General features: G+C 43.2%; 2 protein-coding genes across 4 annotated transcripts; one reads left to right on the forward strand and one right to left on the reverse strand.

Annotated features, from left to right (window-relative positions):
• The first annotated feature begins 11,944 nt into the window (after window positions 1-11,944).
• On the forward strand, window positions 11,945-18,788 carry CDC20 (cell division cycle 20). Of its 2 annotated transcripts, XM_060231644.1 has the most exons (11): window positions 11,945-12,071; window positions 12,696-12,912; window positions 13,336-13,478; window positions 13,952-14,048; window positions 14,870-14,998; window positions 15,308-15,504; window positions 15,853-15,947; window positions 16,116-16,347; window positions 16,438-16,563; window positions 16,888-17,005; window positions 18,401-18,788. In XM_060231644.1, exons 2-11 carry the CDS (start codon window positions 12,708-12,710, stop codon window positions 18,571-18,573), a joined length of 1,515 nt encoding a protein of 504 aa, XP_060087627.1. In that variant the 5' UTR covers window positions 11,945-12,071; window positions 12,696-12,707; the 3' UTR covers window positions 18,574-18,788. The 2 variants fall into 2 exon arrangements, with proteins under 2 accessions (XP_060087627.1, XP_060087626.1); XM_060231643.1 differs by lacking the exon at window positions 11,945-12,071 and having other exon boundaries at window positions 12,547-12,912.
• Window positions 18,789-23,405: 4,617 nt separating this feature from the next.
• On the reverse strand, window positions 23,406-54,922 carry ELOVL1 (ELOVL fatty acid elongase 1). Of its 2 annotated transcripts, none has more exons than XM_060231646.1 (8): window positions 54,773-54,922; window positions 42,992-43,059; window positions 30,964-31,154; window positions 28,439-28,519; window positions 28,152-28,208; window positions 26,038-26,143; window positions 24,785-24,921; window positions 23,406-24,497 (listed from the first exon to the last, which is right to left on the reverse strand). In XM_060231646.1, exons 2-8 carry the CDS (start codon window positions 43,035-43,037, stop codon window positions 24,252-24,254), a joined length of 864 nt encoding a protein of 287 aa, XP_060087629.1. In that variant the 5' UTR covers window positions 43,038-43,059; window positions 54,773-54,922; the 3' UTR covers window positions 23,406-24,251. The 2 variants fall into 2 exon arrangements, with proteins under 2 accessions (XP_060087629.1, XP_060087628.1); XM_060231645.1 differs by lacking the exon at window positions 54,773-54,922 and adding an exon at window positions 54,134-54,602.
• Between the last annotated feature and the right edge of the window lie 16,787 nt (window positions 54,923-71,709).

The following is a 71,709-nucleotide window of genomic DNA, read 5'->3' on the forward strand; positions in this document are numbered from 1 at the left end:
CTTGCACAACTCAGTTGTTAGGGAGAGGAGTGCATGGCAGGAAGCTCTGCCAGTGAGCTCCCGGCCATACAGACTTAGAGGGGCAGGCAGGCATGTCGGTGACGGGTTTTGCACTGCACGGTTGCTTTGACAGTATCTTTGACTTGCAAGGGGGAGAGAGAGGTCTCTCCACTGGGGCTAACTGCTCTTGTTTCCAGGTCTCCACAGGTTCCAGGCTCCCGGAGGCTCTGCATGCGAGGACTGTCGCCCATGGCTGGGTAAGTTCCACTGTCCTCCCCCCCCCGGCCTCCCCCTCCCCTTGCTCTCAACCACTCGGTGTGCGAGCGTCTCTGGCACTTGAACCAGGCAGTGGGCTCCGGCTGGGGGCATTTGCTGACCCCACTCCCCTGTGCTGCCGCCTGCTCCCTTCCCTTTGTCTGCCCTCTGTCGTGTTCCCAACGCCTGGCAGAGCACAGGCTGTGTGGATGTGGCAGCTGCACCTTGTGGTGAGGTGGGTCAGAGACTGTCCCTTTAAGAGAGCGCCTGGCTAAAATGCAGCCTGCTCTTCCAGTCGCCGCCCCTGCAGGTGCTCTTGATCTCTGTCTCCGTTTTGCAGGTGAGACTCCAACACAGAGGCTTCCGCACGTGTCGCTCCACCGCCCCCCCGCCCACTCCCTCAGCTGTTTCTGCTCGCCGCTCTGGATGGAGCCCCAGCCCATGGCGAAACCACCCAGCGCATGCCAGGGAGACTGTTGCACTCTGTTCCAGAAAAATAAAGTCTGAGCTGTGCCCTCTGTTGTCTCTCCTGCTTGGCATCTGCTGCACGTTCCCTGGGCAAACCCCCCCCCCCCCACGTCAGTGGCCTCTCTGAGAGAATGCCTGGGAGGATGGGCAGACTTGGTTTTGGGGGGTGGAACGGTCTATAAGCCGCCACACTGCCCCCCGCATGGCTGGACAGGGGAGGGGGAGTGCCGTCCCTCAGCCTGCCCGGGCTGACAGCCTACTCAACCCCACAGGGCTGTTGTGCGCAGGGCACTAAGGGGGGGCTGATGAAGTGGACTCAGAGTTCCACGGCTGATGCACTCGCACTCTTGAGTTCTGCTGCCCTTTGTTTTTGTCTTTGGTATATCATGATTCAAGTTGCAGTCTTGTCCGCCAATCAAAAGAGACATTATAAGCCTTTAATTCCTCTTGTGATTTTAGCTCATTACTATCCTTTAAAAAGTCTTCATATTTAAGTATCATGTTTTGAGTCAGTAGTGCTGATTGGACAAAAGCTTCAATTGGTGAACCCACTTCGGGATTTTGGTGTAAACCTTTGGCTTTAACCATTCCCATACCAGGCTCAGAGATTTCATTAACAAATGGTTTTTAAAATATTTGTGACCATCTATTTTCTGATACCACAAAAATGAATGCCATCCCTTCATGAGATCATGACCCTCCAAGAGGACCAGTCTCCTTTTAGTAGTATTCAATCCCTCACCCACGGACAAGCTTTGTAGTACAGTTGCCAATTAGGTAATGCAAAGCTGGCTCTTTTTTTAGAGTCCTGTAATGCTTTCAGTGTTATCCTTGTCATAAGAACATAAGAGAAGCCATGTTGGATCAGGCCAACGGCCCATCAAGTCCAACACTCTGTGTCACACAGTGGCAAAAAATTTTATATACACACATACACTGTGGCTAATAGCCACTGATGGACCTGTGCTCCATATATTTATCTAAACCCTTCTTGAAGGTGGCTATACTTGTGGCCGCCACCACCTCCTGTGGCAGTGAATTCCACATGTTAATCACCCTTTGGGTGAAGAAGTACTTCCTTTTATCCGTTTTAACCTTTCTGCTCAGCAATTTCATCGAATGCCCATGAGTTCTTGTATTGTGAGAAAGGGAGAAAAGTACTTCTTTCTCTACTTTCTCCATCCCATGCATTATCTTGTAAACTTCTATCATGTCACCCCGCAGTCGATGTTTCTCCAAGCTGAAGAGTCCCAAGCGTTTCAACCTTTCTTCATAGGGAAAGTGCTCCAGCCCTTTAATCATTCTAGTTGCCCTTCTCTGGACTTTCTCCAATGCTATAATATCCTTTTTGAGGTGCGGCGACCAGAACTGCACACAGTACTCCAAATGAGACCGCACCATCGATTTATACAGGGGCATTATGATACTGGCTGATTTGTTTTCAATTCCCTTCCTAATAATTCCCAGCATGGCGTTGGCCTTTTTTATTGCAGACGCAAACTGTCTTGACATTTTCAGTGAGTTATCTACCACGACCCCAAGATCTCTCTCTTGGTCAGTCTCTGCCAGTTCACACCCCATCAACTTGTATTTGTAGCTGGGATTCTTGGCCCCAATGTGCATTACTTTGCACTTAGCCACATTGAACCGCATCTGCCACGTTGACGCCCATTCACCCAGCCTCAACAGATCTCTTTGGAGTTCCTCACAATCCTCTCTGGTTCTCACCACCCTGAACAATTTAGTGTCATCCGCAAACTTGGCCACTTCACTGCTCACTCCCAACTCTAAATCATTTATGAACAAGTTAAAGAGCATGGGACCCAGTACCGAGCCCTGCGGCACCCCACTGCTTACCGTCCTCCACTGTGAAGACTGCCCATTTATACTGACTCTCTGCTTCCTATTACTAAGCCAGTTTTTGATCCACAAGAGGACTTGTCCTTTTACTCCATGACTCTCAAGTTTTCTAAGGAGCCTTTCATGAGGAACTTTATCAAAAGCTTTCTGGAAGTCAAGGTAAACAACATCTATCGGGTCGCCTTTGTCCACATGTTTGTTCACCCCCTCAAAGAAATGTAACAGGTTAGTGAGGCAAGATCTTCCCTTGCAGAACCCATGCTGAGTCTTCCTCAATAACCCGTGTTCATCAATGTGCCTACTCATTCTGTCCTTGATAATGGTTTCTACCAACTTTCCCGGTATTGAAGTCAGACTGACTGGCCTGTAATTTCCCGGATCTCCTCTGGAACCCTTTTTAAAGATGGGGGTGACATTTGCTACCTTCCAGTCCTCAGGAACGGAGGCAGATTTCAATGAAAGATTACAGATTTTTGTTAGAAGATCCACAAGTTCAACTTTGAGTTCTTTCAGAACTCTCGGATGTATGCCATCCGGACCCGGTGACTTATTAGTTTTTAATTTGTCTATCAGTTGTAGGACCTCCTCTTTTGTCACCTCAATCTGACTCAGGTCTTTCAACACCCCTTCCAAAATTAGTGGTTCTGGGGCGGGCAAAAAGTTCTCGTCTTCCACCGTGAAGACGGAGGCAAAAAATTCATTTAGCTTCTCAGCCATTTCCCTATCCTCCTTCAGTAATCCTTTTACCCCATGGTCATCCAAGGGCCCCACTGCCTCCCTGGCTGGTTTCCTACTTCTAATATATTTGAAGAAAGTTTTATTGTTGGTCTTTATGTTTTTTGCAATATGCTCCTCATAGTCCTTTTTTGCCTGCCTGATCACAGTCTTGCATTTGATTTGCCACAGCCTGTGTTCCCTTTTACTAATCTCACTTGGACTGGTTTTCCACCGCTTAAAGGAGTCCTTCTTACCTTTTACAGCTTCCATTACTTTGTTTGTTAACCACGCAGGCCTTTTCTTATGCCTGTTTGTGCCTTTCCTAACTTGTGGTATGTATTTTATCTGAGCTTCTAGGATTATAGTTTTAAATAGTGTCCAAGCTTCCCCAAGGGTTTTGACCGTATGTACCTTTCCTTTCAGTTTCCTTCTCACATGCCTCCTCATCTCAGTGTATTTACCCCTTTTAAAGTTAAACGTGGTTGTGGCGGTCTTTTTGGACAACTCCCTATTTATACAAACGGTGTTTGTCAGTTTTATCCTTGGTTTTTTGTTCTTCCAAATAAACTTTGTAGTTAATTTATTTAATTCTTGGAAAAAAAGATTTGGGTAGCACTATAGGAATAGTTTGAAAAAGAAAAAGTACCCTTGATAAAATGTTCATTTTGATTGCTGCAATTTTCCCCATTAAAGATATGTTCAATTCTTTCCATGTCTCAAGATCTTTTTTTATTCCTTTAAGTAACTTATCATAATTATCCTTATATAAATTGCTACATTTGCTAGACAACTGAATACCAAGATACTTAACCTTCTTTTCATGTACAAATCCTGCTTCTTGTTGCAAATATTTTATTTGATCATCCAACATATTTTTTGTTAACATTTTGGTTTTTGGTAATTGATTTTCATTCCTGCCACCTTGCCAAATCGTTTTGAGATTTGTCACCAAATGTTTTATAGAGCTCACAGGTTGATCTAAAACAAAGACCAAATCATCAGCAAACGCTCCAAGTTTATACTATTCATTTTTATTTATTTATTTTATTTACTTTAGATTTGTATGCCGTCCACTCTGCGAGCAGACTCTGGGTGGCTAACAGTCATGATAAAAACAATTCAAATTACAATTATAAAAGAATAAAAATATATCTAAATAATTTTAAACTACATTAGGTGCTATAAGATGATTTCATAATAAAAGCAGTTTTCTCTATTCACCTCTAATCAAAGTGCCTTGGATGTTTGTGTCTTCTCTCATCTAATTATTTAATTATTCCAAAGTAAGAATGAACAATAATGGTGATAGTGGACAGCCTTGTCTTGTACCCTTCTGAATTGCAATTGGGTCAGTTAGTCCCCATTTATTACCACTTTTGCAGTCTGGCAAGAATAGATAGTTAAATTATCTTCAAAAAAATCCCTTTGCATTCAAGTTGTTGTAACATAAATTGCCAATTGACATTATCAAATGCCTTCTCTGCATCCAAGAAAATTAATGCCATTTGTTTATCTGGGTGAGTTTCATAATATTCTAAAACATTACATATTACTCTGACATTGTTGCTCATATGTCTTCTGGGAAGAAATTCTGCTTGATCCAAATAAATAATTTCAGCTAGTACCCTCTTGAGGCGTAGTGCTAAGATAGTTGCAGAAATCTTGTAATCTGCATTCAGAAGAGAAATTGGTCTATAATTTTTAATCTGTTTTAGATCTATTGCTTCTGTAAAAATTTTATTTTCATTTGCAATTCTGTCCTTATGGGTTGTTGAAGATCTTCAGTTTTTCTCAATTCATATTTAAAGCTTGATTCTGTTTTTTGCCGATCTTTGTTGCGCTTAGAAGAGTATCTGATTGCCAGGCCTCTGAAAAATGCTTTGCTCACATCGCATACTATTTGCATACTTTCTTCTTGGGTCATATTTTGTTTTGTTTTTTTAAAAAAAATCAAGTTCTTTTTTAGAGTCTTGAATGAATTCTTTTTCTTTCAAGAGCTGTGTATTCAAATGCCACCTTCCTTTTCTCTAGGCTTCATTCAATCTGATGGTTAAAGGACTATGGCCTGTTAAGAGTCTTGGATGAATTTCTATTTGATCCAAATCTTTCATCATGCCAGATGTCATCCAGCACATGTCTATTCTAGACCAAGATTGATGTCTATGGGAGTAATAAGTAAAGTCCTGTGTTAATGGAAATCTTGTTTTCCATGCATCAACTAAATTCAGCTCATTTGCCAATTGCAGAAATTTTGTCGATAACAATAAGCCTTTGGATTTCATCTGTAGATGTCTTCCTATCTAAATTTGTATTTAAAATTGCGCAGAAACAACCGATTAAACAATATTCAACATAGTCCAGATTTGTCAGCTTCTGATATAAATCATAGTAGTTGTCTTGACGGTCATTGAGGGCATAGATATTAGCCAACAGTATTTTTTTCCTTCTATATTTAGTTCCAGAAACAGCATTCTGCCATCATCTGAGGCAGATAGAAATTGTGGATTAAATATATCTTTACATAGCATGCTACTCCTCTTTTGTTTTACGTCAGAGACCAAAAATAATCTTCCCAATTTTTTCATTTTGCAGTAGATGTTGGTCTTTATGGATCATATGTGCCTCTTGTAAACAGATTGTGTCTGCTTTAAATTTGGCTGAATAAGCAAAAGTTTTTCTTCTTTTTATAGGTGAATTAAGTCCATTTACGTTAAGAGAAAGGATATTGATTTGGTCCTTGACCATTATGTTGGTTTTTTATCACTGCCTTTTTTATCTTTGGATACTTGAGATCTTGTCTTACATCTTTTTTGCATCTGTGTTTGATCTTTTTCATCTTCTGATGAGTTGGATTGGCTGGTCATCCCCTCCTCTGCTTGTTCTCCTTCCTTTACTTCTCCTTCTTCTCTTTCCCAGCATATTTATTAAGAAAGTGATCCGCTTAAAAAAATGAAGTAATTCTATATCTTTTCCTTTCAAAGGTGAAGATAAGACCTTCCAGGGTCTTATACTTATACCATTATACTTATACCAAGTATAAGCAATTTCATTTTCTCTTTAAAAGGATACTAGGTCCTGGTATTCCTATCTTTTTTTTTTTGCCTCATTGTCCAAGGGACCTCTTTCAGGACTGTCACATTTTCTCCTCCTATCTTTAGTGGATGGTTTATACTCTGTTTAAGTATAATGTCTCTTACTTTCCTCCAAGCAAACCTGATATGTACTTCCCTTGGTAGAGCATTCTTCTGGGCAATTGCAGAGGAGACACGACAAGCTAAGTCAATTTCATTTTCCATATCAAAATCTGCCCCCTGCAATATTTCTGCAAGTGCCTCAGACATTGTCTTAGCAAAGTCCTCTGGAATGTTTTGAAATCTTAGCATATAGGCCACTCTATCCATTTCCAATTATAGCATTCTAGATTCTGCTAAATTTTGTTTTTTCTCTACATTTTCCACTTTTGTATCAGTCAATGTTACCTTAGAGTCTAATGCCTTCATCAGTTTGCTAGTTTCTGTCGTTTGTTTCTTACATTCCTCTATATCACCTTTAACTTCCTGCATTCACTCCCCTAGAGTTACCACTTTGTCAGTTAATTGTGACATGGCTATCATTAATGTATTTTGTAACTCTTTAATATCTTCCTGTAAATTTGGGGTACATTTGGGGATGGCAGTGGAGGCCCTTTTTTACTCATTTTGGCAGCCACCAACTAAACCAATATACCCAAGAAAATTTAGGAGTAATACAATTTTAATAACCCACTTTCCTTAGAGAAAATATTTACTTATACTGTAATGTTATGGAACAGCCTGTTCTTTAAAAATCAACAATCTCAACCTTAGTCAGACAGTCAAAACAATTAAACAATATAAGTTTAAGTCAAACAACCTACACCAAAACAGAAATAGAGTTACAGACCAAAACTGTTAACACTGTTAATACTTCAAGGAAACTTCCCTCCAACAAACAGATACATTAGGCAACATTTAAAACAGCTTTTTAAAAAATAGACCAGCACTTTATAGAATATTTGAGAGCATCAAAACAAAAATAACAATCACTCTCACCCCTCGAGTCCACAGCTTCAGACAGTTTCAAAGTCAGTACCAAATGAAACTTCTTTAAGGAGAGCAAATGAAAGCAGTATAGGCAGGCACTCAGTTGTTACCACGGAGTATAGATCCTTATTCCATATAGCAAATGGAACTGGTCCTGGTGTGACAGACATCCAGTTGTTATAATTCAAATCAGAGATGAAAAAATCAAAAACTTTGAATAGCTCAAAAAATCATAACAAGAGAGTCTCTGAGAGCAGTATAAACGACTGTAATATTACCAAATCCTTTCACAATGTAACCACCATGCAGTTAATACAGACCAGACCCAACCAGGATATATTGTAATCCATTTGGAATCCAAAATCAAGAAGTAATTCCATAAAGATCCATAAAAAGGGAAAAAATAGATCCAAAAAAGGAAATATAATCCCAGGCAAATAACCGGTTTCTTATAAGGAAAAACCAAGAGTAGGGAGTATCATAACAGAACATTAAAGAAGAGATTTTGGGGACTTATTTCTTCTAGAGGTTAATACAGCCACCAATCTGAAAAACTTGGGGGGAGGGAACCCAGCTCTTCAGAGAAGAGAGGGCAGGCAAAACCCAACACCCCCCCCTTCACGCTTTCTAATCCAATTCTATTTGCCCCTTACAAAATGCATTAAGAGAGAATTTAAGGGGACTTCTTTCTGTCAGAAGTTAATTGCACCTTTAAGACCAACTTAGCGCAATTGACTCCTATTTTGTTCTACTACTTCAGACCAACACGGCTGCCTACTTGGATCTGTCAGAAGTAAACTCAGCCACCAACTGGAAAAGTTTGAAAGTCCAGCTCTTCAGAGAAGGGGGGGTAGGGAAAACCCAAAAACTTTCCCTTCCCCCTTTCTTAGTCCGTTTCTGTTTGCTCCTTACGGACCATCCTTTTCCCTAAAATTATAATTCCAGCAAGCAAAAGGAAAATATACAGTCAAATCCGCTTGGAAATTAGAAAACATAGATGCAGAACAGAGCAGTCTGAAAGCTAGAAAATAAGCTGTGAGTCACCTCTTGTTGCAAAATGGCGATTGGAGCAAAGGAGCTTTGTGGCGACAAGAGACTTATGGGTTGGGCCACCGCCCAAACCCACCATCTCAGTCAAGCCACCTGCTGAGGGGACCCTTGCCAGGGCCTCCCGTCAGTCCCCAGGGCAGGGGGGGGGGTTCCAAATGCCCAATTCAGGGCCATTCGCTAGAGCTGTGCTCTGCAAATGCGCCCTGCTGCGAGATGCCAATTCCCAGAAACAACTCCCACCCCTCTTGAACCCCCTTCTCCTTAAGAATTTGTGACCATAGGATTTTACCCAGCATAGTTCTAAGTTTGTTGAAGTTTGCCTTTCTGAAGTCCAACCTATTTGTCTGACTACATACAGCTTTTTCCTTCCCTAAGACTGTAAATTCCAAAATCACATGGTCACTTCTGCTCAGGGTGCCCACTAGAGGCACTATTCCAGGAATCCAAGAGATTCTGCAAAGGATCTCATCTCTCCATCTGCAGTATGAACCCAAGTGAATTTTGTCTTTGTCAAGTGAAAAACCAGTATATAGTGGGGATCAGTTTACAAATCCTCCCATAACTTTAAAGACTCCTGTTGATAAAACATAGTGGAAGTGGGTGATTAATAGGTATCATGTAGGATAATATCTAGTGAAGAGGCTAGGCTAGGACGAGAGCAGTATGGTGTAGTGGTTAACAGCAGTGGACTCTAATCTGGAGAACTGAGTTTGATTCCCCACTCCTTCACATGAAGCCTGCTTGGTGACCTTGGGCCAGTCACAGTTCTCTCCGAACCGTCTCAGCCCCACCTGCCTCTCAAGGTGACTACTGTGGGGAGTTGAAGGGAAAGTGATTGTTAAGCAGCTTTGAGACTCCTTAGGGTAGAGAATTAAGATTGCTGGGAAAAACATCAACAACCTCAGATATGCAGATGGCACCACTCTAATAGCAGAAAGTGAGGAGGACCTAAAGAACCTCTTGTTGAGGGTGAAAGAGGAGAGCACAAAAATAGGCTTGAAACTCAATATCAAAAAAACTAAGATCATGGCATCTGGCCCCATCAAACCTTGGTAAATAGAAGGGAAAGACATGGAAGTAGTGACAGATTTCACATTTCTGGGATCCAAGATCACTGCAGATGGTGACTGTAGCCATGAAATTAAAAGACGTTTGCTCCTTGGGAGGACAGCTATGGCAAACCTGGACAGTATAATAAAAAGTAGAGACATCACCCTGCCAACAAAAGTCTGTATAGTCAAAGTGATGGCATTCCCAGTAGTAATGTATGGCTGTGAGAGCTGGACCATAAGGAAGGCTGAGCACAGAAGAATAGATGCTTTTGAGCTATGGTGCTGGAGAAGAATCTTGAGAGTCCCTTGGACTGCAAGAAGATCAAATCAGTCAGTCCTAAGAGAAATCAACTCTGACTGTTCCCTGGAAAGTCAGATGCTGATGCTGAAGCTCAAATCCTTTGGCCACCAAATGAGAAGGGAGCACTCCCTGGAGAAGATACTGATGCTGGGAAAGACAGAAAGAAAAATAAGAAGGGGACAGCAAAAGATGAGATGGCTGGACAGCGTTACTGATGTAACAAACACGAATTTGAGCAGACTTCGGAGGATGGTGGAAGACAGAAGGGCCTGACGTGACTTTGTCCATGGGGTCGCAAAGAGTCGCACTCGACTGTGCGACTGAACAACAACAACAAAGGGTAGAGAAAGGAAGGAAAGGTTCCCTGTGCAAGCATCAGTCATTTCCGACTCTAGAGTGACATTGCTTTCACAACAATTTCACGGCAGACTTTTTACGGGGTGGTTTGCAATTGCCTTCCCCAGTCAACTATGCTTCCCCCTCCACAGCAAGCTGGGTACTCATTTTACCGACCTTGGAAGGATGCTCAAAACTCTTGCAATATTTTGTTTCAAATGGAAAGGAGGAAGAATAGTGGGATTTTGCAATGCAATTTTTAAAACAGAACATCAAGAAAAAGCACAAGGATCACAGCAGAAACTAAAAATATAGGATACTCGGAGCCATGAAAGTGGGCCTGATCCAGTGGCTGGCACCACAAAACCAGGTCACAGTTTTCCTAAGTACAGGCTGTGGGGGAGGGGGGAAAGACAGAAAGGTTAAGATAAAGGGCAGATAAAGATAGGTTGACTTTTGGGTGGAAAGGGGAGCAATCTCAGAAGGGTATAATGCCATAGAGTAACACCTTCCAAAGCAGCCATTTCCTCCATGGGTTGCCAGCCTCCAGGTGGAAACTAGAGGTCACCCATAATTGCAACTGATCTCTCCAGGTGACAGAGATCAGTTCCTCTGGAGAAAATAGATACTTTAGAGCAGGGGTGTCAAATGTCCATCCTGTGGGCTAGAACTGGTCCACCCAGGGCTTTAATCAGGCCCAAGGGCTCATTTCTCCTTCCCCCTCTCCTGTCCTCACCCTTTGAAGCTCCGAGGCTGATGAAGTTCCCTGCTCTTTCCACCTTGTTTTTGCTGGCTGCAGCAGAAAACAAAGCTGCAAGAAAAATGTGGAATGCATTTTCCATTGAGGTCTCTTGTGCCCAGAAAGATAGGGCCCAGAGACCTTAATGGAAAATCCATTCTATGTTTTCCTTGTAACTTTGTGCTGCAATGTGTTTCAATAAAGTGGAGATCAGTTTCACTTTCAGCATTACTATAACCAGCTGAAGCTCATGCTTCCCAGAGTTGTGTCCTTACAAATAAAGCTGCTTTGAGCCAGCTTGTCTCTGCTGAATGGAACTGTCTTAGTGAGTACTCTAAAAAGGGAACACACAATCAAAGCGATATATTACATTGGAAAGCCATTGCTAATCTGAGTAGAGGGGGGGGGGGGGGAGAAGCCTGCAATGCCATTTCATTTTCTTCCCAGGCTCTGAGTATTTTATATTTTTTAGTTTCTGCTGTGATCCTTGTGCTTTTTCTTGAAGCTCTGTTTTAAAAATTGCATTGCAAAATCCCACTATTCTTCCTCCTTTCCATTTTAAACAAAATATTGCAAGAATTTTGAGCATATTTGTATTTTAAGTTTAAAAAATAATCTTTGTGTTTGTCTGTTTCTATCTCTGCTGCCTCACATTACATTTTATGACACACATGGCCCAGACCCACAAAGCCCCATTTATGTCAGATCCGACCCTCCTAACAAATGAGTTTGACGATGACATCCCTGCTTTAGTGGGTGAATTAAACTTAAGACTGACTTCACTGATGCCCTCCTCCAGCACACATCGATAAAGAGCCCGGCTATGCTTTGTTTGGTTTCCCAGAAGTCTCCTCCTCCCCCACCCCGCAGCGGTTCGGAGATTTTCTTTTAGACGGGAATCTCTGAACGAAATTGTCGAATCGAGCATCACCATGAATATCCACCCTCTTCTCATACTGGGGACAGCCTTCAATCCTTTCTCCATAGGAGCCACGCGGCTAAAAGCCTCGCCTTCACTCGCCTGCGGAGCTCCTCCCCGCGAATATCCAGACGTAAACTAAGCTGCGTCGCTTTACCGTAGATGAGCCAATGAGGGGAGGCAGAGGGGAGAGTCGCTCTACCTCAGAACGACCGTTACTTTCGAAATAGCCAATAGTAGTGCAAGGTGGCGAGTTTAAAATCCTGAATGGGGGAAAGAAGGCGGAAGAGTTTCGACGAGAGCGACAGAGACGGTAAGACGTTCTTCTGAGGAGGCAGGGGGGTGGGAGTGCTAGCAATCTTTAGGGGGTTTGCAGCGCACCCTTGAATGCGGACGGTATTGTAGATCATCACTTCAGATACTATGGCCTAGTAGTTGGGATTTGTATTGCGCACGACCGTAGATTATCTATCTATGCTACTCTTTCCTTAATAGTATATAAAATAACTGCATTCAATTTGTCTCCGAATAATAATTTTTAGAAACTTAATTACACCGTAATGGCGTTGCTAGTCCTGTATTACTCCTACTTTTCGTAAAGATGGCACGCTAGAGATTACGTGAATTGACTGATGGCCGCACGTTAATCGGTCCTCGAAAACATACAATACAGAAAATTGAGTGTTGGGAAGGTCTAATCTTTCCTGCGTTTCCATGAGCAGGAACCTTGTCTTGGGTACCCTCCCCCCCATTTGTTCTTGTTGTTTTGCTTCTAAATCCACTTTTAGATCCATGCCTTAGTACACCTAAGTGAATGACCTACAACTCCTCCCCCACTCCGGATAATTGCTGGGGATTCAGAAATCATTTCTGACCCTGTCTGGCTGTCTTCCTGTTGTGTTCCTTGTCTTGCCACTCCTCTCCCCTACCCACGTAGCACTCCATCCTGATGGCACAATTCCTGTTTGAGAGTGACTTGCATGGGCTGTTGAAGCTGGATGCCCCTATACCCAATGCACCTCCTGCACGATGGCAGCGCAAAGCCAAGGAAGCTGTTGTTGGCAGCACAGGCCCCTCTCCAGATGCAACACTTTCTCCCATGAAACCAGTTAACAGGTCTTATAGCACCAGCAAAACTCCCTCCAAGACACCAGGTAAGCTATGGTGAGCTCTCACCTTGAGTTCTGCAGCTTTCTCCTGTCTGATCTAATGTTGCTGTATTTGATATATTTACTGCTGCTGTTCATCACTTTACTGCCTAAATTGTCCATTCCTCTCTTCTGGTCAAGTTGTTGGGTGTCTTTAAATTCCTGTATGGCTTTCCTTTTGCCTCTGAGATCCAATTGAAATCCTTTGCCATCAAAGTCTTGCTCACTGCCCATATTATCTCTACCCATGAAGTTTGCTACACTACCTTCAGCCATCCAAATACCTTCTACTTCCTCAAACTCCCTCCTCCTTTTCTTTTGTTGCCCTTGGGTCTGCAAGTCAGCCTAGGTGTTCTGGGAGGCAATTCCACCTCTTGCTTCTACAGAACTCATGGTTATTGTGTCATTTTGTGCATTTCTATCCTGCAGGAAAGTCTGGCTCAAAAGCACAGAACACTCCAAACAAAACTGGAGGAGACAGGTACATTCCCAGTAGGAGTACCATGCAAATGGATGTGGCCAACTTCCTTTTGACCAAAGAGGACTCCTCTGATGAGACCCCTACAAAGAAGGTGAGGCGGTTGTATGTGTGTTCTTCTGATTGAGAGCAAATTCTTCTAGCACTAGCCATACCCAAGTCTTGAAGAGTTTATCCAAGTGCTGTCAAGCATGTTGTCTTAATAGTAAAAGGAATGGTAAAAGGCAAATAGTTGTGTTAGCTTTCAAAGCACACCAATTGGATTTCTGTGCAAGCTCTCTTATGAAATATGCAGGTCTGTTTGATGCTGCACACTAACCAAATGCTTTAGGCTATATGCTACAGGCATTGCATCCAAATTCTGCTTGTGATACTGGATTCTATGCGGGACCTGCATTACATTAAAAGATTTTGGTTTATAAGGCTATGCACGCTCTTCCAAGCAAATCTTCTGTCATTGTTTTCATACTTGCTTGGCCTTAAGACCATGCAGGTTACAGCTGAGCTCTGTATTCAGTAGAAAAAGGTGCCCTTAATCTTTTCCCTCCCTCCTTCTGTTCTTTCAAGGAGCACCAGAAGGCCTGGGCAATGAATCTGAACGGCTTTGATGTAGAAGAGGCAAAAATCTTGCGTCTGAGTGGGAAGCCACAAAATGCCCCTGAAGGTAGCCTCCATTAGGACATCTCACATAAACAGTAAAGGTGGGGGGGCAGTATATGAAGTTATCTCATACTCAATTAGTACTAATCTACATTGACCCATAGACTACCCACTGACAGGCAAACAGCTCTCTGGAGTCCCTATCACAGAAGAGTCTTTCCCAATGCCTGCCACTGAGGCTTGTTGGAGACATCTAGGATTGAAACTAGGACTTCCTGCATGCAGGACAGAGCTATATCACTGAGTCAGTCCCTCCCCAAAAGCACTGTGGTTGAATGATTAGGACCTAATCTTCAAAAGCATATGTTGTGGGTTATGCAAGGTGTTTATAGAATTCTCTCTCTCAACCATGGAGGGAACTTATGGTATGCTTAAGTGTTTTGTATTAGGTTTTCTAGTAGCAACAACATAATCTTGGCTGTTCTTGCCAACAGCTCAGTGCACATTTGTACCACAAAGTGAGTGTTTGATACAAACGAACTGAAGGGGAAGCCATTCTTCATCTTGCTCAGAGTTTATAACAGATGTCTAGTTCAGGACAGTAGCATAGCTCCAAGCTGATTGTCTTAAGTGCATTCTCTGTTAAAGGAAGCCTTATTTGCAAACAGTGGTTCTATGCCTGGTATCTTATTGAGGCAGATGATCGTCATAGCTGCTTTTATGATCTTTGGTTTCTGGGTATATTGGTGGTAGAGATGTAGTGGAACTATTGATACAGCAAGTGTTCTTGAACTACAGTAGCAGTGAAGAAAAAGCCACTGACCTGGTTAGCTGTAGTTTTGACTGATCATAATGATGTGCTTCTCTTTTTCCAACCCAAACCAGGCTACCAGAACAATCTCAAAGTGCTTTATAGCCAGAAGAACACTCCAAGCTCAACTCGAAAGACTGGTAGATACATAGCTTCCATGTCAGATCGGATTCTAGATGCCCCGGACATCCGTAATGACTACTGTAAGCAGCCTAGGCCACTGAGGGACTCTTACTGCAGTGGACTTTCTAGCATACGGTTCTGAGCATGTAGAGGTGCCTGTTTTCTTTGCAGTGTTTGAAATGTTTTAAAATTTTGCTGTATTGGTGGCTTGCTATGGAAGTGTTGAGCCTCATGGTGTATTTGGCCATTGTGGGAGAGGGAAGAAATTAAGCTTTACTTGACTGGATTGTGGCTCTCTCATGAGGTCGGGAAGAAGTGAAAATTAGTGGCATTAGTGATTTTTGATGCTGCAAATTGACCCTTGAAACCTACCTGATTATTTCATTCAGATTTGAACCTTATTGACTGGAGCTCCCTCAACTTTCTGGCTGTGGCTCTGGATAAAACCGTCTATCTGTGGAACTATGATTCCCGAGAAATAATTCAACTCATGCAGATGGAACACCCAGATGACTACATTTCCTCTGTGTCCTGGATTAAAGAAGGAAATTACCTTGCAATTGGAACAAGTAATGCAGAGGTCCAGGTGGGGGAAAAGACCATAATCCCCATTAAACTAATCCCCTGGGTAGTGGAGAGAGCAGTATTAGCACAAATATTACCTGCAAGGAAGGAACTTGCATGGCTATACTGCCAGCAGGTAACTCTGTAATTGGTAAAGCTTCCTGAACTTACTTTCAGCACTGTGGGCAAAGAGGATGTGTTTAGGGCCAACTTCATGCTCTCTGTAACTATCCTAGTTCTGATTTTTCTCCACCTTGTCCCTGCCTGCTTTTAAAATTGAGCAAGCATTGTCAACTCAGAGGGTTACTATACGGTTATATTCCAGAACACCAGATGATCGGGGTACTAACATTACTTCTGGTATTCCTAGTTGTGGGACATCCAGCAAAAGAAGCGTCTACGAAACATGATCAGCCACTCATCCCGTGTGAGCTCTCTGAGTTGGAACAATTACATCCTTTCCAGGTAAGAGGTGCAAGGCTCAGATTCTACCAGACACTACTTGCTACAAAGGGGTGTAGAGGGAAGCAGGGAGATAGACTTCTTTACATGCTATGGGGAGGGTCTATGAAATAATTTTGGCTCCCTGGATTGTAGATAGAGCTCACTGACATTATGTCCTGTTTTCTGCAGTGGGTCACGAACAGGACACATTCACCACCATGATGTTCGTGTGGCAGAACACCATGTGGCAACACTGGCTGGGCACACACAAGAAGTGTGTGGGCTTAAGTGGGCACCTGATGGCCGTTACATAGCTAGTGGGGGAAATGACAACCTGGTAAACATTTGGCCAAACACCCAAGGGGACAATGGGAGGCCTTGTCCTGTGCAGACACTTACGCAACATCAGGGAGCTGTTAAGGTAAGCACAGGAACATCTGTGGTGACATGTGCTGTACCACTGCCAGTTCTGACTTCAGAGCATCTGACAAACTGTTCTGCTTTTCATTAGGCTGTGGCTTGGAGTCCATGGCAGTCCAATGTGCTAGCAACAGGAGGTGGAACCAGTGACAGGCATATTAGGATCTGGAATGTATGTTCAGGCACCTGTCTAAACACTGTGGATGCACAGTCACAGGTAAGAACATTAGTTGGACAGAAGCCGTTGTTCAAGGAGAGAGTATGTATTCTGCATGCAGAAGTTCCCAAGAAGTCAGTTGCTGTCATCTTTAGTTAAAAAGGCCAGGTTGTGCTGTGAGACCCTTGAAAACTGCTGCTTGTCAGGGTAGGCAATACAGACCTTGATTACTAATGGTCTGGCTTGGTCTAAGGCATCTTCATGTAAGGAGTTCTTTAACTGCAGATACTCAAATATCATGTGTCTCGCTAAACAAAATGTATGTTATATAGAATAATCTCTCATTTGATGTTCTGTGCTGTAACAAAGTCTCTTGATTAATAGGTGTGTGCTATCCTTTGGTCTACAAATTATAAGGAGCTTGTATCTGGCCATGGCTTTGCTCAGAACCAGCTTGTATTATGGAAATACCCAACTATGTCCAAGGTTACAGAGTTGAAAGGTAAGTTTTGGAGAATTAATATCTCTGCAATGTGGTTCACCTAATTCATAGGCCAGACTGAGGATCATGGCAGCTGCTTTCCTCATTAAAATCTGCTGACATTGGGAGTTCAGGGGGTTGCCTTATAGCGTTTTCCTCCTTTCTCCGTGGTTGGGGACAAAGGGTGCCTCTTGCTGAGCAGACCTCCATGTATTACCCACTTGAATGTGGTGTACTGCAGGGAGCTATTCTCTCGCCAATGATGTTCAACATCTATATGGGCCCCCTTGCCCAGACTGCATGAGGTTTTGGGCTGGGTTGTCACCAAAATGCAGATGACACCCAGCTCTATCTGCTGATGGATGGCCAATCAGATTCTGCCCCAGATCATCTGACTAGGGCTCTAGAAGCTATGGCTGGATGGTTGCAACATCCAGCAGTTGCTTGATCTGCCTTCTATTATCTTCAGAAGGTCAGACAGCTGGCGCCCTATCTATCTCCCCCACCCCCAGGATTTAGCTACAGTGATTCATGCAGCAGTCACTTCAAGGCTGGATTACTGTAACTCACTCTATGCAGGCTTGCCCTTGAGGCTGATCTGGAAACTCCAGATGGTGCAAAATGTGGCAGCCTGGCTGTTAATCTGCATTGCCTTTAAGGGCAAGAATTTTCCCAGTGCTGCGCCAATTGCTCTGGCTACCCATTGAGTACCAGATCCACTTCAAGGTTTTGGTACTAACGTTTAAAGCCTTATATGGCCTGGGACTGACATACTTGAGGGACCGCCTTTTTCCATATACGCCCCAGAGGTCGTTGCAGTCTGCTGCACAACACACCTCCTAACCACCCCTAGCGCAAGGATGTCAGTCTTGTCTTGACTAGGGCCAGGGCTTTCTCAGCTGTGGCCCCTGCGTGGTGGAATCAGCTCCCTATGGAGATCTGGGCCCTACCTGAGCTACTACCATTTTGTAGGGCCTGTAAGACAGAGCTATTTAGTTGAGGCAATGGGCGTTCTGTTCCAGCAACTATTCAATCAGTTGGCCTCCCTTGTGACATCATGCTTTACAGTCTTGTGGTGCTGTATCTTATCACCATCACTTCTTGGGCCAAAAACTGCTGTATTCTGTGAAATGTGTCCTTCCTGCCTGTGGTGCACCTTATTTTGTTCTATTCTATTGTCTTTGGTTTGCTAATTTTACTGTATTTTAAATTTGTAGGTTTTTATTGTTCAGTTCATGTTATGATCCCTGAGCCCATTATGGGAAGGGCAGAATGTAAGCGTATTAAATAAAGGAATATTTCTGAGTGTCTGAAGACACTGAGGGACAGAATGATCACAGTAACTAAAGTGCAGATAGTTTGTCTGGCTTTGTGCTCTGCAGAGAATCTAGCATGCAGTTCTCTGTCCTTTCCAAGGTCACACGGCTAGAGTGTTAAGCCTGAGTATGAGCCCAGATGGGTCCACAGTAGCATCAGCTGCAGCAGATGAGACATTGAGGCTTTGGCGCTGCTTTGAGCTGGACCCATCACGGAAGAAGGAGAAAGAAAGCAACACCAAGAGCAGCATTATCCATCAAGGCATCCGTTAAATTTCCTTTCACCCCTCTTCTACCATATTTGCTTTATGTACAGAATTTTTTAAACAATTTAATAAATTTCAGTCTGCTTCTCTAGAAGTGGTGTTGGTGAATGAGCAACAAGGTAGTATAAGTAAATGTTCACTTTAGGTATTGGCAAGGGTTTGGGGTATATATACCTCTGTAATGAAACATCAATAAACCAAAAACCTCTGATGTGAAGTAAAGAGTGCTGAGTCTAATGCCTGGTATTTACTTCAAAACTGGGAACATTGTTTGCTGGCTAAACTACACTTAATGTTGTTTTAACATGCTGTAATATTACTTTAAGCTTTTCCTGAATCAGTTATAGAATATTTTCTTAAGTGGGTGTAATCTTACAGAAAATATCTACAGAGTAGGGGAAGAAGTCTTGGTTGATGCTGTGCCATAGTAAAGCAAATACACTACCATGGATGTCTCTTCTCCCCTCCCCAATTTGGGTATAGGATGTACTCATTGTATCAGAGCTATTTCATTATACTTTTTCTAGATTGGAAGCTAAGAAATTGGCACACACAAGCATGTGGTTCATGAAACTTTTATGAAACTATGTAGACAGTTTTACAAAAGCTCTTGCAAGGGTGCTGAGAATAATTCCTTCCCCATCTTGGTGAGAGCTTGTCTAAAGAACTTATTGAACTGTGCCTGTTAAACCTTCACACAGGACTCACTTTGTAACTCACTTTCAGTAAGAGCCCCGTGCAGTGGTAAAGCTGCAGTATGCTCACCTGAGTTCAATCTTGGTGGAAGCTGGGTTCAGATAGCTGGCTTGAGGTTGACTCAGCCTTCCAAGGTCAGTAAAATGAACACCCAGCTTGCTGGGGGGGGGGGGGGAGTGTAGATCACTGGGGAAGGCATTGGCAAACCACCCCGCAAAATCTCTGCCATGAAAGCAACATTTCCCCAGAGTCAGAAATGACTGGTGCTTGTACAGGGGACTACACTTACCTTTTATCACTTTCAGTGGAGGCCTTTTGCATCACAGAAGAAATGGCCCCACGAAGAAGCTCCGTGGGGTTTTGATAAATGCCCATGCCATCTACTAACCGTTCTGAAACCAACCCAGGGACTTTCAGTGATGTTCAATAATCAGTATTGAAGTATACTTGGAAGACAGTCTTATTCAGGAAGGGTCAGTGTAGCTTGTATCTATTCCCAAAATGTATGCTCTAAGCTGTGGCCCCTCTCTTTAGCTTAAAACCCCCCCTATCTTTTAAAAGTAGAGTCGATTTTAGGAAGACATCTCAGCTTTCTTCACTTCTGCAGCACATGCATTTAACAGCAAATGTAGTCTACAGCAGGCTCACTGTTTGTATAAAAATGCCCAGATACTACACATTTTCTTTTTCCCTGGCCTCTTCTCAAGGTAATGTAAGAAAAAAGGCAGGGAGGGACTAATCTTGGTAAGAATTCTAATCTACTTTAGCACCAATTATTACATTAACGTTGCTGCACATTGAATTTTAACATATTTGCAGAATTTTTACGCTTTAGTCCCAGTTTCATGCAGCAGTCAGCAGCTTAAATCCTGGTCAGGTCTATTCTACCTGGTTAGTTCTATTCTTAGACTGTTTAAGCTTTATTCCTTTTTTAGAATATGGTTTCTTAGTCCAAACCTGACAAATTAGAACCTAGATGGCAAAAGGTGGTTTAATTTTTACTAGAGTAAAATTTTAAGATGCTGTGATAGTGGTTAATATTGGACTAGGTGCACTAGTGTTTAAGCTCCATTCTTCCTCCACTTGACAGAAAAGGAAGAAACACATCATGCTGAACTTTTTGGAAGAATGGTGGAATAGAAGTGTGACAAGACAATTCTATATCCCATATGTCTGCTAATACTACTGAACATTACCAACTCATAGCAGAAATGCTTTCAAAATTCCATACTTTTTATTCTTGGGAATCTTAAGTCTTTCTGAGTATATTCAAATGAAGTGCAATAATCACACTAACTAAAACATGAGAGGTGTTTTGCAGTGCCTTCTCAATGGGCTAGTTATTTAGCTTTTGGACAGCCCTATTATAAGCACTGGAGCAGGGAAGAACCAAATCAGTCACCTCTGCTAATAGCACCAAAGGAAGTAAAATATTATTGCTTTGTTACAATAAACTCTATTTCATATGATTGCAACCTTAATACTAGCACTGTAGGACACAGCAAGCAGCTTGACCATAATTTGTTACCACAGAGTGCCATCACTCGAAACACAAGGCATTTTTGTCTCTGTGACTTGAGTAGAATCCAGTTAAATTCTCTTTACTGAAAGTTCTAGCTATTCACACTTGCTGATATCCCTTCAGTAATAAAGCTACCTGATAGACACACAAGATGTAATCCATAGAAATACTCAACAGGATCCCTGATGGAAGAGAGACTTGACAACACTACAAGCTGAGCTGAAAAACCAGCTAAAACACAGACTGTAAATGCACTGGTAGAACTTATCTAATGCTACTTTTATGGGAGAGCCATTTATTGTCATCTCTGCTCAAAATAGGTTATAAACTAGATGTGGTATGACATAAAATTCAGAAGCTTTGCAAATGCAAAGTAAGAACAAAATCAGAAAATCAACTTACAAAAAGCAGTAAAGTGCAGGGGTACAAGGCTAATTCTGTTTAAGATTATTTATTTAATCAAATTTATATCCCACCCTCCCCTAATGGGTTCAGGGCGGCTCACAACACTATGTAAGCATGATGCTTTTTTCTGGCCATCGGTTTCACCAAAACTTCAGTTGTCTTGTGGTACAAGATAATGATATAGGTGCTAATGGTGGGAGAGAGAATAAGGCCTTTCCAATTTTTTGTACATGAAAAATAATTTGTTACTGAAAGTGCAAACAAACATTTTTAAAGAATTCAGACTCTGACTATAAACAAACCAAGACTACTATTGTACTTCTAGCACATACATGTCTTCCTGCTAATCCCTCAGTAAAATTCTCAAGACAGGCAGGCAGTAAGATGACATGAAGATGGCATGCAGTTTACTTTAAAGTAGGCCTGTAAATAAATGGTTTCCTGTGGTAATCACCAGCAGAGGATGTTTGTAAATCTGGAAGGCAGTTGTGATGATGCAAATTAAGGCACTTAAGTGTGGGCAAGTTATATCTGCAGGCTTTTTATTAGACTGCCCTATATAATGGGTGGCTGCATGGAAGCCTTTGGTACAGTTGCTGTTCTATGGAACATGTACTCTGTCTTGTACTGTATCTGGAGAACACTTTCAACAAATGATGCCGCTATAGTCTCTTAGAGGCCTGTGGCTTCTAAATATGAACCTAGGTGAGGGGGTCTTGCTTCAAGTGTATAGCCTAATACTGGAATTTAATAAAGTATAACCTTCAAGAGGCAGCCTTTAGCAATTCTTGACAATGACTGCATTTATAAAACAGCAGACAACAGAATTACAAGTAGAAAGCTATTGCAAATGCAGCATATAGAATGTACTATTAATCGTACCATGCACAGATGGGTCAGACAAAGCTTACAAGACCAAGTTCTATGTTCCTGCTCTCCCTTGTGCCTTCACATAATCACAATGTATTAGTGACTGCTGATTTCATGGTTTGCTGTTGAGTCCATATAAGCAACCTATGGCTGGCACTTCTTCAGAGCAGGATTGGAACCATGATTTGAGGCTGGTCTGTAATCCTTGTTCTACCATAAACATTGATTTATTCCTTCACAGACAACGGGAGAGAGGGAGATGGCAATACACAGCAAGTTAATCAGATTAAATAACATGAGAATATCCCAAATAAAGTCTGAGAAAAGCTTTTCTTCTCCTTAGCAGGACAGGAATAACAGGATGAATTTTGTTGAAAGATGTTAACAGCTTAGCTACTATTCTAATATGGTGTCAAAATTTTTCCACCCTCATGGCATAATGCCTGGCACCTGCTAGTGTTACCAAATATTGCTATGGAACAGATACGTCTCCAGTAATATACACATAATTTGAATTATAAATTGCATCCATTTCTACCACATTGCTAAAGGTAGACAAAACGACTTTCAAATCACTTCAACAAGGTGTACCCCAGTATAAATTTGGAGATGCACACTGTAGAATTCTACAGTGCCTCAAGTTATTACACAAAGCAGAATATACTGCAAGTCATATTCAGCACAGGACACACCACTTCAGTTTTTCCGTTCTGGCAGCACAGATTCAGAATATGCCGGGTGTACTAATACTGTTAAAACAGGCCTGTGACAAAAATGTGTCCCATATGCATTGCTTTTTTTTTTGTAGCTCCCTTCATGCTTTCATCAGCTATGGGCAGATAGCCTCCCAAAACGGGATCCTCAGGCTCAGGCTCACCATTGGTGTTTGGGCAAGAACAAGAGTCAGTGCAAGACAGGAAGCAGCTAGCCTGAAAATGCTTCCATATAAGGGGTGAAAAAGTGCACACTGCTTCCTGGACTGTTGGGGAGGAAAGGCAGGAGCCCACGAAAAGTGCAGCACAGAACCTGTAAATAAGGCTGTAGGAAAAGAGAATGAGGCGAGACTGAAGGAGAAGACGGACACAATAGTGCCAAGACCATAATGGCCTAGGGCAAAAAAGAATACTGGAAAAGTCTCACTGCAAGCTACATCCAGAGCACAATTAAGTGGTTCAGGAGGTTTTGATCCAAGTTTGCAGCTGCCCATACCCACTTATTAAACCAAGGGCAACCGAAGTAACTGAGATCTTAAATTAATGCCATCTGATCAACTGTGCCCCATTAGGAGGGCTTACTCTGCTTCTCACCAAGGCATATGCCCTTGAAATCAACAACAAGAACCACTGTTCTCTTTCTGTCCATTTATTTCTGTGAGTACAAGTGAGTAGCTCAGATAGGAGGGAGGGACCTCCCTCTGATGAGTACTCCCCAAGGCTTACAACACAGGCAGCCTCTACTCCTCTGGAGCAGATCCAATTAAAACAATAAAAAAGGCAAGCAGCGACAGCATACAAGCAGGACAACAGAGTCCTATTTCTTTTCCTTGGGCTTCAGTGCAGCAAAAACTGTGGTCATCAACCCATGGGGAGCATTATTGCTAAAGTCCAGGGATCAGAGCAACTGAAAGCTGGAAATGTTACATGCAGGGATGAACACTGAGGCCAGACAAGGCAGCAGGAATGAAACCCCTGGCCTGTAGCATCCCACCTGCATACAGCAGGAACAGATATCTCTGGAGAGTCAAACCCAGAGCAAAAGGGCCTCTCACATTCAAGTACGAATGGCAGGGCACCAATATAGAAAAGAGGATGGAATGAGTGGTGTTCAACTCAAAAGCAGGGAGGGTAAAGGAACAAATTCCCACCCGGACACAAGGAATATCTAGAACTAAATGGAAAGATGTGCCCCAACTGGCAGTTACAGAAAGGGACAGAACTCTGCTTTGGTCCAGCTTCGGGGGCAGCCTACCCCAGGGCAGGCACAGGCACTTTGGACACCATGGGCTGGATCCAGCACTAACAGCCTCTTTTCCTTGGGAAAGTGGAAGGCCAGGCAATTAGGGGTACGGGGCAGTTGGGAAGGTGGCTTGGAACTGCAAAAACAACAGTCTGTAGGCACTTGATCTGGCTAGCAGGCCCAGATATGGAGCCAGTTGGTCTGAGTCATCTTGGTCCTACCCCCTTTAAATGGCTTTAGTTGGCTTTGGTTTTCCCATTAGCAATGACACCATTCTCATGGAAGCCGTTGTGTTGAGACTGTTTCATGACCTTGGGTAGACGCTTGCCTTTGATGTAAGAGTGGTACCAGAAGTTGGAGAAGAGGATAAAGAAGATGGTGCCATAAATCCAGATGAGGTGAATGAAGATTGGAAACTGGTAGTCACAAGTGGACATAAAGTAGTACTGGGAGACGTGGATAGAGACGAGCACAAACTGCATCTGGGAGCAAAGGCAAGCATAACATTACTAGAACGGAAGCAGACAATTGCATTCCCTCCTCCACCCACAGGAAATGATGAACAGGCCTAGGGGTGATCAGTTCAAATGGGGGAGTGGGACAGTAAAAGAGGGAGGACAGTTAGGAATCTAGAACAGACAGCTGATGCCCAATTGCAGCTTTGGCCACTAAAACTCAAGGGAAAGAGGGAAACAGTATCAGAGACGAGGTGTTTGTACTATAAAAAAAATCAGGGATTGTGGTATGACTGGTCTGGTATATTACTTACCAGCTGAATGGCAGTGATATGCTTTTTCCACCACAGGTACTTTTGGAAGGCAGGTCCTGCAGCTGACAGCCCATAGTAGAAGTACATTATCACATGTACTATAGAGTTCACCATAGCATGGAATGTACCCATTCCTCCTGCAGGGGTAAAAAGACCCAGAACACAACCAAACCTAAGGTCAGTGTAGATTTGGCATGTGCAAAAAGGGATTCACCTGAGACATCATGGCCCATTACAACAAGACAGATATTTGGTGTCTGCTCGCCCCACACTCCACAAGTAGTAAGCCTAGTAGATATGTGAAGTGAGAAAAATTTGTGTGCCTCCCATTCAGAGCATGGATTCAAACTTGCAAGGGTTTGAAAGTACACAGGCCATCTCCAAGGCTTTCCCTCACAGCATGTATGAGGCCCTCACCAAGTAATCCAAGAGGCAAGGAGCTATACAATTACTTATTGTGAAGAGTACTGGGAGGCCTGTATGCTTCAGTGGATGACAGTAACATTATCCAGGGTACAATGGGATACATAGGTCTGCAACTTTCTTTTGGAAAACACTGCATAGGTTTTGCCCAGTTGCCATATTTTAAAGTTGAGATTTTTTTTCATCTGTCAGGTCAGCTAGAAAGATTTTGGCCTTCCTCAGTATACAGTTTTGCCCCTTTTCTACATTTAGAGTTACCACTCTCCATGCATGGTATGATTTATCTATTTATTGTGTTAGTTGCTGTTACTGTGTTTTCTAATTCTGTAGTTTCATTTCGCACTGCTTGACATGTGTCTGATACTTTCTTGTGCTGTCTCTTAATTTTTGAAATCTTATTGTATTGTTTATTAAATCTCTCATGATATCTGAATGCACTGTTTTACACTGAGTCATCCATCTTGAATCTCAGTGAGAGAGATGGGCTATATAGTAAATAATGCACATGCAGTGAATTCCTGTTGTCCACTTGTGGTACATTGTAGTACACTAGCTTCCAACAGGCTGGCTTATTGTTGAAAAGGACTGTATTGGGCTTTTCCAAGAGGGAAAGTATGAACAGGTGATTCCTACATATCACAGCATACAATGGACTATATCAGAAAGAAGAAACTAAAGGATGCATATCAATCAAAAGAGGACTATGCAGAAGTCCTATATGAAAGCCACAGCAATGGATTACTGATCATAGTTCCTCAGAACTCAGTTCACAACACAGCTAAACCACATTGAAGTCCAACCCTCTTTTTCTTCTTCCTACCCCATCTCACCTGGTCCAAAGGAAGCACCCCACCACCAGCTCCAGGGCAGTACTGAGTGGTGAAACACATGCAGGAAGGTCACTTGCTCATTCTTCTTTCTTAGGATAAATATTACCTACATTAAAAGTGCAGAGTAAAATATGTTTCATTAAAAGCTCTGACCAGTTGTGTGGCAGCAAAACCACACTTCACCTGGCTATTTTCACCCCCAACAAATCAAAGCAGAAGAGATCCCAAATAGTACCAGTCAAGTCATCACTAAGGAACCTTTTCATGTTTTGTTTTGAAAATCTGTCCAGCTTAGAACAATATCTCTAAGCTGGCAGAAGTAACTCAGCTGAGTTAGAGGAAGGTGCTTAGAACTGGGACAACTGCTGGAGAGGTGAGTGTTAATTTTGCTTTTCCAAAACTGCTGGGAAGCATTACCTAGGGTTGCTGTGTGAGAGAACTTTGTGAGTGCTTGGAGCCTGCTGGAGAGGGGTTTCTGATTGCTTTTGTGTGTGTTTTGTGTGGTCGTTGCTGAGAGAGAAGGGCCTGTTTGCCTGGGGGTGGTTGCTGGCCTTTAAAATGCAAGGCTCCTTCTCGCCAGAGCTAAAGGGCTCTTGACCTGTGACTCTTAGCTGGGGGTTCTGTAGGAGGGTGAGTAGTTCCTCACAAGTAGTCTCAAGAGGCAGTTTGGCAGTGGAATTTACAGGGAAGTCAAGATATGAATCAATTTTGGAATGGATTGCAGCAGCATGGCTGGTGAGGGGGCTGAGGCAGTGATGTGTGAAGTCTGTGGGATATTTGTATTTCTACCTGAGAGTAGCAACATTTACACTTGCAGCAAGTGTAAGTTGGTAGCCCTGCTAGAGCAGAAGATATGGGGACTTGCGGCACACTTGTCCACACTACAGTGTATAAAGGAAGGTGAGGATTTTCTTGACAGAACCCATGAAGCATTCTTCAAAGGACAACAGGAGGAAGATGAAAAGGTATCTCAGCAAATGGAAGAGAACAGAACACAGGAGGAGAGTTAATGGAAAAATGAAAAAGAAAATGAGAGCCAGTTTGATGTAGTGATTAAGTGTCTGGACTCTTATTTGGAAGAACCAGGTTTGATTTCCCACTCCTCCACTTGCAGCTGCTGGAATGGCCTTGGGTTAGCCATAGCTCTCGCAGGAGTTGTCCTTGAAAGGGCAGCTGCTGTGAGAGCCCTCTCAGCCCCACCCACCTCACAGGGTGTCTTTGTGGGGGGAGAAGATATAGGAGATTGTAAGCCACTCTGAGTCTCTGATTCAGAGAGAAGGGTGGGGTATAAATCTGCAGTCTTCTTCTAACCTGCAGGAGCAGGAAATCAGGAGACATCCTAAGCCTCTTGTTGCTCAGCAATCGGTTCCAGGATCTGCCCGCAAATATTGATTCTGAACCACTGGAACAAGGGCTTTTTAAAGAAGGATATAGACAAGCTGGAAAGGGTCCGGGGGAGGGTGACAAAGATGATGAGGGGTCTGGAGACCAAGTCCTATGAAGAAAGGTTGAAGGAGCTAGGAATGTTTAGTCTGGAGAGAAGGCATCTGAGAGGTGATATCCTCTTCAAGTACTTGAAGGGCTGTTATATAGAGGATGGTAAGGAATTGTTTTCAGATGGCCCCAAAAGTAGGACTAGAACCAGTGGGTTGAAATTAAATCAGAAGTTTCCAGCTCAACATTAGGAAGAACTTCCTGTCAGAGCAGTTCCTCAGTGAGACAGACTTCCTCAGGAGATGGTGGGCTCTCCTTCCTTGGAGGTTTTTAAACAGAGGCTAGGTGGCCATCTGACAGCAATATTGATTCTGTGAATTCAGGGGGAGGTATTTGTGAATTTCCTGCATTGTTTAGGGGGTTGGCCTAGATGACCCTAGTGGGTCCCTTCCAACTCTATGATTATTTGTAGTCTTAAAAGTACAAAGGTGAGTCACACATTTGCAAGACAGATCAATCCGAGAAAGATATGAGTTGAATGACTAGTCCTATTCTGCCATCTCCTTTCTTCATCTTAGCACCTGAGTGCTGATTAAACCTAAAAACATGACCAAGACTATCTATATCAAAGCAAAGTTTCAAGATGCCTGAGAAAGTGTAAATGAGAAAGAAATACTTACTGTATCTGTCAGTTCAATGAACTTAGAGAAGACAAAGATCCAGGACACATGGACCATCTGCCAAATGAGAGAGCAGAAGTCTGAGAGTCTAACCATTCTAACCCCTATTACACCAACCTGCCCCCTTTCCCCTATTCCCTCTTCTGTCTTATATCATCCCCCCACTCCTTTTCTAGAAGCAAACTCCTGTATGTTTGTGAGTTATGCTGAAGCCACCACTGTTCACATCCAAAATACAAGGAACAGGGTGCCTTGGGGGAAGACGAAGTACTAGAAAGACAACTTACTCGAAGGGCCTTGGGATCCTGGGAAGTATCCACAAGGTCACACCTCCAGGAGTAACCCGTCAACCAGCCTGCCATAAGGAACTGCAAGAAGAAGCTGCCAATTAGAGTACACATTTCTCCCCCAACAATTAACATTCAACTTCCCAATAATTCAGCCAGATACCACATGCACCAGGTGTGGTTTCGTATATCCCACTCATCCTGCTGCCTTTCAGGAATGCCTTAGGCACTACTATATAAAGCACAGAGCAAAAATGCTGGTTGTGGTGCAATTTACATACAAACTAATATTCACATCTATCTTCCCAAGAATTAAGGATTTTAAGATTTTCAAGTTATGTATTTTTGATTCAAGGGGTGCTCTTACACACCCAATTGCTGTAATATTTGGTCTTCAATATGCTACAAAATGTTCTTTGAAGTACAGAGGCAAGTTTTATGATACAGCTCTCCTGACACATGCCATCTACCACACGCCATCCACCACAGCACAATGGTTATAAGCACCATTTCGAAGAAAGCTGGAGTGCTGATTAAAATATTGTGCATACTTACAAATACCCAGATGAATGGTTTACCATATAAGGAAAAGCTTATGCTTTTGCAAGTTTTCTACACACTATGGAGAACTGCTTGATGTTACATTATGCACATTTATAAGCAGATGTAAGCATTCCCAAATTCCTAGATCAATTCAAATATTAAAAAATATTTTTAAAAGCTCTGAAAGCATTTCATTCAGCATAAAATAATACACTAGAGATGCTATGCCACATGATAATAACTAACTGGCATATATACATAAAAATTAGACTACAGAAACTTGCAGGAAATACACACTATGCTTGACACACTACCCTTTCATCTGTCATTAGTACAGAGGAAGTAATTGTTCTAGGAAAGAGTGGAGATTAACATACCTTTCAAAACCCAAGAATGGTATCATATTCTTCATACTGACATCCTTTCTTAAGCAGTAGGCCTTATATGGGGCTTCCATTTTAGGAAACATGAATGGTATTTAGAAGTTCCTGAAGTTTTCAGTCCAACTGAATCTTCAAGTCAAACTGGGAGACTTAGGTAGTTTCAGATATTCTACAGAAGTGATGAGGAGGCAAGAACTTTCTCTTTCCACGATTGCAAATGAGAAGAGATGCAAACCACCTCCTACCAAAACCCAAATGTATGGTAAGAGAAAGTACAAGTTACTCATGCTTCTATACAATGTCCAAAGCAGTCCATGGTTGCCAATCAAAAACCGGACAGTTGAGTGCTGGACTAGGATCTGGAAGATCCTATAGTTTGAATCTCTACTACAGAAACTTGCTTGGTGATATTTGCCCAGTTACATACCCTCATCCTAACCTATCTCACATGGTTGTTCTAAGGATAAAATGGAGGAGAGAAGAAGGATGTAAACCACTTTGGGTCCCCAATGGGACCCCATCCCCTTTTATGCTTCCCAGCAAGAGAATAAGGGCTAGATGCAGCTTCAAGATGAATGCCAGATTATCAGGCTAACAAAATGTACATGTGGGCATGTGCTGTTTGTTCCTCATCTGCTGGATTAACTACTGTCTGCTAAAGTTTTGTGCAAATGCTACATGCAGAGTGTGTTCGGCACTTAGTGTCTGAATTTAGATATAGTTCAGAATTCAGCATCAGCTTACAATCTCCTATATCTTCTCCCCCCACAACAGACACCCTGTGAGGTGGGTGGGGCTGAGAGGGCTCTCACAGCAGCTGTCCTTTCAAGGACAACTCCTGCAATAGCTATGGCTAACCCAATGCCATTCCAGCAGCTGTAAGTGGAGGAGTGGGGAATCAAACCCGGGTCTCCCAGATAAAAGAGTCCGCACACTTAACCACTTCACCAAACTGGCTCTGTTTCTAGCACTCAGGGTTGCATTACAAAAAGAAAAAGGATCTTTAAGTATGGTGACAATGCCAAAAGAAATCTCAGGACAAAGATGAAATGGTTTGAACATGGTTTCTAAAGCTAGAAAGTTTGTGCCTCTTCCACAATTTGTAGCAAGGTAAAAACATTTAGTGTTTTTGGGACTAAGAATAAACTACCTTGAAAACAAAATTTCCCTTCCAAGCACTCAGCACTGGTTATGGAGAACTGATTTTTAAGATCAGGATGCCTTTAAGAGACTTTTAATGCACATCCTCCCAGCAGTCCAGATTAACAGTAAAGTGACTCTTCCTAACCCTGAGAAGTTGGCTAATGGAATAAACTGTTCGGATAGTTAAAGAATTTTCTCAGGTCATTTTATTAAACACGGTTTAGATCCAGGATGTACTGCTTAGTTAAAGAATACCCAAGCATAGGTTGCAGGATGATTATAAATAGGGTGGAATACTCTTGATAGAGCACCCTGCTTCATGACTGATGAATGCTCAACTGCGAATTCTGCATTTCCACTGCTTTAGTAATCTGACTGAAGCCAACTATGGAAAGTTCTAGAAGTAGCTGTTACTAAATATCATGTTAAGTGGATTCAGCATAGAGAAGACCTTACCTCATAAACTATGTAGATAGATAGTGCTACCATGAAGAAGTTATAGAAAATCATGAACGTCTTGAGGTTCAGAGGCTTCCGGTTGGCCATGATTCGTGGCCCCAGTGAAAATACAAAGTAGGCATAGAACAACAAGATACTCATCATGAGCCAGGGTGTGCCCATCAGTGGATACGTGGCAATCCGAGGGTCTGCACAAAAGCAAGCTGTTTAGAGGCATGCATAGTGACCCACCAAAATTTCTTCAATTCTGTTATTTGTTTCCCAGTGTGCTCAACAGATGACAGTTTTCAAGTTTCTAGGGTTGCACTACAACCTCAAGAACATGCAGTACTAAGAGGACAGTAAAAAACTATCACAAGACAGTGCCAGATTTGCCAGCCATTTGTAGTATTTATTTAGAAACTGTATGTAGAAACACCCCCTATGCTCTGTCACAATACCTTTGCTTACTGGAGCAGGGTCTTCTGCAGGTGTCAACCTGCAAAGCAGCAAAATAAAAAACTGCTCATGTGCCTTCTCCATTGTGGCCCCCACCTTATGAAATGGCCTGTCTGAGGTGGTCAGGAAGGCTCCTGGCTTTCCACAAACTATGTAAAATGGCATTATTCCAGAGGGCTTTTCTAAACAGGAAACAAAAGTTGTACTGCACTAAATGTTTCACAAAATTACTTGGAAAAATTATTAGGGACTATTGTCTATACTGTTTGCTGAAATTAGGATCCTACTATGTAATTTCCCCATCATTTAAGGTGTCATGGTATGCTTTGCTTCAGCTCTATTTTTAGACTTCAGGTTGGCTTTACAACCCAAATTCCTATTGCATTGTTCATTAAATGCCCCATCCTGTTGGCTGAATTGATTCATTCAGTGCAATCCAACTGAAAAGACAAACTATAAATAATGTAAATAAATACATGCCAATGCCAGAAGCCTACTTGGCAAGGCTCAGGAAGTACGAACAAGAACCATAAAATGGTCAGTATTAAAACAATCCATGAGAAAGCCATAAAAGTAGGCCTAGAGCCTGCAAAGGTTATAATAGCAGAATAAAAATTCATCCATAAAACAACTCACAGACATAAAAAGTGCTAAAACGGCCCATTGGACTTACCGTGAGGGGTCCTTCTCCTCAGAGGTTCGGAGGACATCTCTGTGGGTTATTCCTACTGTTCCTTCAGGGAGGCAGGAAACACTTTTTTCACCTTCCTGTTGGCGCCTTCGGAATAACCCCGCCCTCAGTTGTGGGACTCCGAAAGCAGTGTTGTCTTCCCTCTAACTAGAAGGTCTATAAACACAACTAACAACTTATAACTACAATATAAACTGTAACCTTGAACTCCGATAGTACTGAACGTAACACAGTACAAGGGAGAAAAGCTGTAGAAAGTAGAACCTAATAAGGTATAAGCGATGAAGCTACATCTGGGAGTGGTGAGATGTCCTCCGAACCTCTGAGGAGAAGGACCCTTCACGGTAAGTCCAATGGGCCGTTCTCCCTCAGAGGTTGTCGGACATCTCTGTGGGACCGACCAGAGCAGTCCCCCTTTAGTTGGGTGGATCTTCATTGCTGGCCTCCCCCAGAACTTGCTGTAATACCTTTCTCCCAAATGCTGCATCTGCTGATGCCATGGAATGAATCTTATAGTGTCTTACAAATGTAGATGGAGAGGACCAAGTAGCAGCTCTACACACCTCTTCCACTGACGCGCGATTCAGCAGTGCCGCGTTTGTAGAGGCACTCCTAAGGGAATGGGCCGTAATTCCTCTAGGAATTTGCAACCCTGATGCCCTATATGCTTCACTGATACAGGCCTTTAGAATTGCACTAATTGACGAAGTGGACATTTTATCTCCAGCTCTGGAAGGAGAGATGTTGATGAACATATAGTCAGTTTTCCTAATCGACTCGGATCTTAGGATGAAAATTTTTAAGGCTCTGCGCACATCTAAGGTATGCCAAACAACTTCCTTTGGGTGTTTGGGATGTGGACAAAATGTGGGTAGGTAGATTTCTTGTGTACGATGGAACTTAGAAACAGCCTTGGGAAGAAAGGAAGGATCTGTGCGCAGAACCACCTTTTCTTTATGGAACACGCAAAGACCAGCCTTCACTGATAACGCCCCCAGTTCCGAAACTCGACGTGCAGATGTTATGGCTACCAAGAAGAGAGTTTTCATTCAAACCCATTTTAAGTCCACCTCTTGAAGAGGTTCAAATGGCTTCTTTGTAAGAGCTGATAAAACGGTATGGAGCCGCCAAGATGGAAAACGATGGACTGTCGGAGGTGACTTTAAATTGGCCCCCTGCAAAAATAACTGGATGTGTGGATGTTGCGATAGCTTGTACCCTCCAATGACCGGTAAGACGGTGGACAGGGCAGCTATCTGCCTTCGTAACGTAGCTGGTTTTAACCTGGACTCTAGGCCCTCCTGTAAAAACGCTAGTATCTTTGCAATGGAAGGAGTAAGCGACAAGACCTTTTTTCTACAACACCAGCGAACAAAGGCCTTCCAAGTTGTGTTGTATATACGAATGGTGGAAGGTCTTTTTGACGCTAGCATAGTGTCCATCACCTCAGAAGAGTAGCCTAAACTTCTGAAGGTTTCCCGCTCAATCTCCACGCGGTCAAGTGAAACCACTCTGGGTCGGGGTGCCACACCGGACCCTGATGGAGCATGTCGGGAGACACTGGTAGTGACAGTGGAAGGTCTATTGAGAGCTCTGTCAACATTAAGAACCACGGTCGCCGTGGCCAATAGGGAGCTACCATGATGATTTCCGCCTGCAGAACTCTCACTCTCCGCAGAACTCGAGAAACCAGAGAGACTGGGGGAAACGCGTACAGGAGACGTGGAGGCCATAGAGCTGTCAACGCGTCTGTCTGTTCGGCTTCCAGATGGAAGAACCTGGTGAAATATCTTGGTAGCTTTGTGTTTGTGTCGGAAGCGAATAAATCCACTTCCGGTTGACCCCAACGTTGACATATGAGATCGAATACACTTGTGCTGAGAGCCCACTCGCCTTCGCAAATAGCCTGTCTGCTTAACCAGTCTGCCTGTTCGTAGTCCTGGCCTCTGATGTGTTCCGCACTTAGAGAGGCCAGATTCTTTTCTGCCCATGTTAGAATCTTTGATGCTTCCTTGTGTAACTGCGAGGACCTAGAACCCCCTTGGTTGTTCAGGTATGCCTTGGCTGTAATGTTGTCCATTCTGATGAGAACGTGTTCTGATTGATGGGAAGCAGACCACCTGCCTTGGACTGGTTTGTCCTGAAGAGTGGCCCCCCACCCCCCCAGGCTGGCATCTGTGAACAGCTCTAGGGATGAGGGAGGATGGAACAGTTTGCCCTGGCAAAGATGAGTCAAGTCTGTCCACCATAGTAAGCTCCTCTTGACTGTTAACGGAATTATCAGATTTATGTCCTTTCTCTTCATGATCTGAAGTTGAAAAGGCCTTAGGAACATTTGAAGAGGTCTGGAATGGAATCTGGCCCACTGGATCATGTCTATGGTCAAAATCAATAGTCCCATTAGTTTGGCAAGCAACATTAGTCGTGATGATTGGCTCTGGATGACCCTGATAGCCAAGTCCCTGATGGTCCTGGCCGTGGACAGAGGCAGAAATAGCGAGTTGCACGTGGAGTCGATCATCGCTCCTAGATGTTCCAACCTCTGGCTCGGCTGAAGTGAACTCTTTGCTATGTTCACCATGAACCCGTGCGACTGAAGACACTGAATGGCCAGAGCTGTGTCCCGAAGAGATTTCTCTTTGCTGTTGGATCTGACTAAGAGGTCGTCCAGGTAGGGGTGAATGTGGACCCCCTGCTTTCTCAGCTGTACTATTGGATTTATTAAGATCTTGGAGAAAACTCTGGGCGCTGTTGACAGGCCAAAGGGTAAGGCCCTGTACTGGTAATGTTGATTCAGTACCACAAACCTTAGGAAACGACGACGAGAAGAGTGGATAGGTATGTGAAGATAAGCTTCGGTCAGGTCTATGGAGGTGAGGTACTCCCCTGTCAAAAGTGAGTCCATAATGAATCTCAAGGTTTCCATTCTGAAATGACGTACCCTGATGTAGCGGTTCAGAAACTTGAGATCCAAGATGGCCCTCCAGTCGCCATTCTTCTTGGGTATGGTGAAAAGCATGGAGTACACACCTTTCCCCTTCTCCGACCCCGGGACCGGTTCGACTGCTCGAATGTCGAGAAGGTGCTGGATTGCTTTTGTAGTAATGAGACGTTTGTGACCCTGCTTGGGGGTAGGTGATCTGACAAATCTGTCTGGTGGAATGCGGTGGAACTCTATTGAATACCCCTCTTGTACAATTTCTAAAGACCATTGATCTGCCTGAGAGGCTTCCCAGGTTGCTGCGAAATGGAGTAGTCGAGCTCCCACCGGTATGTGGTTGTAGTTATGCCTGCTTGGACTTGGCCTCTCGGTCGGGCTTATCCATTTTGGAGAAGTTATTTCGGTTGATTTTGGAGCCAAATGAACCTCTCTTAAAGGAGCTCTTTGGCGTTACCTAATTGAACTTTTTTGAATCGGTGCGGTATCTGGCCAAGGAATGCTGAGTCCGAAAGGACTGAGGGCCCCTTTTTTTATTTCTCCGAATGGATTTGGGCATGGCCTTCTTTTTATCCCTAGTCTCTACTAGGATCTTATCCAAAGCGTCCCCGAAGAGATAATCCCCCTGAAAAGGGTATGCTGCCACTGTAGACTTAGAGAGAAAGTCAGCTTGCCAAGCCCGAAGCCAAAGGAGGCGTCTAGCCACCGTAGTGGACGCCATTGCCTTGGGGGCAAATGTTAGGATATTTAAGGTCACGTCAGCTGTAAACGACGCTGCCTTAAGAATGCGTGAGGCGCCCTCTAACATACGTCTGTTGTCCTCTGGTAACATCTGGAGTAACTTACGTACCCAAACAATGGACGCCCTGGAAACCAGGGAGGCCGTAGAGGATGCCTTCATGATCATGGCCACAGATTCGTATAGTCTTTTCAAGGTCGCCTCAGCTTTTTTGTCTAGAGGATCTCTAAGAGAACCCTGGCCATCCTCCGATACCAGGCCCGAGGATTGTAGAGCTGCTACTGGACTGTCCACAGTTGGAGCCTGTAATAACTCATTAGTGTAAGCAGGAATTGCGTACAACTTTTTTACTAAGTGAGGGAACTGCTTAAGGGAAGCTGGCTTTTCCCATTCCACTCTAACCTGCTTTTCAAAGTATTCTGAAAATGGGAATACTTGTTCAGAAGTTTCCCCCCTTGGCAAGAACTCAGTATTTCCGCTGGTTCTGGACTTAAACTTCTTTGATTTAGCTACCTTGGCTTCCTCATCAATGGGCCCCTCCTCAATTTCTAATGCTGAAAGTGTCTTGGTTAGCAAAAACTGGTAATCTTCCTGACGGAAGAAACGACTAGCCTGCTCGGGTATTTTAACCTCCTCCTGTTCCTCCTCTGAGAAACATTCCCCCTCTTCCCTATCCTCCTGATCAGAGCCAGATGCTATAGATTCAGGCTCAATAGTTAGGGACTGGGAAGACTGTAATGGGGCCTTTCAAGCTGCCTTGGTGGGCCAGGAAAAGGAATGGGGAGGATCTAAGGGAAAGGTTGGTCCCTGTGGGAGAAGCCGCAAAAGGATCCCATTTCCTCCTGCATCGCTCGCCTAATAAAGAGCATAGCCTCTGGGTCCAGAGGGTTGCTCCTTAGTACATTACCCCCATCCTGGAAGCCTTCCATTCGTGGCTGCAGGTAGTTCCGAGCCTCCGGATTGCCTGCTCCTGGGGGTTGGAAGGACTGAGAGCTATGCCCCGCACTTCCAAAATGGCCGCCGCTGATTGCTGCCACCCCGAGGCACATAGTGGGGCTTCCATTACGCGCCGTTTCTTGGCGCTGGCAGCTGAATCGTCTGCGGCCGCGTTGGGAAGGGCGTGAGCAAGCCGCAAAGGCGAGTCGGCACCTTCGATGCAATTCGCCGCCACGAGAGGCACGGCGTGCGACTCTCCCTCCTCATCCGAAAGGAAACCGTCCTTGCTGCAGGCCATTCTAAAGTGGCCCAAACTGATCCCCTCTGCTGCCTTTACCCAGCGCAGGGAAAGAGAAAGGAGAGGAAGAGAAATAGCTATGGAAGGGAAAGAATAAGAGAAAAAGAGAAAAAAGGCTTAGCCTAGCCTAGCCTTGTGCTGCTGCTCCCTTTAGAGGCAGGAACAAAACTGAGGGCGGGGTTATTCCGAAGGCGCCAACAGGAAGGTGAAAAAAGTGTTTCCTGCCTCCCTGAAGGAACAGTAGGAATAACCCACAGAGATGTCCGACAACCTCTGAGGGAGAACAGATAAACCCAGGATACACAGTGATACATCAACATAGGCAGTCAGTGAAGCGTCATTACTGTAGTCTATAGAGACTTTATCTCCCTAGCAAGTGGTGCATCCAAGACACTTCTGGTTTTGAGGCTTTGTATCTAATGCTGGTTTCAAAAGAAAGGATTGGGATTCTGTTTGTGTACAAGCCACCCTGCTGCCTGACAGAAGTGTTCTCAGGGATGGTGTTGAAGATTCCTAGGTTAATTGTCCTGGCGGATTTCAACATTCATGCCAAGAGTGTCTTGTGAAGAGCAGCTCAGGATTTCATAACCACCATGACTCTGACTCAGGTAAAATCTAGTCCTCCACTTTGTGCAGGTCACACTCTAAATGGGATAAATGTGACCTAAGAGTGGAGGAACAGATCAGTTTGCTCAGGTTTAGATTTACATGGATACCAAGGGGTGGGAAATCATTTTAATTGGATCCACCCTGGAGACAGATGGATCTAAATGGGTTTCTGACAGCTCTAGGGATTTGACTGTTGATACGTGTGGTGCTATAAGTGCCCTGATTAACTTCTGGAATAATAGCCTGGGTGGTTAAGAGTTGTTCCCAGTAACCCTCTCTCAGATGTTACAGCCCAGGTACCCCTTTGGTTTACTGAGGGGCTGTGTGCAATGAAAAGACAAGGGAGATGGCTACAACATATGGAAGAAGATAGGGACAAATCAGATTGAGATATGGGCTAAAGTTCATTTTGAAACATATTCCATGGTGGTGTCAAATAAACAATAATTTTTCCACCACTATTATGTCTGCATAGTGTAGACCAGCAGAGCTGTTCCAGGTGGTCAGAGACCTGTTGGAGTTTGGCCTGCAGGAGTGGACCACTTGGTGGTTCACTGTGACTTTTGCTCAACACATTGCAAATAAAATCTGTTACATCTGTACTGACTTGACACTAGCAGTGACAGTATCAAGTGGTGCCAGGATGCCAGCTGTTTGGGATACTTTTCAATGTATTCAGTCTGAGGATGCGGACATAGTCCTTGGTCGTTTGAGGCCCAAAACCTGTTTATAGGACCTTTGCCATTCCTGGCATGGTGCATCCACCACTAAACAAGGCTACCCTGGATCCAGGAGATTTAAGTAATTATAAACCAATCTAAAGTATTCCATTCTTAAGCAAGGTGACTGAACAGGTGGTGGCTGGGCAAATTTAAACTTTCCTGGATGAAGTCAACAAGAAGGAGTCCTTTCCAAGTCTGGTTTCAGGCCAGGTTATGAACTGAAACAGCTTTAGTCGCCCTGGTGGATGACCTGCACTGGAGATGGACAGAGGGAATGTGACCCTGTTAATTCTCCTGGACCTCTCACCAGCTTTCGATACCATTGATCGTGGTATCCTTCTGGATCACCTTTCTAAGTGGCACCATTTTGTGGCGGTTCCTGTCCAACCTGGAGGGTAGGTTTCAGAAGATGGTGGCTGGGGGACTGGCTTCCTAACACATTGACCTTTGGGGTCCCGCAAGGCTGTATCTTGTTCTCTATGCTTTTAAATATTTACATGACACCACTTGACGAAATCACAGAGATCTGGTCTGGATTGTCACCAATGTGTGGATTATTAAGAGACTGGCTTGCCTAGCAGTCACCTGGCTTTTAAGAAACATTGGTTCAGACCTACAGAATCACAGAAGTCTCTCTTCTCTCTCTCCCTCGGAATTCAAGGGCATGCTGACTGAGGTTTCAGGGAGTGAGATCAGGAGGATATGGCAGTCTAACAGAGGTACCAGTGAAGTCATAGGGCCTAGATTAGATTACTGCAATGTGTTCTATGTGGGGTAGTCCTTGGATAGTGTTCGAAAATTTCAGTTGGGACAAAACACTGAGGCCAGGCTGTTGGCCAGAGTGAGTTGTAGGGACCATAAAATTCCAGACTTGACCTATCTATAGTGGTTCCCAATCAGTTTCTGGGTACAGTTTGGTGTGCTGATATTGAAACCCCACATGGTTTGAGACCAGCATACCTGAAAGACCACTTACTTCCTTATAAACCTACCTGACCACTATACTCATCTTGTAAGGCTCTGCTTTGGGTGTACTTGCCTTTTGAGATTAAGTAGGTGGCTACCTGGGAGAGAGTTTTCTCAATTGTAGCACCAAGACTCTGGAACCATCTCCTCAGAGACTCAGTCTGTCCTCTTCTGTTGTCGTCTTCTGCCAGTGAATGAAGACTTTTTAAATTTCATCTGGCATTCCCTTAGGGATCCCTCCTTCTTGTTTTAATGGACTTGTACCTTAGTTTTGGTTTTAATGGATTTTAAGGTGGATTTTTAATCTGTTAGCCCCCTTGTTGGCCCTGATGAGGGCAAAATGGTGGCATATACATTTTATAAATAAGTAAAAAACAAAATAAAGAGAAATGTTTGACCCAGCTCATAAAAGACAGGAAGTCTCAATGGGTATGGAATTTCAAAGGTGAGGCATTACCCCTGAAAAAGCTGTCTCTCAGATTGCCACTCACTTCACCACAGTAGGCATGGGTATAGATTAAGACTTGAAGTGAGCTGAACAATATTGGAGAAGGCAGACCTCTAAGCCCACAGACCCACAGCATGCAGGCTTTTAAAGATTAAAAAAACCCAGCACTTTAAATTGTGCCTGGAAACAAACAGGCAGCTAGTGTAGATCTTTCAGCACAAGGGTGGTATGATCCCTGTATCCAGACTCAAACAAGTGTCTAGTCCTTGCCTTTTGGACAAACTGAAGGTTCCAGTTTTCAATTGCAGCCCCACATAAAGTACATCACAGTAATTTAACCTGGATGTTATCAGAGGATGGCATCAACAGAGAATGCTTTCTGAGAAACAGACATAACTGGCCTATTAATCAAAGCTGGTAAAAGGTGCTACATGCTATAAAGGAGATCTGAACCTCCAATTGTACACCAGGGTCCAGTAGCACCTCCAAACTGTGAACTTGTTCCTTCAAAAGAAGTGAAGTCTCCTGGTCAGACAAACTATTTGATGCTCAAGCAGCTTTTTCACTGACAAACAGCCGTTCTTCCTGGCTTATGCTTTAATTTATCAGCCCACATCCATCCCATTACTTTCTCCAGTCATTTTGTGCAGAACTTAGATGCACCCTACTCTGGTGTTAAGAGAGCAAAGTGTAATCCATGTATTGGTGGCATCTTATTCCTAATCCTCAAATATTTTCTCCCAATGGTTGATCTAGAACAGTGACTCACTCAGTGGTTGGGTGCCACATGTGGCTATTGATGGGTCTTCTGCCCTATATTCCAGAAAAGTCAGCAAGGCTACTGTCCTGCAGGCATTGTAGCTGGCAGGTAATTCCCACTTAGGAATAGCCACCACTGCAGGGACTGGATAACAGGTAAAATGGCAGGGCTCCCTGAGGTGCAGGCTTCATGCCATCTCCAACACCCCCCATGCTTTTCCACAGTACCTGCACTCTCATCCTAGTATCTGGACAACTGCTGGAAGGAGAGCAGGCTGGTTGCAGAGAATAAAGCCGTTCCCCTCACAAGGGCTCAATACAGTTCCACAGTGATAGGGGAAAATAAACCTATATGTTCACAAGTAAACTAGTAATTTGAAGGGTTATTGTTATATATTTGACAATAATAATTATATCTTATTGTGCGTTTGGTGGGGTACAGCCTGAGGTATGTAGTGTCATGTGGATATTTGGTTGATGGCAACTATGAATGTGGCTCTCTAAAAGAAGAACAGTAAGTACACCTGGTCTAAATAAATCACTTCTTCCAAGATCACCTAAAGAAGAACAGACTGGATTTATACTTCACTACCCAAAGGACTTTCAGAGCAGCTTACAATCTCCTTTCCTTTCCCCTCCCCACAACAGATATCCTGTGAGGTAGGTGGGGCTGAGAGAGCTCTCCAAGAACTGCTCTTGAGCAGAACAGCTCTAAGAGTTATGATTGACCAAGGTCACTCCAGCAGTTGCATGTGAAGGAGTGGGGAACCAAACCCGGTTCTCCCAAAAAAGAGTCTGGCACTTAACCACTATACCAAACTGGCTAAAGCCAAGTAGCCACCAACTGCTTAGGCACCCTGCACAAAAAACAAATGTTGGCCACAAGTGCTGGTTATTTAGGTAATTCAGGACCAGGGACAGCTTCTTCAAGCAGAGTCTCATGATTCGAACTACACCTGCCTGTAGAAAGGTTATTATCTCCCTGATCCATGTGATTAATTCAGCAACGCTAGATGATATCAACTATAGTAAGCAAAAGATTGAGTCTAGTTGTCAAACTTCTAAGCAGTTTGTCCAGTTCATCAGGTTCACCAACTTAAAATCATCCATTCAGCTAGGACCCAACTGCACTCCAGGAGCATCCTGAGACTGAACTGAGCCAACCACGGCATTCAGGCTTATGTGGATGTGAGCAACTTAATTCTCAAAATGCATTACAAAAGAGTCACAATAAACATGTTCTGGGTCTACATCCTCAGGGCTTATGCCTCCTCACAACCCAGAAAAGCTCTATCAGAACAGACCTGTACGGACATAACAGTAGCAAAGAAGTGAGCTTATTTCACTATCACCACCACAGAGAAAATATGACAATCTGCTCTCACCTATATTTGGTTGCATTTACTTTGAACTTTCTTCCACTTGTGCACTGATCTCTGCCAAACTAACTGCCCCATTTTGCAGTGGGGGGGAGTAAACCCCAGAGCAATAATGTCCACTGATCAAGTAATCTCTTCATTCCACAGGTCAACCAGGACTTTGACAGGAGTGCCAACCTTGCTAACTGGAAAAATGTCTGGAGCCATTTGGATTCACAAGCCTACTGAGCTGAACCATTCTAGCCATCCTCCAAAATGTCTATGACAGGCCATTGGCCATGCTGGCTAAGGCTGATGGGAGTTGTAGGCAAAAAACATCTGGAGAGCTACCATTGGCCACCCCTGGTCTATGAGACTAAACCTCACCAGGTAACAGTCAGACCATGACAAGGGCCAAGCAGAAAATTCCCCCATTACCAAGTCCTGCATTTTTTCTCCAGAGAAACACCAAGCAAGTGTATGCCTTGATATATACACAGTGACCAAAATATTCTCAGCAACCCCATGGTTGTCATTATGGCCATGAAAACCAGAGCTGCTCTTGTCAGGCAGACCTGGCTTGAATGTTGAAGTCCCCAGTGCCAAGAATGAGACCACCTCAGCTTAGGCAAAGAGACCATTCAACAGTAGAATGGACAGTAAATTAACCATAAATTAACCATATCCCTATTCCATACGAAGTCCTCAGCATCAGATGCTTGTCACTTGGTGTGTGCCAGAGAGACCTGATAAACCATGATAAACCATGATAAACCATGGCCACTCCTCCCCATCTACCAAGCCTAGGTTGATGCTACAAGGAAGCGGGGGGGGGGGCACACAAAGCTGGTAGAAAGCTTCTCCTTCTGCTCAGCAGTGGTACTTTTAAAATTTGTGAGTGACAAAAAAAATTACAAGAGTTCACTTGGTTGAAAGAAGGGCCAGAAGAAGGGATGGGTGTAATGTGACAATTTCTTTCCCTCATCTTGCTTCAGTGCAGCTCTCATGATAATATCTCCCTCTGCCCACTAAGTACCTCAGTATCAGCACTCCCCTGCCCTTGAAGTACATACTAAGTAACATTTCTGTTATTCTGTCCTCTGGCTAAACAAGCAAAGCTCACCTGCTCCCTTCATGAAGTCTTGATACATCTTCACCAGTGAGTCCATGGCAGCAGTACTGGCAGCTGTTCTGTACAGGAAGAGACAGTGTGGTCATTAAAACTATGATAGAGATGCTACTAAATTCTGAAAAGTTGTTTCAGTTTGAATATCCACATTTTCATTTTGTTTCCTCCTTGTGTGAACCATGACCCCCATCTTTATTTTTGGGGCATTTTTCATTTCCTCACATCAAATTTCCACCCTTAAACATATGCATTCCTCAATGTTAATTTGCCCATCAGTAACTCAGCATTATACTTTATTATTAAAATATAAAAATATATGTTGTACATGTATAATACCATTAAAATTCATACCCTCAGAAAATAACAGGCTCAAAGGCATCTCCCAACTGCAAACTTACTGTTTCTACTACAGCTAAGTGGAAAAGGATCATCACAGTCCCTGAGATACTGTGAGTCTTCTTCCATCTGAACCAACCCTATGGTATTCACAACAAAACAGAGGTCTCCATAATTGGCAAAAGCTTAGTTGGCAGGAACAGACATCACTGTCTCAGCCTAGGAGACACAGCCCCACATCTCAAATGGTCAAGGAATGGGCATCATTATCAGCACATGATGCATACAAAAAGTGCTCTTTCCACAAAGGAATGCATCACCTTCAGCTTGATGGAAGCTATCATTCAATAATAATTAGAACCTGATCCAGCCCAGCCCTTCATTACTCACCATAAGCCTAAAGTAAAGGAAAAGGGAAACACTCATCTCATACCTTTCACTCACCGGCCAGCACAGGACACCCCTCTTTCTTTCCAGCTTGAAGTGTGAGATTAGGTACCCCAGAAGTTGCAAGTACAAAGGTGTCAGTTCTAATACTGCAAATGCACTCTCCCCCTTGCTCTTATTATAACAGTTCCCAGAGTGCAAACCTTCTCCTTTGTTTATTGCTTATGGCTCCACCTAGAAGAATATGCTCAGCCCCCATAACCAGGGCTGTAGCTATGGGGGGGCCTATGGGAGCCCCATCCCCAACTTCTAGCGGAAGCCCCCCAAGTCAGCCCCCCCTGAGCTGGCCCCGCCTCTCTCTCCCATCCTGCTTGGCCAAGCAGGAGGGGAGACCAAGAGGCCATGGGCCTCCATGCCTCTCACAGCCTGTTGGCTGCAAAAAGCAGGAAGACCTGGAATGCCAGCCCCTTCTCTCTCCCCCTTCCTGCTCAGCAAGCAGCAAGAGAGAGCAAAAAGGCAGAGGGTCTCCATGCTTCTGGCAGCCTGCCAGCTGTGAGAAGCAGAAGACCCAACCTGCCATCCCTGCCTTTTTAGGTTGGGGGGGCCCTTTTAAAAAAATTGAGTACCCACCCAAATTTTTAAAAGCCTCCCAACTTAAAAAATTCTGGCTACACCCCTGCCTATAATTCAGAACAGTTATAGGATCTCTTCATAGTCAACACTGTCATCTTCAGCAAGAGAAGGTTCTACGTATCAGGCTGGGAACCACATAACTATTTCAGCACTGTGTAAGTCAGGCAGATCTGCATACATGCTCACAAAGCCTCCTTCTCTAAATCTTGTAGTTAATGCAAAGCAAACAAAAAAGATTGGTGGATCAGATGCAAAAAAAAATAATTACAGAACATCCAAAAAGCTGAAAAGCAGAACTCAGGCATCTGCTCAACTGTAATATGGTACATGGGCAGTTACCTACATACCACACTGAGATTCCAAACTGAAAGGCTGCGGTGGTGGAAAGTGTTCTCAAGTCACAGCTGACATGGCAACCCCAGAGGGTTTTCCAGACAAGATATGTATCTCTCAGCAAAGTACTAGGAAGAAACCTAAGCATAAGATGGGCTAGATAAAATTTCATGAAGTAATTTAGAGCCATTTCAGAATGCATTATCTTTATGCACCATCCACATAGCCATACCTCAATCAGAAGAGCCAATTTCACACAGCAAAAAAAGATTCTGAATGTGACAAGAAATCTGTTGCCTGAGCAATCCGGCTGGGCAGCAAACAGTTTCCCAGTGAATGAAAAACCACTTCTTACCTAGGTATATCATATGGCCATTTCAAGCTCTGTTGTTTTTTGCCATGAAATCACAGATAACTTACGGCAACCCTGTAGAATTTTCAAGACAAGAGACGTTCAGAGGTGGTTTGCCACTGGCTGCCTCCATGTCACAAGCCTGGTATTTCTTGGTGGTCTCCCATCCAAATATTAGCCAGAGCCAACCCTACTTAGCTTATAAGATCTGACAAGATCCAGCTAGCCTGGGACATCCAAGTCAGGGCCATTCCAAGCTATGAACTCATAATAAGCGAGATTCCTTTCCCTTAATGATCACATATCAGCTTGTCTATTCAAACAGTAACCCTCAAGACTGGCAGGACCTAAGCATAGCACCTAGAACACAACAGATATAAAGCCCAGATTTCTCTCTTGCCAAATCAGCACTGCTCAGAGATGGAGGAATTGCTGCTCTTGCTCCATCATATATGGCCCCATACCTGTTCAACCTGCTTGGGAGCAGGACAGAATTCTGCTTAGCACTCTCCCACACCCCCACACAGAGACTCAGCCCCACACTCTGGCCTATGGAGAAATGGTACCCTATAATTTGATGAATGGACAACTAGTCATCTTGTGGATATCACGACTACAGCATTTAGCACCTATTTTATTATATATTTAACTTTTAAATAATTTACTGTAATTGATATTTAAAATTGTTTATGTTGTTTATAATTCATGGGATTCCCATGCCTGTCAGCCGCCCTGAGCCCGCCTCGGCGGGGAGGGCGGGATATAAAAATAAAATATTATTATTATTATTATTACAATCAACTCTGACTAAGGAAACAATCCAATATTTCTTGAGTAAACTAGGAAATGAAGAGGAAGACCAGCAATGATTCCATACACCTATTTTCATGCACTGAAGGACCATGTGGGATTGCTCGGGCTTTACGTATTCCTGATCCCAAAACATAATAAAGCTATCAAGCAGGCTAGACTGGAAGAATCTTCCCCTGCCACATTCTGGCAGGTTGTCAGAAGGGATGTGAAAATTGAACCTCAACCTTGGCCTGAGGGACAGAAATACTTCAAAAACAATCTCTCTCTACTTTATTAAAATGAGGTTCCAACACACTTACGGCATGTAAGGTGAGGCTCTCTTCCACACAATTACTATTTTCACCAGGCTCCCTGTCGCCAGTTCAGCACAGCAGCAAGAAAGTCCTTTCCCAGCTGTTCCAGGGTTTTTAAACTGGCAATCTGACACACCAATATATCAGTATGTCATGTACAGAATTAAATCAAAAAAGCCCTTTTCATGGTGTTTGGGGGAAATAAGCATTGTGAAGAGTAAGGGCAGGGGTGTCAGGGGCCAAATTAGGCCCCCAAAAGGCTCCTATCAGGCCCCTGAGCAACTGGCTGTTGTCTGCTTCCTTCTCCCTCTCTCTTGCTTCCTTCTGCATCACAGCTTGCTGTGCAAAGCTCAGGGGGGAGAGAGTGTTTGCTTTGCCAGGCTATCGCACAGCAGAGTTACGGAGCAAAGCCTCTCTTCCTTCTATTGGCTGCTGCTCCTTTCCATCCTGCTCCCCTGGGGAAGGAAGGAAAGAGTCAGAGCTTCCTTTGCTCAGTTCCCTGGATCCCATGGGAGAGATACAAAGAAAGCACCTTGAAGACCAATAAGTGCTAATGTTTTAAGCATGTTTTATTTTAAGGTTTTTCTTTAAAAAAATCTTTAATTGTCTGTCTTCTTTATAAAGTTTATATCTCTGCTACTTGGTGTTACATTTTATGACATGCAAGGCCCAGCCCAACAAGATCTCCCTTTATGTCATATCCAGCCCTCATAAAAAATAAGTTTGACACTCCTGGGCTACGGAATGGGAAAATGGCACTAATGTGGATGAGACTGGAAGACTGCACCCACTCTAGTTTTGCTGTGATTAATTCAAAATGATTGTAGTGAAGCAGATTTTGGAGCAGCCAATTAGAAACATAACTGGAATTAATTCCAGTTATGTTTCTGACTTTACAGTTGAAATCTTTTATTCCTGAATTCCAGCTTCACCCACCTCTGCAAACACCTCTGCATCACCACAAGAGATTTATCAGGCTTCCAGTGCCGTTGTATCTTCAACCCACAGGCGTTCCAAAATGAACAACACAAAGCCCCACACCCACGAGTGGCTTGCATAGCAGTGTTGTGTGCCTGGTACTGCCACCCACACGGCAGCAAGGGAGGAATCTCTCAATAGCATATTGATGCACAGAGATGGGGGAGGGAATCGGAATGTTTTTAGGACTGGGTTGCCAACAGGGGCTACACACACCAGCCAGAGCAACAGAATGATAAGCAACCCTCAGAGATGGAGAGATACCATTCCTAAATATTTCCCATATATCCCAAGCACAATACTGGCCACACAATACACTGTACTCCCTCCAAACTAGTTCAAGCTTTTTATTCTCAAGTACCCAGTGGGGATGTTACTTCTCTTCAGATTCAATGTGCCACTCTTAAATAATCCCCAGGATTTCCCCAGGGTTGCAAGCTGTGCATAATACAAAACTACCCCACAAATCCAGAAAGGCTTTCAAAAAGGTTCCAAAATTGTCAAGCAAGGCCTGGTAACCAGAACTTGGGACAGCAAAGAGATTTGAGCATGAAGCAAGCTAGTATGCCCATCTACAATGTTAAGAGCTTGAGGGTGCTCAAGAACTCAACTGTGCTGCTTGAAAAGCAAGCTGTTGTAGTAGCCAACTGTGCCTTCTATCAGGTGCATTTGGTTCCTCAAACCTCTCCTTTCTCAGACCCAACTGACCTGGCCACAATTATCTGTGCCTTTGAAACCTCGACGCTGGATTACTCTAAGGGCAGTCCAATGCTGAACCCATTAAAGACCACCCAGAAACTGCACCAGGTTCAGAATATGGAAGCTTAATTATTTTCAGGGATAAACTGACAGGAACACATCATACCTATTTTAAAACAGCTACACTGGGTTCCAGTTTGTCTTTGAGGATCTAGCCATGACCTTTAAAAGTCCTTCATAGCTTAGAGCCCACATATCTAAAGGACTCTCTCTCTCTCCCTTTAAGTCCCCATGTAATAACTATGGCAGCCACCTATTAGCTGTTTCACCATTTAAGGTAACCCACCTGGCATCTATGAGACTATATGCTTTTTCTATAGCAGTTCCCACCCTGTGGAATGGGCTCCCTGAAGAGGTCAGTGGATACCATCTATGAAAATTTTTAGGAAACACTGAAAGACCATCTTATTTGCTAGAGCTTTTAATGGGGGTGTAAGCTGCAGGTATCTTGGAAGATCCAGACCACTCAAAAGTTCAGAAGTTAAAACCAGCATCTTGAATTGTGCCCCCAAACAAATAGGCAGCCTGTGTGGTTGCCAGAGTATATGTATAATGTGCTGCTTACTCCAGAGTCCAGACCAAGAAGTTGAGCAACAACATTTTGGACTAATTGAACTGCACCTGGAAACTACAAAAGCAGCACCATGATGAGCACATCACAACAATCAAATTTTGAATAATCTAAAGGAGTGTCAAACTCACGGCCCAGGGGCCAGATCAGGTCCCCGGAGGGCTCCTATCAGGCCCCCCAAGCAAATGGCTGTCATCTGGTTCCTTCTCCCTATATCTTGCTTCCTTCTGTTTAACAGCTTGCTTTGCCAGGCTTGCTCAATCACACAGGAGCTACAGAGCAAAACCTCTATTTTTTCCATTGGCTGAAGCTCCTCCCTTGGGGAGGAAGGGGGGAAGGCAAAGCTTGTTTTTCCAGGCTTTTTCAATAGCACAGCAGAACTACTGAGCCAAGCCTCTCTTCCTTCTATTGGCTGAGGCTCCTCCTCCACCAGTCCCCCAAGGAAGGAAGGAAAGAGCTAGAGCTTCCTTTGCCCAGTTTCCTGGATCCAATGGGAGAAATACAAAGAAAGCACCTTTAAGACCAATGAGCGCTAATGTTTTAAGCATGTTTAGGGTTTTTTTTTTAAATTGTGTTTGTGTCCTTTATAAAGTTTATATTTCTGTTACCTAATCCTAAATAGGTGCACACATGGCCTGGCCCAACAAGGTCTCATTTATGTCAAATCCGGCCCTCATAACAAATGAGTTTGACACCCCCGAACAGCATTCCCATTCCTCCTAGACCACGTAACATAGTGATGTCCCCAAGACAACCAGCATTCAGTACCACAGGCCAATTCATAAAGATAAATCTTATCTTTCTCCCTCACCCCACAACAGAGATACTATAATGCCTAAGTTAATATTCATAGCCTGTCCAAAGTAGGCAACCCCTTTTCCACAGCCTCATGAAGAGCTGTATATATTATTTAAAGGCAAGGCAGCTAAGGCAGAAAGAAAGGCACAACCACAGCTAATTGGCTTTGCTTTTTATTTATTTATTTATTTGACTGTGGGTGTTTTCGCACTGACCTTAATCAGCAGCGACGCCCCTCTTCACCGCGCAGGATCGGCGCGGATTTCGCACTAATTGCCGCGGAGCACCCGGAAGAGCCGGAAAGTCCCGCGGCTTTTGCGGCGCAAATGGAAACTGGGTTTTGGCGGTTTCCGTTTGCGCCGCAAAAGCCGCGGGACTTTCCGGCTCTTCCGGGTGCTCCGCGGCAATTAGTGCGAAATCCACGCCGATCCTGTGCGGTGAAGAGGGGCGTCGCTGCTGATTAAGGTCAGTGCGAAAACGCCCTGTGTGAGGCTGCTCGGCGGCAGCCTTAACTCAACAACCTACCCTGGCAATCATTTTTAGCTACATCCTCTTTCCACTTCACAACTACTGCTCATAGAGACTGCCAGTAGGAAGTAACATTCCTAAATAGTCTAAGCCTGTTTTACTCCTGCTTTCCCCAAGACAAGAACACACCACAGAAATGCTGCTGAGCCTACAGCATACAACCTGGTACAGAGTGAACTCTTCAGTAGAGCAGGGGTCCTTAGAGCAAGGCAGAGCAGCCCCACCACCCCTTCAGCCTGCCCAGGACCCAGGCAGATGAAAGAACCAGTCAGACCACACTGTCTTTTTTGTCTACCCAAATCCCCAGTGGGCGGAAGGGGCAGCGCTGCTGTGACTTTCACCAACCCCTCATTTATAGACCCCGCCAATCAACGGGGGCCTTTAAATGGGAGGGGGAGGCAGACTGGTTGCTTCTGCCTCCTGGCTGCCTAGCAAGGAGGTGGAAAAAGCAGCCCCAGTCTCCCCCCTCCCCCATTTAAAGACGCCCATGGGGGGCAGGGACAGGCCATGGGTAGGGGAGACAGCCTAGGTTGGCAAAGACCCCAGCACCGCCACCCCCCAGTCTGTGGGAAAATGGTCTTCCACAAAATCAGTCCCTGGTGCCAAAAAGGTTGGGAGCCACTGCAGTAGAGGATCTGCTAGTGCAGAGTTAGCAGATGCATGTCATGCAGAGTCAGATGACTGATACAGTCCCAGGGCAAAGAAAGTAGGCCCCCCCCTAGCCTAAGGAAAACAGCCTCTAGTAGTATAATCTGGTGACATGGGATACATGCTCCCCGTAATCAGACCTATAAACCACTTGTTAGCAGAGATGGGGGGAAGGGGAGAATACGAAGTACCTAGAGAAATGTAATGCTTTCCCAGAGAGATCTAACTTTTTCCTAGTGCACCAGACCACATTCAGCTAGGTTACCAACACAAATACAAGAGAGTCTGATTGTGGACAGCAGCCTGAAACTATCTGAGACTAGCATGGCACAAAAGTATTCCAAATCCACAGCTCAAGGCATAACCCCCACATAAACACATACCCATTTTTCCATTTAGAATATCAGCACCTCTAACAAATATCACAGGTACCACTTAAAGCACTTCTGAACCTCTCATCCATTGTCTGTACAGAAGAAATGTAATTTTAAATGTGCTTGTATCAATTTAAAAAAAAATGATGGCCATGTAGGAAGGTAAATGAAATGTTCTGCATTTTTATACCACTTGTTAACAAATGTGTTCTATGTAAAGCAGTTTTAATCTTCCACTCCCATGTTTTTAGCATAGAGTTGCACACATTTGTGATTTTCCATAGTCTATCCTCTTCTCCATGCAGGAGAAAAAGCTGTGCCTTTTCCACTGATCCTCAGAAAACTCCATGTATCCACGCCATCTTTAATACAGTCACTACTACTCTTAACAGATGGGGAAGCTTATATTAATTTTTCCTTCAGAACAACATGTGTGCCCAAAAGCAATGATGCACACTATTGCAAAAGCAAGGGCAGATGGACAAGGCATCAGTAAAACCAACATGGCTTTCCCCTTAACATTTTCTGCTTCACTGGAAAAATGATGGTAAAAGACAACAAATACCTATGGGACTGCATCCAAATTTAGTCACAGGACAGCATGGGTCAGTTTCCAGATTAAAGCAGGTGGGCTTATTTTGTCCTCTTGCATGTTGGAAAATGCAGATTACTACTATTCACACATTATGCTTTTCTTGCTATAGCTGGAGAAGGTGACATATCTGATGTGGTAACTGAAGCATTTTAAAATACATATGCAAACGTGGGCCTCTGTTGTGGGCTCTGAGTTCCCCTCATAGAATCCCAGATATTTCTCTGACATGGATGAAATGTTGGTCCACCACAGCTAAGTGCAAAGAGTAGCAGCCTCTCTAACAGCACATTCTAGATTGGAGTTTATGCATGTAGAATGTAACACAAAAAGTAGGCAAAAAGCCAAAGCTTAAGCCAAGTCTATAAAAAGTTGCTAGGGACAAGCGGAACACCTATCCTCGAACATATGAAGCTGCCTTATACTGAATCAGACCTTTGGTCCATTGAAGTCAGTATTGTCTTCTCAGACTGGCAGCGGCTCTCCAGGGTCTCAAGCTGAGGTTTTTCACACCTATTTGCCTGGACCCTTTTTTGGAGATGCCAGGGATTGATCCTGGGACCTTCTGCTTCCCAAGCAGATGCTCTACCACTGAGCCACCGTCCCTCATGCATCCTTGTGCATGATCCCTATCTTTCTCACAAACTTAAGACCAACTCTAAAGAAAACACCAAACCAGCCTAGTCATGGATAGCAGTAGCCGCCCACTGTGATCTAGGGCAGGAAGAAAGATTATCTCACAATCTTTCAGGGACTACATATCCCTTGTTTAGAGCAGCATTTGAATTTAGTCAGCAGACTAAATTCAAATGCTGCTCTTAACAAGGGATATGTAGTCCCTGAAAGATGATGAGATAATTAGGTTGACATTATTAGGTGGCAAAACTTATATTACTGTGACTAAATATTTAAATGTATAGCATACAGCTGGGCTGTAATTTGGGCAGGATAGTCATATTATGAATTTTCTTGGTACAAAGCAGGAAAAAAAAGAGTTAAGACAGATGTGGATTGCAACAGCTCGTGACCTATGGTATCTGTTTAATGGCCCTCACCTTACAAAATTTGTATTCCACAAACAGAGAACATAACAGAACCTTTGAAGAAAATTACACTGCATTTCTATGATCCCTGTTTAGGCTTGCTTGAGTTAATAATCTCTGGCCCTTTAATAAATTCATAACCAAACCAGTGGCAACTACCTCCTCCAAACAGTGTGCAGAGCCTCCAGCATAGTAGCAGTACAACGATAAAAATATCAAATTAGTACACACGTTTTTGAAGAGTCATCTTATTCTTGTTAAGTGCATATATCATACCAAACTTCAAGTCAGCTATATGTAATTGCTCTCCACCGACATTATTTGTGTTCTGCTGGATGCATCATTTTGGGAAAGAAATGTACAGCTTTTCTGTGTGACATCTATACATCAGACAAGATAGCAGCAGCTACGAACTACAAAGTGGGAATGTAATTATGATTTGGGTGAAAACTCCTACATCAACTCTTCCCAAGTTTGGAACAGGCAGTTTAAAATGATAGCTGCAAAGATTCCTAGAAATGTAGTTCTAGTATTTAAATACTAGATCTTAAATACTAGATCTTAAATATTAAATACTTTTCCAGCTGAGATTTCACCTATAGGTCATCATCTCAATATCTAAAGGCACTGTGGTTGAGTGCCCTCACATTTCACACAAAACAACTTGGGTCTTTTTGGGGGGGGGGGTTGCTCTCAGGTCACAGCTGACTTACAGCAACCCTTTAGGGTTTTCAAGGAAAGAGATACTGAAAGGTAGTTTGCCACTACTTGTCTCTGAGTCATGACCCTGTTATTCCTTGGAGATATCCCATACAAATACCAACCAGGTCTGACCCTACTTAGTTTCTCATATCTGACAATATCAGGCTAGCATGGGCAATCCAGGTCAGGGCCAACTAATTAAAAGTACAGGGTTACAGAGTCTATTAATACTCCTCAAAACATAATATAATTTGACTACACCAAATCCTTTGGAACAGAGAAAGGAAGATGGATACCTTTTTGTCTCAGCTGTTTCTTTTGCCTAGTGCAGAACAGAAACAATCTCCACAAATTCAACCCCTCTTTTCTCTTTCTGATGTATATGGATTAGACAAGGCACACATGCGTGTCTGTGTGTACACGCATGCAAGAGAGAGACAGACAGAATCACAGCATATAGGCCACTCAGCAGGCTAATCCTCCTGAGTGAGAACTGTACTACTACCTATCCTTTCTCCAATTTATACAGTCAGTTGTTTAAAATACTTTGTGCCACATGATCACCACTGTGGGGATAGTTTTCAGGTCTGACTGGGTCCCCCTCCAAAATATACAGAGCAGGATAAACTGATGCTCACACCAGTCATGCTTCAGGAAGCCCATCTCATAATAACTTCAGAAATGCTACTTCACCCTGTTTCTCCAATAGCACTCACATATAAAACTAGACCCACCATCCACTTAAAACATACTAGGAAAGAGTAGCTCACAGGACTGAAGTAAAGGAGGGTGGGAAGAGAAAGAAGAGAGGGGCGCCAGGCAGTATAAACTGAGCAGAACTTTAGCACAAGCCAAAACAAGTAACCTCCCCCCAATTCTCTGGTAGATCTCCTTGTTCTTTCAGCGGCTACATTATTGGGGAAAAGTCTCTCGACAGCATTTGAGAGACTTTAATGGTTTTTGGCTATTACTTCAGTTTCTTGCTAGGAGTCCCACCTGTTGAACGTCAGCTTTTTATTCGCTAAAAGCATAAAATCCAGAAATGAGTTAACTTCAGGACCGATTCACACTCCCCTTGCCAGGCTACACCTTTAGGGGACACTTTTATTTTCTAGAAAGATCGGCTCGCATAGGAAGCCTCTCTTAGCAGTACGTGGCGGCCTTGCATTCAGCGTCTTGTTTTCCCTCAGGCCGACTAGTCGCTGCCGCCGTTTTGCCTCCTGGTTTTTCAACCTTACACCGCCCTTGCTAAAGCACACCAGCAAGCGCTACGTAGACCGCGCCTAACACCATTCGCGCCGGCAAAGTAAAGACCCTTCCCTAGCCTATTCCGGACTCTTGCCGGGAAGCCGCTTACCACCGAGGCCCCTGAGCTGCTCTGTCAAGTGGGCGAGCCCCGCGCGGCCTGTATCAGGCGCCGGCGAGAGCAAGAAGCACTGGCCAAAGCTGGGGGACGGGAGGGTGCGGCTCCTTTCCTAGCCCGGAGAAAAATATGCCCGGCCTGAGCAGGGCGTGGCTGGCTAGCGGGGAGGGAAGAACCGCAGGAAACCGGAAAGCTCTCGGTTACAACTTCGCAAAGTTCGGGTCCAAATACCGTCGTAACGATCTTCTAATACTACAAGAAGCTGAGCTTACCCGCCTAACGAAGAAGAAAATCAACGCGACCCTGAGACCTGCTCAGCCACTTCCTCCTCTGCCGACCCGCTTTACAGTCACCCCAGAGTTAAAGGGGACCGCCCCGAGAGCTCCGCTGCTACTGATTGGCCGCGTCGGAGTGAGTCTGCGAAACCTCACTGGGGAGGAGTCAGGCCAGTCATTCTTTGAGATGAGAGGCACAAGGCACGCGAAGGCGGGGGGGGGGGGAGCGAGGAGGAGAGGCCCCCCACGCATGTAGGGCTGGGCCAGCTAGCGCTGTCCCCGCCAGGGGAGGAGGCTTCAACCAAAGCCGTTTGTGCCAGAAGGTCAGAAGAAGTAGGCATTGTTGCGATGGCGGCCCGAGCGGCAGGCTTGCAAAATTTATTCAAGATATCTATTTTTGCGGTTCATTTCTATATTTTTTTTCTTTGAGGTTTCTTGATTTTACTGGGACTTATTCTCAAGTGAGTCTCTATACTGTTCAAATTTCACAGAATTCAGGCGGGCATTGAATTTCAGGCGAGAGGAAGAAAATTGCTTCATCTGAAATGTGGTGCTAGAAGACAAGGATTACTGGAGAAGACAGTTATGCTTGGAAAGGTTGAAAGCAGCGGTAAAAGAAGACCCAAATGAAAATGTATTGATGAATAAAGGAAGCCACCCACAATCCTCAGTTTGCAAGATCTGAGGAAGGCTGCTAACAATAGGGTTTTTGGAGGTCATTTGTTTATAGAGTTGCCATAAATCAGGAGCACTTGACAGTGCTTAAGGCACACGATAATTTGTTGTTGGGATATAATTTAGGTATTTCATAAAAATGTAATCTGTAACTGTTGTCCATATTGTAATATTATTCTGTTTTTAATAACAGTTTCGTCCTCCCTCACCTCCCTTTTTTAATTATAGGTGCAAATAGTGCTGTCAATCTTTTGATCCCCCAAGATTATAGTACAATTTAAACTGGAGCAAGTCAGCATCTTGTACTTAACCAAGTGCATGATGTCAGCACAGTTCTAAAGTTACAACATGCAAGTCAGGAACAACCAAAACACCACCCACTGTGACCCTGGCAATAGAACAGAACCACAACCAGTAACAGCAGTATTCAGAATGAATCCAGTAACAGTGTTACAATATTGTTTAACCCTCAGTGACACCAATCATATTGCTACATCACAGTGATTCCTGGGAAATAGTGGCATACAATAGCTAACAAGGCAACACCCTCTTACCCAACAGTTGGCTGAGCAAGCAGCAATGCCACAAGTGTGCTGCTAAAAACCATCTAACTCCTTCTTCCGTGTAAATTTTCAGAATTAGTCCTATTAGAGGCAAAGAGATAGGAAATCTCAACTTGCTCCACTGGATCTCCTTTGGCACTGTGTCTCCATTGTCAAGAGCATTTAATTATTCTGGAGTTCACAGGTCCCAACTCAAATATATGCCGTATAACATATATTGTTCAGTAAATGACAGCTGAAACTGTAACACATAACATTGCCACATACTGTTCTATAGAAAATAACATTTTCTTTGCACTCTTAATTGAACCAGCAGTATTTGAATCCTCTTCACATACAGTCATCAAGAATTCCCCACAATCAGGCAAGATCAAAAACTCCAGTATATGAGCTTTCTCTGTTGTGTCCCCTATCTTATAATAAGGCTTGCCTGAGGATGTCAGGAAGGGCCCCAGAACTTCTTTGCTGTTGTTGTTTAGTCACACAGTCAAGTCCGACTCTTTGCGACCCCATGGGCAAAGTCATGCCAGGCCCTCCTGTCTTCCACCATCCTCCAAAGTCTGCTCACATTCGTGTTCAGTAATGCTGTCCAGCCATCTCATCAGTAATGCTGTCCAGCCATCTCATCTTTTGCCGTCCCCTTCTTCTTTTTCCTTCTGTCTTTCCCAGCATCAGGATCTTCTCCAGTGAGTGCTCCCTTCTCATTTGGTGGCCAAAGGATTTGAGCTTCATCTTCAACATCTGAGCTTCCAGGGAACAGTCAGGGTTGATTTCCCTTAGGACTGACTGATTTGATCTTCTTGCAGTCCAAGGGACTCTCAAGATTCTTCTCCAGCACCACAGCTCAAAAGCATCTATTCTTTTGCACTCGGCCTTCCTTATGGTCCAGCTCCTACAGCCATACTTTACTACTGGGAATACCATCGCTTTGACTATATGGACATTTGTTGTCAGGGTGATGTTTCTATTTTTTATTATACTGCCCAGGTTCAGCATAGCTGTCCTCCCAAGGAGCAAACGTCTTTTAATTTCATGGCTACAGTCACCATCTGCAGTGATCTTGGATCCCAGAAATGTGAAGTCTGTCGCTACTTCCATGTCTTCCCCTTCTATTTGCCAAGGAGTTATGGGGCCAGATGCCATGATCTTAGGTTTTTTGATGTTGAGTTTCAAGCCTACTTTTGTGCTCTCCTCTTTCACGCTCAACAAGAGGTTCTTTAGGTCCTCCTCACTTTCTGCCATTAGAGTGGTATCATCTGCATATCTGAGGTTGTTGATGTTTTTCCCGGCAATCTTAATTCCGGTTTCTGCTTCATCCAGGTCAGCATTCCGCATGATATATTCTGTATATAAATTAAATAAGCAAGGTGACAGTATACATCCTTTCCTATTCTAAACCAATCAGTTGTTCCATATCCCATTCTGACCGTTGCTTCTTGAACCTTAAACAGGTGTCTCAGGAGTCATGTGAGATGGTCTGGTACTCCCATCTCTTTAAGGATTTGCCACAGTTTGTTGTGATCCACACAATCAAAGGCTTTAGCATAGTCAATGAAACAGAAATAGACGTTTTTCTGATAGTCCCGTGCTTTCTCCATACTCCAGTGAATGTTGGCAATTTGATCTCTAGTTCCTCTACCTCTCCAAAACCCAGCTTGAACTTCTGGTAGTTCCCGAACTACATACTGCTGAAGCCTAGCTTGTAGGATCATTAACATGACCTTGCTGGCATGTGAAATGAGTGCAATGTTGTGATATTTTGAACATTTCTTGGCATTACATTTCTTTGGGATTGGAGAAGAATATAGTACAGTGCTTTCCTCATCAAACAGAAATCAAAAAGTGACAGCTGCCCCAGACCACACTTTCCTCATTAAACAGAAATCAAAAAGTGACAGGTGCCCTGCACCCACACCCACAAATGAATGCCAGATGTAGTGGGATTGTACTTTTTGAGGGAATGTTCTGTTTTGGAAAGTATATATATATACATTTATACATCCACAGTAAAAGTATATTTTAGAATCCTTGTACATCCAATGCCAAGAGCATTTTTTCCTGTTCTTTGGTCTGTGATCCTATTTAAAAGCAAGCATCTTTCTGCAAGGTCTTACTCCTAAAACAAACTAGAGGTGTTCAATTTCAAGATGTTTTGATAATTCCATCTATCTTATAATATATAGCCATTTGTGAGACCAACAGAATTTGACCTGCAAACCTACAAATCTACAAATCAGATCAACAATTCCAAAATTCAAACTCCCCACCCCACATAAACATAGAGCAGTAAGACTAAGCACTTAAATTTAAGGCATCAAAAATTAATTGGGATCAAACAACTTCAATTAATTAACAACAATCAAAGTGTATGGTAGATCACAAGAGACAAATTGCTGAGTCCAAGAAACAACCAATAAAATTATGTACACAGTCTTATCTTACTTCCTCTTCTCTCTTCCTCTTCCTTCTTCTCTCTTCCCTTCTCCAGTTCTTTCTTCTTCCAATTCCCAGTCTTAATGTCCAAGTACAATCCACAAGTCTAACTCCTGTTTGAGTACCAATTACACTGCCAGTCTATGTCTCTGTTCTCTATTGGTAATAGTTATAGCACTAGGACCCAGAGTCTTCAGTAAAGTGCAGCCGCAGCAAAGCCGCTCAGAACTGCTGCTTTACCCTTTAAGTTATAATCATCCCGGAAGTGCTCCAATCGAAAGACAAAACAATCCCCTTCAATAACAAAACCCCTTCCACAACAAAATATAAGGAATAAACAAGTACAGAATCAAAACAGCACAGAAGCCGAAAAAAGAAAAACGAAGCAGATCAGAAATAAAGCGTAGGGGTCTCACACAGCCTTAGAATTCAGACGCTCCCGGTGTCTTCCACTACTTCAAGCCGCTGCCGCGTCCGCCATTACAGGTCACCCACTCCAATCTAGCCCCCACACCGTAGGGATGACGATTGCAACGGCGGCAAAGGCCAGTCCTTCAAAAGCAGGAAGCGCCTCTTCCCCCCTCGCTCTCTCGCCACTTCACGCCCTTGCTTCACCTCAGCCACGTCGATCCACTCAGTCTCAGCCTCTGCTTGCTTCCCCTCGATCGCTCGCCCGACCGTCTCTCAGCCGCTCGCTCCTCCGGCGACGCTCAGCAACCGCACCGCCACTGCATACCCGACAGACCGTTCCCGAACAAAGCTGCACGCTTCTCCAAGTACACTTGAAAGGTAAGGCAACCCTACTAAAAAGAAGGCTAGTGGGTATAGTATAGTTAAAGGAGATTAACGGTATCTCTCCGATCTCCCTCTCCGGCGGCACAGTTAGGCACCGAAGTGTTGGTGGGGTAATGGCCAGGAGGAAACTGGCTCTGAATGAGGAACCTCCGTTCCTCACTCACGTCCAGAAGCCCCCCAGGCTTCGGAGCGTCTCCTGACAGCTCCTTAAGAGGTGCCTCCCAACCGGGAAGCCCCCTCAGTTACCCCCAAAACAGAGTTCCCTCCTCAGGCAAGGAAAGGAGCTCCGCGTCACCCGGCCATCTTTCCGGAAGTCTGCATGTAAATGTTTCATGGGAAGCCTGAATATAACTGACTAGCCCAATTTTGTCAGAGCTTGGACGCCAGTAGGGTTAGCCATGTAACAGTAGTCTCTGCGACCTCTTACCACTGTCCAGCCTCCACATTTCATTGAAACCATTGTGGTGTAGTGCTTAGTTTTTACATCCTGTTTCCCTCCCTAATCATGATACCAAGCAGCTTATCAAATGGTTTTCCCCTTTTCCATTTTATCTTCGCAACAGCAACCTTGTGAGGTAGGCTAAGGCAAGAGAGCGTGATAGGCTCAAAGTCACCAGCAATCTTGCATGGCAGAGTCAGGATTTGAACTTGATGGTTCCAGATCCTAGTGTGGCCCTCTAATGACTATCCTAGTTGAGTATATTGTTTTACATTTGTGTAAGCTGCCTTCAGTCTCAGCAAAAAAAAAAAAGGGGGGGGCTACAGTAAAGTAAGTAAAATACTCCACTGGCTCTAGCGAGTTAAGTGCTAAACAAGAACCTAGGAGACGTGGGTTCAAATGCAACTCACTGGGTGATATTGGCAAAGATGAATAATAAGATGCCAGACAGATGTTGGAAATGTAAAAAAACATGACCGTATTGCCCTTTCTAACGAAAAATATGGGAAAAGACCAAATCGAAATATTAGAGCAGCTTTCAGGCTTTAAGCATGAAAAAAAAGATAAAATATTTGGGGATTCAGCTTACAAGTGACTTAAAGTCTTTATATAGAGACAATTATGAAAAAATATTGAAAGAAATCCGCAATGACTTAACCAACTGGAAAGACTTACAAATTTCACTACTAGGCAGGATTGCCACAATAAAAATGAACATCCTCTCAAGAATTTTGTTTTTGTTTCAAACAATCCCAATTATCTTACCTAAATCATTCTTCCAGCAACTCAACTCTATGACTAAGACCTTCATTTGGCAAGGCAAGAAAGCTAGAATCAAATTGAAAGTTTTACAAGATAGTAAACTAAGAGGTGGTCTAGCCTTACCTGACTGGAACTTGTATTATAAAGCTTGTTGTATTGCTTGGCTGAGAGCCTGGTGTAAGTTAGACAATAAAAAATTATTGACTATTGAGGGTGCTGGCCTGGGGGAAGGCTGGCACAGTTATATTTGGTATCATGCTCCTAGCAAAACTGGCCGATTTCTTAGACATGAAATAAGAAGATCTCTGTACAAGACCTGGGAAGAAATTAAAGTACATTATACTTATACTCCAAGATGGCTATCTCCGGTAGAAGCTCTGACCCATCCAAACTTGTACAACTGGGACATCTTACAAGACTATGCCTTCTTGTTAAACAGCCAGAATGAGCTGATTGAGGAGGAACTTTCTAAGTTAAGTTGGTGGCTCCAGTGCCAACTTAAGTCAAGATTTCGCAAAGATAAAGAAAAGGGCTTTACGAACACTCCACTTGATCTAGATCTCATACTAGAATCTAAACAGAAGATAATTTCTAAAGTATATGACTGGCTACTTCAAATTAAGATGCAGGACGAGGTTGTGAAAGAAGCATGGATACGTTGGTTGAAGGACTTTGGTTACAATATAGATTTGGAGGAATGGGAACAACTATGGAAGCGTAACATAAAACTGATGAAACCAGCAGAACTGAAAGAGAATTTATATAAAATGGTCTATAGATGGTACCTTACGCCTGATAGGTTGGCAAAAATCTATCCTACATACTCTAACAAATGTTGGAAATGTCTAGAAGCCAAAGGTTCCCTGTTTCATATATGGTGGAAATGTAAACATGCTAAAAAATATTGGTCACAGGTTAATATTTGGATCCAAAAAATTTTAAAAATGCAAATTAACCATGTGCCGGAATTGTATTTGTTAAATATCTGTAGACAAAGCTTGCCTCTTTCTAAATTGAAACTGTTATTGTATATAGTTACCACAGCTAGAATTTTGTATGCTAAATATTGGAAAAATGGGAAAACTCCCAATAGAGAGGAATTTATCAACAAATTGTTGGCAGCCGCAGAATCTGACCTAATGTCCACAAGATTTAGAAATGGCAATGTGCAAAAATGTCAAGAGGAATGGGACCCTATTTATAAATGGGTTAAAAGCAGAGGTGTCGGATCGGAGTAACCATGGGGTTTTTCCCCCTTTGCCTTTTTTGATGCTTAACTCTCTCCATCTCCCAGTGTGTATGGTTGGGTAGATGTCAGTTGTTAGATGTTAGATGTTAGTTTGCAGTTGATTGTTTGTATCTATCTTGTTTGTGGTTTGTGAGAGATGATTGTTTATGTATTCTCTGTCTATTTTTATTTTATTTCTTTGTCTTTTCTTTTATTTGTATTATTTCTTCTTAATAAAACTTTAAAATTCAAAAAAAAGAAAGAAAGAAAGTCTCAGAGTGGGTCACAATCTCCTTTACCTTCCTCCCCCACAACAGACACCCTGTGAGGTGAGTGGGGCTGGAGAGGGCTCTCACAGCTGCTGCCCTTTCTGAGGACAACCTCTGCCAGAGCTATGAGACAGAGTTCCCTCCTCAGGCAAGGAAAGGAGCTCCGCGTCACCCGGCCATCTTTCCGGAAGTCTGCATGTAAATGTTTCATGGGAAGCCTGAATATAACTGACTAGCCCAATTTTGTCAGAGCTTGGACGCCAGTAGGGTTAGCCATGTAACAGTAGTCTCTGCGACCTCTTACCACTGTCCAGCCTCCACATTTCATTGAAACCATTGTGGTGTAGTGCTTAGTTTTTACATCCTGTTTCCCTCCCTAATCATGATACCAAGCAGCTTATCAAATGGTTTTCCCCTTTTCCATTTTATCTTCGCAACAGCAACCTTGTGAGGTAGGCTAAGGCAAGAGAGCGTGATAGGCTCAAAGTCACCAGCAATCTTGCATGGCAGAGTCAGGATTTGAACTTGATGGTTCCAGATCCTAGTGTGGCCCTCTAATGACTATCCTAGTTGAGTATATTGTTTTACATTTGTGTAAGCTGCCTTCAGTCTCAGCAAAAAAAAAAAAAAGGGGGGGGCTACAGTAAAGTAAGTAAAATACTCCACTGGCTCTAGCGGGTTAAGTGCTAAACAAGAACCTAGGAGACTTGGGTTCAAATGCAACTCACTGGGTGATATTGGCAAAGATGAATAATAAGATGCCAGACAGATGTTGGAAATGTAAAAAAACATGACCGTATTGCCCTTTCTACCGTATGTGGTGGGTTTGTGAAAGGGCAAAAAAGTACTGGCTGATGATTCAACAAGAAATTTCTAGGATCTCGGGATATGAATTTAAGAAAGTTGCAGAGACTTTTCTGTTGGGATTACAAATGGAAAAAAAAATCCAAAAGAAGATAGACCTATAATTTGGTACTTGCTTTCAGCTGCTAGGACATAATATGTGTAGTTGTGGAAGCAAGAAAAAATACCAGAGAAATGGGGTAGGATTGTAAAAGTTATGACATGGAGTGAAATGGACAAGTTAACAAGAACCTTAAGAGATTATGATTTAGAAGTATTTAAGATGGGGTGGAAAAAGTTAGGACGTTGTATGCTCAGTTGTGGAAGCAAGAAAAAATACCAGAGAAATGGGATTGGATTGTAAAAGTTATGACACATGGTGAAATGGACAAGTTAACAAGAACCTTAAGAGACTATGATTTAGAAGTATTTAAGATGGAGTGGAAAAAGTTAGGACGTTGTATGCGCAGTTGTGGAAGCATGAAAAAATACCAGAGAAATGGGATTGGATTGTAAAAGTTATGACACAGGGTGAAATGGACAAGTTAACAAGAACCTTAAGAGACTATGATTTAGAAGTATTTAAGATGGAGTGGAAAAAGTTAGGACGTTGTATGCGCAGTTGTGGAAGCAAGAAAAAGTACCAGAGAAATGGGACTGGATTGTAAAAGTTATGAGACGGAGTGAAATGGCCAAGTTAACATGAACCTTAAGAGGCTATGATTTAGAAGTAATTAAGATGGAGTGGAAAAAGTTAGGACGTTGTATGCGCTGTTGTGGAAGCATGAAAAAATACCAGAGAAATGGGATGGGCTTGTAAAAGTTATGACACTGAGTGAAATGGACAAGTTAACATGAACAATAAGAGACTATGCTTTAGAAGTAATTAAGATGGAGTGGAAAAAGTTAGGATGTTGTATGCGCAGTTGTGGAAGCAAGAAAAAATACCAGAGAAATGGGACTGTATTGTAAAAGTTATGAGACGGAGTGAAATGGCCAAGTTAACATGAACCTGAAGAGACTATGATTTAGAAGTATTTAAGATGGAGTGGAAAAAGTTAGGACGTTGTATGTGCAGTTGTGGAAGCAAGAAAAAATACCAGAGAAATGGGACTGTATTGTAAAAGTTATGAGACGGAGTGAAATGGCCAAGTTAACATGAACCTTAAGAGACTATGATTTAGAAGTAATTAAGATGGAGTGGAAAAAGTTAGGACGTTGTATGTGCAGTTGTGGAAGCAAGAAAAAATACCAGAGAAATGGGATTGGATTGTAAAAGTTATGACATGGAGTGAAATGGACATGTTAACAAGAACCATAAGAGACTATGATTTAGAAGTAATTAAGATGGAGTGGAAAAAGTTAGGACGTTGTATGCGCGGTTGTGGAAGCAGGAAAAAAATACCAGAGAAATGGGTTTGGACTGTAAAAGTTATGACACTTGGGGGTGAAATGGGCAAGTTAACATGAACCTTAAGATACTATGATTTAGAAGTAATTAAGATGGAGTGGAAAAAGTTCAGAAGATACGTAGAAAAAGAGTGGAAAATAAAAGGACATTGGACAATTTTTGATAATGACTAAGTACAAGAGGGAGGAGGATATTAATTTTGGTTCTTATTAATTAAGGGTACCTTTAATATTAAGATTTTAAGTATATAACACCTGCGGGTGTCAAGTAACAGGGGAGGAGTGGATAGAAAGTAATATATGGGATAGATAAAAAGTAATTATTAATGATGTAAGAAATTGAAATTTATTGCCATGTGTTACTAATAAAATTGTTTGAAACAAAAACATTTTCCACCCTCAGATCACAATCATGCCAGGTTTCTTTGTTTTTTTTTAAATCTTCACCTGCATGGCTTCTGCAAAGGGAAGTCCTGCCTCACCAACCTTTTAGAGTTCATTGAGAAAGACTCGCCAGAGATTCCTGAGTAAACTTAGCAGTCATGGGATAAGAGGATGGGTTCTTTTTCAGATTAAAAAACTGGTTAAATGACAGGTAGTAAAGAGTAGGAATCAGAGGACAATTCTCACAGTGGAGGGAAGTAAGCAGCGGGGTCCAACAAGGATTGGTATGGGGGCATGACTATTTCATTTATTCATAAATGATTAGGAAGTAGGGGTGTGGTGTGTGGCAAATTAAATTCGGTGCTGGTAAGTGTAAGGTGATGGCACAGTGGGACAAAAAATCCCCACTTCAAGCATAAGCTAATAGGGATAGAACTTGCTGTGAATGGGGGGGGGGGGGAATCCCAAGTGTGTTGTGGATAGTTCGGTGAAAGTGTCAACCAGGTGTGCTGCAGTGGTGAAAAAGGCAAACTTTGTCGTAGGTATTCTTGGGAACAGGACTGAGAATAAAACAGCCGATATTGTAATGCCCTGTATAGATCTATATCGCAGCCTTGTTTGGAATAGTGTGTACAATTCTGGTCACCGTATCTCCAAAAGGATATTGCAGAGCTAGAAAAAAGTACAGAGAAGGGCAACAAAGTTGATTAGGGGGTTGGAGCACCTTCCCTATGAGGAAAGGCTGATGAGTGACTTTTCAGTTTAGAAAAGAGATGGCTAAGTGAGGGGAGGGGGAGGGGAGTCAAGATAGAGGTTTATAAAATTATGCACGGGGTGGAGAGAGTTGACAAACAGAACTTTTTCTCCCTTTCAAAATACTAGAACTCAATACAACGAGGCTGATAGCATATTCAGGGCGGACAAAAGGAAATACTGTTTTACACAGAGAGTGATTAAAATGTGGAATTCGCTCCTCTGTCTGCTCCCTTGGTTCATCAAGGAGATCAGTCCCTAGGCTGACCATGATCCACAACCTCCTCTTCTTCCTAAAGCAGCAACGATAAACACTTCTTTTTTCTTTTAGAATCCTAGGCAACCTCCTACTGCCGGGGCCCTGTTCATTGCTCAAGTAACCCCCAGACAGCTCCTTGGAGTGCTAACAGGTGGAGGATGCTGACAATGGAAAAAAGGTGACATGTGTGGCGTTCCTGTTGCCCTTTCCTCACCAGAGACCGGAGCTGCTGGTGTTGAGGGTCCAAAGCAAGAAGCAGAGCCTTCTACACCCCACCTTGGATCTTGCCTGAATAGCATAAGAGGACATTTACATTTTCCTCCTAGGTGACGCTAGAGGATTTGCCCTTCTCTGCTGTTCATGCTGGCTCCGTTTGAGGCATGTTGCGGAGGAAGTGCCTCTGCAGTCCGCCTCAGATGGAGAACTTGGGTAGGTGGCAGCAGAGAAGGCACACACTTCATGCCCTAGGAAATATCCTCAGTGTCAGAAACATCCTGTGTTGAGGGAGGGATCAGCTCTTTCTCCCAGTCCTTCTCTCTAATTGCTCAGTAGCACCAGAGTAACACGCTGGTATGGCCCGATTTGGTGGCCGGACATATGATTCACAGCCGGTCTTGAAGGTTTGCATCATTGCAAAAAACAAAACAGCCTGACTTAAATTGTTTGGTTGCATTTTATAATGCATAATGTCTATAGCTAGGTAACCACAGCATTCAGGATAATCACCCTTCTTTGTTTTTAAGCAAAAACATTCATAAGAACGTAAAAAGAGCCCTGCTGGATCAGGCCAGAGGTCTATCTAATTCAACATCTTGCCTCACAGAGTGGACAGCCTGTTACACTGTCTGGAGGGCCAAGCCCTTCCCCTGATTTTGCCTCCTGGCACTAAGATTCAGAGGTTCTTGCCCCCTCACAAATACCAGTACAGAAAGCTCACTTCTGCTCTGCTTGTAGAGCCAGTGAACTCATAATGAACAGTCACTTGGAATCTGAGGCACCAAGGGTGGAGGAGAACCAGTCCTCAATGTGGTATAACTTGTATGGTATAACTTCCCCCCGTTCCCTGCATTTTTTTTTTCCAGCCAAATTTCAGAATCTTCTATGCAGCAGCTGCATATGTTTTTATCCACCCATGCTTTTTTTTTTTTTTTACTCTGCAGATAAAATGGTTCTTTGCTGCTGAAATCTCAGTTTACATTTGTGGTCAGGCATGGATAAACAACCATAATTTTTGTTGATGAGAGTACAACTTCCCACCGTAAAATCGGTGACCTAGAGTTCTGACCTTTTTTAGGGGTTTGCAGGTCAAATTCTGTTGGTCTCACAAATGGCTATATATTATAAGATAGATGGAATTATCAAAACATCTTAAAATTGAACACCTCTAGTTTGTTTTAGGAGTAAGACCTTGCAGAAAGATGCTTGCTTTTAAATAGGATCACAGACCAAAGAACAGGAAAAAATGCTCTTGGCATTGGATGTACAAGGATTCTAAAATATACTTTTACTGTGGATGTATAAATGTATATATATATATATACTTTCCAAAACAGAACATTCCCTCAAAAAGTACAATCCCACTACATCTGGCATTCATTTGTGGGTGTGGGGGCAGGGCACCTGTCACTTTTTGATTTCTGTTTAATGAGGGAAGTGTGGTCTGGGGCAGCTGTCACTTTTTGATTTCTGTTTGATGAGGAAAGCACTGTACTATATTCTTCTGATTGGAGTATAAACTGACCTTTCCCAATCCTGTGGCCACTGTTGCGTTTTGCAAATTTGTTGACGTAATGTGTGCATCACTTTAACAACATAATCTTTTAGGACTTTGAATAGCTCAACTGGGATACCATCATCTCCACTTGCTTGTTAGGGAAACTGCTCTCAAAATAAAGTTGGGGAATTAGACTGAGAGACAGCTAGCCCAATAGGAATCTTTGTTATCAATTGTATACCAGGCTCAACCGTTCAGATGGTCAATGCTCAATAAGAGACTCTAATTTAGTAAAAATCAATTGTAATTTATTTAGAATAATATTTCTTTCATACAAGGTAAAAATACAAAACACTCACACATTCACACAGGTCTAGGAAATATAGATAGATCAATAGGGGAACATATATGGATAAACAGACAGGGTAATATTTACCATCGTAGTCTTCCAGGAAGGTTTCCAATGGCGACTTAAGAGGACAGGGGAAATGGACCCAACACTGTGGCCAGAATTGGGGATGGATCTAGACAGCGGGTAATAGGGGTTGCTGAATAGAAAGCACACATGAGTGAAGTTGGGTCAGAGGTTAAATAGGCTTCCTCAGACCCTTAGGGACTGGGAGGTCCAAGGGAGGAGAGATGGGAGGTTCTGCGATGACCAAGGAGGCTGGACATCCCTTGCTGACACCTAATTGGATGCCTGCTTTGGCCAATGAACTTCACCTTAGTCCAGTGAACCTGGAAATTTCCAAGCTGCAATGCTGCTTGTGTTGGCCCCAGGGTACTTAGACTGGAGTAAGAATGGGAATGGCTGGATACTTAAGTTTAAATGGGATTAACTAGGAGGGTGACAATAGGTAATCAAATGCTGGCCTAGGTACCACCCGGGTTAGACAAAAGACTTGATGAAGACAGGAGATGTCCTTCCTCTTTCTCATCTTCTGCTGGGCAAGATTTATTGTTCTGGTATTGCTGAGCAATTAGGATCAACAGTGGAGCTATTAATCCATTCTTAAAACAGATGGGTTGCTTGCAGGCTCAGGGTGTGTACGTGTGACTTTCCCACTAAGAAGGAATGAGTTCAGCCTGGCAGGGTAAGCTTGGGTCAGGAAAGCAAGCTGGATTCTGCTGTTGTTAGCTCTAGGTCCATGGAGCCAGGCTGGAAACATGGTGGCTTCTTCCACTGCAGTGGCCAAGACTGGGCACACAAGGAGCAGCTGGAGCATGTCTGTATTTCTGGCTCACACCCTTCAGAGATGTAGAATGCAAAGCTGCCACATAAGCCTTAGAAAGTGTAAGCAAAGTCCACTTCTTAGAGCAGATGTGTGAGAGTCAAATCTCCAGGCACCCTGGCAACCATGCTGGTGATCATGATGTTCACATGTATGAAAAGTAGGGGGCTTTTCCTCACAGTTCCCCCCCTCAAGACCTACGTCACCATCTGGTGGCGAGGTCTTGCAATAACACAATGTCCATATCTGTAGTTGACAGGCGGCGAGTCCACGTAGCTTCAATTGTCTACCGGGGTGTACCGTCTATCTAAAAAGGTTGGAGCCACTATCTAAACTACTCAAAAATCAATTTGGAAAAATATTCCAATAGGCCAAAGGTTCCTTCCTTTGAATACTACGATGCAGGGATAACAGGCATTGGCAACGTTGTAGGGCATACAGTATTAAAGCACAGGGTTACAACCATTGAAATAAAAGTTGAGTTCATAAAATCATTACTGCCATTTAAACCAGATAAATAACAAGAATTGATCTATAAATCACACACAATCATGACAATAATTGATTAGGAAAACACACAGGTACATTAGAGTTCATGGTTACAAGTGAATCCATATCTTAATCTTGAGTCTTCTTTTCTTCTTCTCCCCCCCCTTGATAAGCTTCTTATACTGGGGTTTGAAGGGGATCTTCTTCCATGTACCTATTGGGTATGTGAAAGTCCTAGTGGAGGGTGAACTGAAGAGTCTTCCCACCCCCCCTAGCACCCAGCGAAATCTGTCTTTATTGTTGCTAAAAGGGAATTCTTCCTGTAACCCAGCATGGACTTGGCAATGGTGCTTTTCTGCCTGTATCACCGATGGTCCATAGAGCAACGGTGGGCTTTGAGGAAAGAACCAAAAAGGAACCAAAAACATTCACACATGACAACATGGGGGATGATTCTGTACCAGAGTAGGGAGCAGTGACAGCAGATCAAAAATGCATACATTCAACCATGAAGAAAGGAGTTTCAAAAAGCTATTAGTGAAGTGTCCTCCTGTCCAGAGTGTGGTGACCAGTGAGCTTTTACGTCACAAGCTTACATATGTCATGTTAGGGGCCTGCATTGGGCAGGTTTGCCTATTACACTAATCATTCAGGACTTTAGGAGGCTTTTTCCTTGTCAAGGAAGGGAAGTAACATACACAATTCAGAAAACACAACCCCAAATATACTTTGTTGCAACATAAAACTTAAAATAAAACATTGTGCACAATCCAGGAAAATGACCATAGTTTGGGGCGTCCCCCATATGATGAAAATAGTTCCATAAAGAAGAGACAAAAGAAAACCTTTGCTATAGCTTTGGAATATAATAAATTGTCAAAACAATATAAAAACTTCAAAAACAAAAACTGAGGCCTCAATAGAACAATGCTAGCTAGCTTTATATGAGAGGGATCATACCTAAAATGACAGGTGAACTAGAGCAGAGAAATTAAAAACCTGGACATAAGTGAGGTGATCAAGTCCCACTAAATCCAGTTTTTCTCTGGGCTAGTTCAGCTGAAACGATCTCACCTGTGAGCAGATTTCAACAAAAACTTAACAAAACCAGAACTCTGAAAAGCAACATAATGGTTACACATACATAAAACAATTCTTAACAGGACTATCAACAATTAGAACTACTGAGCATGCATTAGATTTGATTTGCAGGTCCAGATTCCCTGCACATCTATATTGAAAGAAAAGATGAGCAAACTTAACAAAACAGTTACAACATCCTAGAAATCAAATTATGGTTAATTCACCTTGACAAACACATTAAACAATTCATAAAAAGAGAAAAGATGGGCAAGGCATCTGTAGTACCACGAGAAAAATGCTTAGTTGTTGCAAGGGCAAGTCAAAAGAAAGACTTGAAGCACGAAAGCATATCCCTTGAAGAAGAAACCTTTTATGGAGTAAAAGGCAAAACTAAGATGATGGCACAATGCTCCAGGTTTAAGGCTTGTGCCAGAGAATGATTTTCCTCTGTGCATACACAGAGTGCAAAGAATGTGTTGCTAGAAGGCAACATGCTGTCAGAAATACCAAATAGACCAACATTTGAACATGATACAACAAGACTTGAATTGGGGAGCCTTGATAGGCTCAGCCAACTGGTTATAGATGCACAAATAACACAAAAGGACATTTAGTAGCAAGAAGAAAATCATGATCAGAAATGAACCCTGAGGAATCTACGTTAAGAATCTAACAGGTTATTGCTCATTTCCTTGAGAACATGGGAAAATAGAAAAGGGTTTTCACTCAGAAAAAGTCTAGTTCTAACAAGATATAGGTGGAGGCAGAACCATCCATTTGTCATTATATTACTTAAGACCAAACAAAGATACTGAGCCCACAAGTTGGGGCCTCTTAAGATCATGTGGATACCTCTTTCCACAGGCAGACTGGATTAAACTAGAGTTAAAACTCAAGATTCACCAAATAGCTAAAAGGGAAGATTGATCATAGATGGAACATAGCTATAAATGACATTCAGAGAGCAAATGAAGATACCAATAGTTGAAGCACATTTGAGGAATCCAGATTTCTAATGGAGACCAAGAACTTTCAGGAATTCTGCCAAAACAAGAGTATTAGTTCTTGAGGCTTAAGAGAGAAAAAGCACAGGGAGAGGGTAATTTTACCCCAAGGAAGTGTACAGATGTCCTATACTTCTTGTAGGAACCAAATTCGTGAGATAAAGTTTTCTTAGCTCTAATGTTTAGCAAAGGGCCTATAGATTGCAAAGCATTTTCCTTTTACTACAAAGCACTGGGAATGCCCAATAGACTTTGAGGAGCCATTTCCTAAAAGTGTTTCCCTTAAAATTAAAGCTATGAAATCTAAGTATAGGAGAGATTGGTACCAGTCACTAGAAAAAATATTTTAAGACCTAAAAGGTACAGCAAAAATAACAGAAAGAAAGCTTCTAATCTAGGAGAACTCCTAGTATTAGGGCAGTTTACAGGCAGAGGATTTTCTCTAGCAGAGAAGGATTGGCTGTAAGTAGAACTTTGGGATGCCAGCTCCAGGCTGGAGATTTCTAGAAATTTGGGTCAAATTTGAAAATCACAAGGCATGCTGTCCATTTCCTTGGACACTTATTTCCTCCAGAGGCTTAGCCTCAATGTACTGGGGG

Source organism: Heteronotia binoei, chromosome 2, assembly GCF_032191835.1.
Source record: "Heteronotia binoei isolate CCM8104 ecotype False Entrance Well chromosome 2, APGP_CSIRO_Hbin_v1, whole genome shotgun sequence".
Taxonomy (NCBI): Eukaryota; Metazoa; Chordata; class Lepidosauria; order Squamata; family Gekkonidae; genus Heteronotia; species Heteronotia binoei.

Excerpts from the sequence above, each read along its gene's own strand:
- CDC20 (XM_060231644.1), top strand. The coding sequence starts at position 12,708 with ATGGCACAATTCCTGTTTGAGAGTGACTTGCATGGGCTGTTGAAGCTG. Across the intron at positions 16,348-16,437 it reads AACATCAGGGAGCTGTTAAG|GCTGTGGCTTGGAGTCCATG; the intron begins GTAAGCACAGGA and ends GCTTTTCATTAG. Across the intron at positions 16,564-16,887 it reads CTGTGGATGCACAGTCACAG|GTGTGTGCTATCCTTTGGTC; the intron begins GTAAGAACATTA and ends CTTGATTAATAG.
- ELOVL1 (XM_060231645.1), bottom strand. The coding sequence starts at position 54,168 with ATGCTTTTAGCGAATAAAAAGCTGACGTTCAACAG. Across the intron at positions 26,144-28,151 it reads TCATTGAACTGACAGATACA|GTAATATTTATCCTAAGAAA; the intron begins GTAAGTATTTCT and ends CTTTTAATGTAG. Across the intron at positions 24,498-24,784 it reads ATATCACTGCCATTCAGCTG|ATGCAGTTTGTGCTCGTCTC; the intron begins GTAAGTAATATA and ends CTTTGCTCCCAG.